Genomic DNA, 72,089 nt, shown 5'->3' with positions numbered 1-72,089 from the left:
GGTCCGCCATCTTTGTTCCCGGGTCAGCTTCCCCTGCACCTTGCCTTTGTCCTTTCTTCTCCTGTTTTCGCTGCTTTCTGCTCTCCCACGGTTCCATGCAGCTCTGCCCGTTCCTCAACACCTCCGTAGCCGTCTTTCCAGCGTTCCGCAGTCCCGCAAAACCGGGGAACCAGGTCCTCAAATCCCGCCGGAGTGAGAGCCACCGAATGTGCGGCTCACTCATCGCTGCCATCGCAAATCTGCGATATGACTTTTAACAGTATGTTCCACTTATCAGTGCAATTACACTGCAGACTGTTGTTAAAGTTTAGCAGCAAATATCATGGTCATCTGCAAATTTTAACATGAACCTTTAAGTCAACCCATAATGACTGTGTTTGAATCGACTAACACTGAAAGAAAACACAAATTCTTAATTTTGAGCTAAAAAGGTGGAAGTGAACCACCACTCCTATTTTTACATACCCTGCTCAGCAAGAATGGAGAGGGGTCGGGGCAAATTCCCAATTTAAACCTCGCACAAATATTTGTGGCACTGACTTAGGCTGAAAATCATTATTCATATAAACTCCTTATGTAATCTTGAAACTGAACCTTAAGCACATCATTATCTCTGCATTATTAATTGGTGAAATAGGGCTGCACAGTGGCGCAGTGGCTAGCACTGCCACCTCACGGCGCCGAGGACCTGGGTTCAATCCCAGCCCCGTGTCACTGTCCGTGTGGAATTTTCAGATTCTCCCCGTGTCTGTGTGGGTTTCACCCACACAGCCCAAAGATGTGTCGGTGAGGTGGATTGGCCACACTAACTTGTCCCTTAATTGGAAAACATAATTGGGTATTCTAAATTTATTTTAAAAATAATAAATGAGTGAAATGATCCCGTTTTCCATTCTCAGCCGCAGCCCAGTTGGTATTGCTCTTGGGCTGGATTCTCCGATTTTGAGGCTAAGTGCCAACGGCGGCGTGGCAACTGTGGCGTTTTCAATGACAAAATCAAGGGACTGGTGAGGAGCTAGCAGCCGCGCCGGGTAAAACTCCCGGCTCCCACGACAAAAACGACTGGACAATGGCCGAGTTGGTGGCTGCACATGCGCACGGCGACGACCTGTAGCGGTCGCGCCATAAAACATGGCGCCTGCCATGCGCGGACCCGACTGCCAAATACTGTCCCCCCTAATCATCCCCTGGCCACCCCCCACCAATCCCCCCAGCTCTCGCAGAAGCCCCTCCGGCCAGCAGCACGGCTCCCAGCCGACTGGGGCAGTGCATTGGGTGAGGGCCTTCACATGACGCGCCAACGCCGTTCCAACGGCGTGCGGCGTGCGACTCGCTGACGGCATTTTGGAGGGTGCGGAGAATAGAAAACTGGCGTCAAACCAGCGCCGCCTCTGATTTGGGCGTCAGATGGGATTCTCCACCCGATCACCGATTACGATATCGGCATCGGGCAATCCCAGCCCCTTGTCTGAGTCACAAGGTTGTGAGCTCAAATCCCAATTCTGTGCAATGCTGAGGCTACATGATTGGAGATTCATCTTTTGGTCAAAACTAAAGCCCCGTCGACCCTCTCAGGTAGATGTGAAAGATGCCATGACACTATTCTGAGCAAGTGCTAGGGTGTTATCCCCAGTGTCCTGGCCAACATTGATCCATCAATTAACATCACATTCTCGGTGGAATCTTGCACTCTGTGCACCGAGTGCTGGCTGAGCCGGTGTGTAGCTCTCCAACTGCACAGCCGAGTTTTCTCTCCAGATCTGTGGGCTTGGTTTCCGCTGTTACTCCGGCGGGGCGGTGCCTGACAAAGCAGGCAGCCCAGGCTTCACAGAAATTGGGTGCCCCGATCTCTAATACAGATCAATACTCCCCCCCCCCCCCACCCCCACCCCAACAAGCACTGGAGAAACCTGCCCCACACATTAAGGGAAAGGCCCCTAATGGGGCTCCACAGAGGACCCCTCCCAGGCACCGCAAGTGAGAATCTTGTTTTCTGACTGTCAAGATAATTTGGGCCCATGTTGCCATTTACACTCACAGTCAACGTGGGCTCAACATCACTCCCATTGTTTATACATGATTACTATGTTGTTTGTGGGCGGTTGCTATATTTTCAAGGTTCAATAACGAAGGCACAATGAAAGTACGTCACTGGGGCGGCACGTGGCGCATGGTTAGCACTGGGACTGCGGCGCTGAGGACCCAGGTTTGAATCCTGGCCCTGGGTCACTGTCTGTGTGGAGTTTACACATTCTCCCCGTGTCTGCGTGGGTTTCACCCCCACAACCCAAAGATGTGCAGGTTAGATGGATTGGCCTCGCTAAATTGCCCCATAATTGGAAAAAAAAAAAATTGCGTACTCTAAATATATTTTTTTAAATGAAAGTACGTCATTGGCAGTAAAGAATTTTCCGGTATTCAGTGTTCAAAAAAAGCAGCATATAAATGCATGTGTTTACTTTTACATGGTTAGGCTGGTGAATTTGCAGCCATTAGGTTAAAAAATAATGTGCTAACTTTCTTTAATTGTATGACGTATCTGGTAATTTTTACATGTTCAAAAACCCTGTTCTAACCTTACTCATGCAATGGAGAGAGATCACACACCTTTGTTTGCACATTGTCCAGTTTCACTCTCCATTGAAGTCAATTCATTGTAAAACAGCGTGATGTATAAACCAGGCGGATCAAAACCTGCGTGCCTGTGACACGGTAACAGATGTTCAATAACATTTCACAGGAACAAGTTGCATTGATATCACAAGCCTAATGAACCCTGACAATGCAAGAATAGTATGATGTATAACCTTCCCACAGTGCAGAAGATGGCCATTCGGCCCATTGAGTCTGCAACGATCCTCCGAAAGAGCACCCTTCCAAGACCCACTCCCCTGCCCTAAGACCGTAACCCCACCTAACCTGCACATCTTTGGACTGTGGGAGGAAACCGGAGCAGCCGAAGGAAACCCACGCAGACACAGGGAGAAAGTGCAAATTCCACCACAGTCACCCAAAGCTGGAATTCAACCAGGGTCCCTGGCGCTGTGAGACAGCAGTGCTAAACACTGTGCCACCGTGTCTATAACAATTTAAAACATGCCATTTACAACTTAAAAATCTATACATTTAGAGCACATTACAATTCTTACATAAATAAGCCACTCCATTGAAATTACAACGGAAGCATTTCCTTCAGAATTTTCAATGTTAAAATATTCACTCTCCAGCTATTTCCAGTAGCTTTCTCATTGTCAGTTTTAGTGTTAATTGTGATTGATGTGCGATTGCTCGCTCTCTAACACAACCATTTAATACTATAATAACCCTGAGAAAAATGTTTTCTGAAAGAGAATGAACTCACCATTTCTTTTTCCAGTGACTGAAACAGCTACTCCCGACATGTGTCTGAGTTAATATTTTACACAAAATTAAAATACATACTTCACAATAGTTATTCGCTGTATCAATTGAATTATCTTTTGTGTCTTGCATCGATTACCTTTGTTAAAAATTTGCCTGAAGGCCTCAGACTTCCCCCAAAAGCCTGAACTTGGAAATATTGTTTTGTAACTTTTGTGGCATTATAAACTTCAGAAAGCATTTTGAACTGATTAATATCGAATGGTCCCAATACTTAACTTTCGGATTTTTTTTGTGTGACTATCTTATATTGATGGCCTCTAGGTGTGCTCTTCCCCACAAGAGGCAGCATTCCCTCTGTAGCCACTCAACCCAAACCTTTCATAATTTTAAAGGCCTCTATTAGGTCACCCCGTCAGCCCTCTTTCTTGAAGAGAAGAGACCAAGGGTACGATTCTCCGGAAAGATTTCTAAGTGTGGTAGTGAGCGCTCGGCCCAGCGAGGCCATCAGCGCTATTCACCATTAATTGGTCCACTTAACAAGTCATCTTGCTTCTCACCGCAAATGAAGGCTCGCCAGCCGATTCTCCGGGATCGCGCTCGCCAGCCTCCTGCTAACAAGGTCAAGCAGCATTTAAACAGCCCTTGCACGGCCCCACCCAGGGGACCTGTCAAACGTGATTGTTATTGCCATACTGACAGGCCCATCCCTTCCACTGACCACATGTCCATTCTCCTTCAGGTCCTAGAGCCAATGGCGCAGGCCCATCCCGGGTGGCCCCCTTTCCTGTCTCCCAGGAGAACACCTCGGAGGAGAGCTCCAAGGATGCCATGATCGACACGTCACGGCTGGCATCCTCAACCTCCACCAGCGCAGAAACATGCAGCTCAGTGGGAAACGTTAGTGGACAGGTTTCTGGGGCACAATCTGATGAGCACCACACAGCTGCTGATGCACATCAGGTGGAGGCAGTAACGCACTCGGAGATCTGTTGGATCCCAGGTTCCAGCTGGGTCCCAGCCTGATGTGAGCCTCTGGTACAGGGTTATCCGGAGCTGATGGAGGTGTTAGGGTGAGGCCGTGACATTCAGAGGGAGATGTCAGTGAACTCCAGCAAGTCCATAGCTGATTAGAGGAGTCCCAGAGGCTATGGGCACAGGAGATGTTGCCGGAAATGCGTGGCACCGAGGCCAACACTGTTAGGGTGGCAACCGCAATGGAGAGCCTGATGCATGACGTCGGCAGCATGAGTCACGGTGTCCAAGGCATGGCACAGTCGGTGCCGGCCATGGCTGAGGGCATGGGCAGAATGTCCGACTCGCTAGGGGATGTCACCCAGTATCAGGTTAGCCTTGATGAGGTGCTGCAGGAGATGTCCCGCTCTCAGATGGGAATGGCCGAGATGCTGCATAACCTGTCCCAGTCGTAGGTGGGCATGCTGCAGAGCATGGCCCGATCACTGAGGAGCATCACCGAGTGCGTTGACCTCTTGGTGCAGACATTAGGAAGCCACCGGGGCTGGCACAGCCAGATGATGCAGGGGCAGCTGGGGCCCTATGGGCACTGAGCAGGAGTAAAGGGCGCTGGATGTGAACCCGGACATGTCCCATGGAGTGGGGAGGTGGCCACCAGCTCCCCCAAGATCCACCCCTCTGATGAGGCCACATCTCAAAGTAAGCACATGGGCAGGGCTCCGACAAGTGAGCCGGGGCCCTCTGGCCCCAGAGCCCTGAGAGGACACCCGCCAGGTGCATCGAAGGCCACAGGATGTGGTAAGCAGCTGGCTGCCTCCACCTTAAATGTGCATCCTGGGCCACACCTAGATATCGCGATAGAGCAAAGGAAGGTTATGCATGTTGAGGATCCAGTGAGGGCACCAGGAGAGGTGGAGGATAAGGCGGGGCGGGGGAAAGGTAGGCAGGGGGTGGGGGGTGAGTGGGTGGTGGGGAGAGTGGGGAGGCACCAGTGGGAAAGTGGGTCATTGTTGGAGACCTGTGACACATGAAAACCCTTGACCACAAGCAGTATGACGCCTCTGTCACTTTCTTCCGCAATGCGGCCCGACCGCCGAACCCTTGGCTCACCTCTCCAGGCACCCCCTACCCACTTCCTCGTAGCACTCAGCCACCCTCTGGCTGTGGACATTTCTCCGGAGCTGTGTCCTAACCCCTGGGTGTTTGAAAGTTGGCTGTTGCATGTGTCTGGTGCCTTCTGCAGTGTTCAAGCACAGTGTCCATGCATCAAGGTGAGATTTGGATGTTAGTCAATGAGTCCCACATGCTAAATGGCCCACCCAACCACAGCAAACCACTTGGGTTGTGTGAAGTGCTCACTTGACCACGATTGCCAATTCCCTATTAACTATAGCCTTTAGCCACGTGGCCAGAGGCCTCGGCAGTCGGTGAGGGTCATGAATGGTCGGTGGGCAGACGGGCAGGGACAAGGGTTGCCCGCGGAATGGGTATACACGATCCAAGAGTTGGCATGGTGGTGCCGTGCGAGTGTCCCCCACCTTCACCCCACTCCTGCGGAGGTTGCCCCCCCTCCTCCCCCAGCTGAGGTCCCACACCCCGTGCCAAGCACTGAGGCGGCAAGCCCAGCACCCCTGGGCTCTTTGCCTGTAAGCAAAGATGGCTACTCAGCTCCTCGGCTCCCCACTGAAGCCCTTCTGCCAGGTTCACGTTTTTCAAAAGGAGTACTAATCGGCGCCAGTGCGACCACTTGGCCGATGAATCACAAGCGGCCATTGGATATGGGGTCACTCCCATTAATTGTATGGAAATAGGGCTTAAGTGGTGATAATTGGTTTCTTGCCACGCTACGGCGGGGTCCTGATTTCACCTATGGGAGCGGGCCGGTTGCATCACAAGCTGTTTGACAACTGGTGTGGTTCTCGTTTTCGGCCTATCCCGCTATTCACCGGCCTCGTTTTGCTTGAGTGAGAGCATAACGAGGCCTGAAAATTGCACCCACAGTCTGTCAGTTCTACATGATTGTATTTTTCTAGTATGATCCTTTTGAATCTTCTCCGCACCCTCTGCAGTGCCTCTATATCCTTATTATAACTTGGCAAATGGAATGATTGCAGTACTCTAAATGTGATCTAACCCTAAGGGATCAGTGCTGGGACCGTTGCTGTTTGTAGTATACATAAATGATTCGGAGGAAAATGTAACTGATCTGGGGCGAGAATCTCCGACCCCCCCGCCTGGTCGGAGAATCGCCGGGGGCTGGCGTGAATCCCGCCCCCGCCGGTTGCCGAATTCTCCGGCACCGGATATTCGGCGGGGGCGGGAATCGCGCCGCGCCGGTTGGCGCCCCCCCCTCCCCGCGATTCTTCGGCCCAGCTGCTAAAATGTCTGTCCCGCCGGCGTAGATTAAACCACCTACCTTACCGGCGGGACAAGGCGGTGCGGGCGGGCTCCGGGGTCCTGGGGGGGCGCGGGGCGATCTGGCCCCGGGGGGTGCCCCCACGTTGGCCTGGCCCGCGATCGGGGCCCACCGATCCGCGGGCAGGTCTGTGCCATGGGGGCACTCTTTTCCCATCGCCTCGCCCACAGTCTTCACCATAGCCGACGTGGAAGAGACCCACCCCCCACTGCGCATGCGCGGGGATGACGTCAGCAGCCGCTGACGCTCCCGCGCATGCGCGGACTTCCGCCGCCCGCCAATGTCTTTTCGGCCCCAGCTGGCGTGGCGCCAAAGGCCTTTCCCACCAGTCGGCGGCGCGCCAACCACACCGGCGCGCGCCTTGCCCCTCACGGTGAGGGCTTGGCTCCTAAAGGCGCGGGGAAATCCGCACCTTTGGGGCGGCCCAATGCCGGAGTGGTTCACGCCACTCCATCCCGCCGGGACCCCCCACCCCGCCGGGTAGGGGAGAATCCCGGCCCTCACCTCTATCTGCAATTCCACCTACCTTGTGTCATCTGCAAACTTATTAATCAGGGGCGAAATTCTCCGGTATCGGCGCGATGTCCGCCGACTGGTGCCCAAAACAGCGCAAATCAGTCGGGCATCGCGCCGCCCCAAAGGTGCGGAATGCTCCAATAACATGACCAGGATAGGAATAGAGGGATATGGACCCCGGAAGTGCAGAAGCTTTATAGATTAGACGGGCAGCATGGTCGATGTAGGCTTGGAGAGCCGAAGGGCCTGTTCCTGTGCTGTACTGTTCTTTATTCTTGACCAAGGTTCAATGCAGGTTTGACATAACTTCCCCGCGTCTCAATTCTGAGAAATGCAAATCATATTTAACTAGTTTGAAATCTTTTGATGAGGTAACAGGAAGGGTCAATGAGAGTAATGTGCTGGATATGGACAAAAGGCAATTTGATAAATTCACATAACTGGCATGCGAGCACAGTTGAAGCCTGTGGAATAAAAGAGACAGTGGTGACTTGGATATAAAATTGACTGAATGACAGGAAACAGAGAAAGAATGGTTTTTTAAAATTGAGCTAGGTTTCCAGTGATCCACACTGATTGTTACTCGGACCACAGTTTTTCGTGATATATATTAATAATCTAGGCATAGGTATGCACGGTATAATTTAAAAATTTGTTGACAACACAAAACTTGCAAGTATTGTGAGGAGGATGTACACAGACAGGTGGAATGGACGGACAAGTGGTGGGTGGCATATAATGCAGAGAGGTGTGAAGTGATAGATTTTGGTAGGGAGAATGAGGAGAGGAAATACAAATTGAAGGGTATGATTCTATAGGAATAACTAGACCTGGGAGCTATTATCTGCATAATTTGTTGAAGGTGGCAGGGCAGTTTTAGAAAGTGACTAAGAAGACATACAGGATCTCAGGCTGCATAAATAGAGACATAAAGGCGCGATCTATCGGCCGCGTTGCACCCAACTTGGGACGCAACAAGGGCGGTAAATCTCACGAGAAGCCTCTTGCGAGATTTACGACACTCGTTACGCCTCATGAGATGTAATGGGATCTCATGAGAAGTTGTGATTTAGATCTCCCCATATTTGCATATTCAAGTGAGTACTTAGTCTCACTTGAATATGTCTGTGCCGGGGTTACCCAAGGCTTAGGATTGAAAGGCCTTGCCTCGGAGAACTCAATCAGGCGCCGTTTAGCACTGGTCTCCACAAATGTGGGCTAGGCGTAACGACACTTGGGAGGGGATCTTCCAGGCGATTAGGGGTCCCCGGGAGTCGGGCTCTTGGCAGGGTGGTACCCCAATGTCACCCAGGCACCCTGATATTGCCACCCTTCCATGTTGCTCCACCCCTCTTAAGTGGAGGTTTGGCCGGCTATGGCTGCAGAGGGAGAGAGGAAGGCTAAAAAAAACACTGAAAAACCAGCGAAAAGCTTCAGGCTTGCTGGGGGTTGGCTTCGTGCCATGGAGTGGTTTCAAGGAGAAACCTCATTGACAGCGGTGGGAGCAGAGAATCCTGTTGCCAGGGAACAACGACCTGCCTCCCGTCACCGAGAGGCACACGGCTGGGGGCTGGAAATTCCTGCCCATGGTCCTCGATAATTCAGTTTGATATTCTTAAGTAGCAGTGAGACAGAGCTTCAAATTGTAAGTGTATGAACAACACTGAGCAACTTAACAAGGAGACATTTACAATGTACAACTTCTATAGAGAAAACAAAGAGGTGCATCACGTACGTAATTACTCTTTAGGCTAAAGTAGGATCTCTTAAAGAGGATTTTAACAGGCCATAATAGATGTGTGAAATTTACTGAATCTGAGACATTACCTTCCGCAGAAACTGCGTCAACACGAAAACTAAAATCAATGAAATGAGAAATGAAAACATGTGATCAAGGGAGCTAAATGAGCAAACCTGTTTACAGCTGCGTGCCCTACATTAATCTCTGGTAACTAACTCTGTATAAAAACCTTGTTGTGTTATAGATTATACAGCTGACATGCAGCATAGAAGTAGGATGTATTTTTGAGCTTTTATTTCATCTGCCAACCCACATGCCTAAACTTGTGAAATTGGCTGATTGCTCCAATTGATAACTGGTGTAGAGAGCAGAGTTATATCGGGTGATTATACGGAGATCAATTAAAGATCACTGTAGAGGTTCTAAAGTTCGAAAGACTGCACGGTTGAACAAAGTCGTGTGAATAATTAGAGAATAATTTGTTTCGATCTGAACTGTCTCAATCTTGAATACTTTAAATTGTGTGTATGCAAAACGCTTCGGAATATTTGTACCAGTGGCACACACTACCCTGCTTATAGAGTTGCGTCATTCTGGAAAGTAGTTTCTAACCCAGGTTATATTTTGGTGGTGAACAAGTGAGAACATTTCTAATGTCTGAAATGTTAGATATCTCACCGAGGCTTTTGTAAACTGGGATCATTCAATTGAGCAAGATGATGAGCAAGGGACATAGATGGAATCATTCCCCAGTGATCGGCCTTTCTTGTGTGGTTCGGTGTGAAGGACATTGAGAGCCAGGAAGTAAAATGAGTTGTTGGTGCACTGTCCTGAACCTGGTATCAAATTCAGCACAGACTGGCTCATTGGCAGTTACCCGTCTTTGCTAAATGGTCTGAAAATTGGACAACCTCAATCCAGTTCCAAGTATAAAATGATTCTCCATCAGCGGGGCCCTCTGCTTCATCGGCAGCGCACGACGATTTCCTGACGGCGTGGGGGTGGCCACGATGGGAAATCCCATTGGCAGGCTGCCTGGACGGAGGATCCGTTGCTGACGGGGGCACTCCACACACTGGCAGGATGGAGAATTCCCCCCATTATTTTTTGCTACTGGTATAGTGTCAGTGACATCTTAAATATTCCTTTCATGGAATTTTTTTTTTTTTTAAATAAGCTGCAGGGAATGTTGTTTTTGTAAAGCAGAGTAATGTGCAATATATGGAAACCATCTTGTCATAATTCCTTACTTGCATATAACCCATGTTAAACATGACCTGGGATTGCCTGATACTAATAGCAGTTACTGTCACTTTTATTCTAACTCCAATGAACACAAATTCTCTCTGTTCCCGTGAAATTTAAAAATTTGATTCAATCTCTATCTTTATCTTGGACGCTTTTTATTCTATTTTTAAAAGTTTGTGCAGTATGAAACTTCATCCATTATAGACATAGTCATTTGAGTGTCTCTGCCATCAGTGGGAGATGTCAGATCTATGTGAAGGTATTGGTGCAATTTGAAAAGAAGTGTATTCATTTTTCTCAGCACTAATCTCAATAATTTATTTATTTTTCTTTCAGTGTCCGTCTATTTTAACATAGACCCTCTACAGTGCAGAAGGACGTCATTCAGCCCAGCAAGTCTGCACCGACCCTCCGAAAGAGCACCCCACCTAGGCCCCCACCCTATCCCCGTACTCCCACCTGACCTATACATCTTTGAACACTAAGGGGCAACTTAGCATGGCCAATCCACCTAACCTGTCCATCTTTGGACTGTGGGAGGAAACTTGAGCACCCAGAGGAAACCCATGCGGACACAGAGAGAACATGCAAACTCCATACAGTCACCCAAGGTCGGAATCGAACCTGGGTTCCTGGCACTGTGAGGCAGCAATGCAGCATTGTAGGTGTACAAAAAATGAGGAATATGGCTTGCATTAGGATAGGAAAATGCTTAATATATTAATGGGACATGTTCTATCTTCTATGTTGCCATCATAATATGATAGAGACATTCCACCATTTAAAATGCCTAAAGATTAGCAACTATAATTTCTGTGCTCTAATTTTATTAACAGCACCAGTGTAGATTTAGCATCTTATTTAAGATCTGGATTAACATCTATCCTTCAGTATCTTGTTGCATAACAGGTTGAAAATGTTCGAAACCACCAGAAATTGATGAAACCACCAAAACGCACATGGTTAATTCTGTTCTGAAGCGTGCTTGTATTTTGGATTATGTGCACGGACGAGGAAATTCAAGTAGGGGTAGTTTCCTAAAAGACACATCTGACCATTGGTGAGAAGATCTGGATAATATTGCAGCACGGTAGCACAGTGGTTGGCACAGTTGCTTCACAGCTCCAGGTTCCCAGGTGCTATTTCCGGCTTGGTTCACTGTCTGTGTCCTGGAGCCTGCACATTCTCACTGTGTCTGCGTGGGTTTCCTCCAGGCGCTCCTGTTTCCTCCCACAGTCCAAAGATGTGCAGGAAGCTGGATTGGCCATGATAAATTGCCCTTAGTGTCCAAAAAAATGTTAGGTGGCGTTACTGTGTTACGGGGATAGGGTGGAGGTGTGGGCTTCAGTAGGGTGCTCTTTCCAAGGGCCGGTATAGACTTGATGGGCCAAATGGCCTCCTTCTGCACTGTAAATTCTATGATGATTCCTGAGTTTTGTTTCAAAATTGGCATCAACAATCTTCTGACTGCATTTTTTTTTCATTTCACGTTTTGTATTGTTCACACAAAGGCAGATTAAATGAAAAATTAGTCCCAAAAATAATAACTATAGGCATCTGATTGTTAAAGGATATTTTCATCTTCATGTGCTTCTTTCAGAGTTTGTTGAAAAATCTTGGGATATGTTGCAAAATGTGCTCATCACTTGTAGAAGGGTTGGATGGCTCGCTCGTCCTTGGGCCTATTGAGGCCCTTAAGTGGCCAATTAATGGCCACTTAGAGAGCTCATCTTTTTTTAAATTAATTTAGAGTATTCAATTATTTTTTTCCCATTTAAGAGGCAATTTAGCATGGCCAATCCACCTACCCTGCCCATCTTTTTGGGTTGTGGGGGTGAGACCCATGCAGACATGGGAGTATGTGGAAACTCCACACGGACAGTGACCCGGGACCGGGATCGAACCTGGGTCCTCGGTGCTGTGAGTCAGTTGTGCTAACCACTGTGCCACCGTTCCGCCTGGCTCACCAACCCCCTTGAAGGGCAGCTGGTGATGAGCAATAAATGTTGGCCTAACCAGTGACACCCACATCCCGTAAAATGATTTTTTTAAAAAAACCACACGTAATAGATGGGCTTTTACAAAGAAGATGAAGCAATTCCCCTCATTGCCTTGGCTCGAATCCAATGTTGAGTTTTGTTACTGCTGGCCTATGAATACCCCCTCAAGCACCATCTGGAAAATGTATTGTCAACGTGGGTGCTCTGAGTCGTCTCCTGCTGTCCACGGGCTTAGCCCCTTTGCCGGTCTGGAGGAAGCCACCATGGCTTTAAACTTTTTCAATACCTTGCCAGTAATAATAATAATAATCTTTACTCTCACAAGTAGGCTTACATTAACACTGCAATGAAGTTACTGTGATAAGCCCCCAGTTGCCACAACCCGGCACCTGTTCGGGTACACAGAGAGAATTCAGAATGTCCAAATCACCTAACAAGTACGTCTTTCGGGACTTGTGGGAGGAAACCAGAGCACCCGGAGGAAACCCACGCAGACACGGGGAGAACGTGCAGACTGCGTAATCTGATCTGCGAAACAGATCAGAGATTGGGGCCAGATGCATCCTTGTCGAACGTTGTGCTATATGATCCTCAGTGGTGGAATCCGAGGACACCCCATGGACGACATGAATTCCCTCCTCACAAAACGACAAGAACTAAGTGTTGAAGCTGGTGTTATCCTGTGGGGATCCTGGGTAGTTGGTCCCCACTTAGGTCAGCCCGCCCAGTCTGATGGAGTTACACAACGGTCATCCCGGGATATTCCAAGATGAAGATGATCGCAAGGAGCTACACTTGGTGGCAAGGATATCGAGGACCTGGTGAAGCAATGCTCCTTGTGCCAGGAGAACCAGAGGCTCCCACCTTCGGCCTCCTTACGCCCATGGGAATGGCCAATAAGACCATGGTTCCGGATGCACGTAGACCTCGCTGGCCTGTTTTCAGTATCAATGTTCCTCATTGTGGATGACGCCCATTCTAAATGGCTGGAAGCACATTCCATGGCCTCCACAAGTTCACATACATTGATAGAAAAACTCCAGAAAAGGTTTTGTAACCACAGAATACCGGAGACTCTCATATTGATAAAAGTACCCGCCTTTACCAAAGGAGGGTACCACATGTTCTTGGAGTCCAACAGCATCAAGCACATCCAGATGATGCTGTACCACCCATCGCCCAATGGCCTGACAGAGTGGGCGGTACAGACATTCAAAAATGCAATGAAGAAACGGCCAGCGGGTTCCATGGGCACAAGGTTAGATCGCTTCCTGTTTTATAAAAGAAAAAAAATTTAGAGTACCCAATTCATTTTTTTTTCCAATTAAGGGGCAATTTAGCGTGGCCAATCCACCTACCCTGCACATCTTTGTGTTGTGGGGGCGAAACCCATGCAAACACGGGGAGAATGCGCAAACTCCACACGGACAGTGACCCAGAGCCGGGATCGAACCTGGGACCTCGGCGCCGTGAGGCATCAGGGCTAACCCACTGCGCCACCGTGCTGCTCCGGATCGCTTCCTGTTTGACTACCTAACCACGTCTCACACGACGGGAGTCACCCCAATGGAATTGTAGATGGGATGACAATTGCTCACATAGCTGAGTCTGCAATTTGGTGGGGAAGGTGGGGTCCAAACAGGAGAGTCAAAAGAGGAATTACGATACCAGGAGGCTACAGATAACATATAAAACAGGAGATGTCGTATACATACAGAACTTAGGGGTGGCTCCAGTTGGATCCCTGGAGTCGTGTTGGGGAAGACAAGACCTGACTCTTATAAAATCAAGGTCCAAGGAATGGTCATGAAAAAACACCAGGACCACCCGAGGAGTAGAGATCCCATTCCAGTGGGAACTACGTCCCCAACGCTAGCCACAACCACCTCCGGTACAGGGGTGCAGCACATGGGGGACCCTAAGGTTGTTCCCTCCGACAGTGAAGACTCAAGATCTGAGATGGAGGCTGAGGAGATTGGTTTCCATTCAGAGGCCGGCACCGATCGGTGACTCCGAGCCGGTGTGTCCCGAGGGTTTGGCAGCTTATCCCTTCCTGGTAACCCTCACGCATTCGTCGGGGAAGCAGACATCCCAAGTCCACTTCACGTCCCTCTGATCTGGCTCCACCTGCCACCGACTCAAAACCTAATGCCAAAAGACAGAAGAGGCCCCTTCGCCGCTTGAGTGAAGGGGACAAAACGGACTTGAGGAGGGGAGGGATGTAATAATCCTCACGAAGACCACAGGGAAATTGCTGATTGATCTCCCCATGGACTTTGTGAAATATGGGTCCCTGTGTTGAGTGGGCGGAGGCCCATCCAATAAGGGATCACCAGCGGGGCCATAAATATCGACCCCCCCCCCCCCCCCCAGACCCGGACCAACAGTTTGTTTTGTTTTGTACATCACGGCTGCAATTTTACTTGTGTTGGAGAATAAACCATCTTTGCATTTCAGCCTGTGCTTCCTGGAATGATTACAGATGCTCATATCCCAAGAATGAATAAAGCCTCTAGACGGGTTACAATTGAATCCAAAATGTTCCTTTATATTACTGAGACACACTTTGGTTTATACCACAAGCATAAGATGCTGTTAATAATAGAGTTTAAGTACTAATTAACAAAAGTTTTCAACTGCTTTTGGGAAATAAATTGATGTTTTATTAATAATGTGCAACAACCAATGTGTAATCAAGTTCATAAACTGGTTAGTTATTCTAATAAGTATCTTCTGCATTTTATGTTCTTTTGTTTCAAGCTGGAGATGATTTTCTCTTAAAACCCCTTCATTTACTGATATTTGCGTTATGGTGGTAGTAACGGATTGTAAAGTGAAGTTTAAGGACTCTGTCAACAGTCCATGAGCAAAAGGAAGTTTTTGACCTTTTGAAGCATGATCGTCTGCAATTGATCTTGCTCAGGTCTTTCATTCACACTGACAATTCATAAGTAGGTTTTCCATTTGGGAGCTCTGTACTGTCCAACATTCAAATCTCTGCAGCTCTCTAGTTTGCTGAGAGGACATCTGGCATCTTGGCGTTTCAGAACATTTAGAGAAAGGCTTTTTTGGCGAATTCTACAGAGCAAATGTTGACATCATGCAGCACCTGCAACTTGGTGATTGAGTTGAGTTCCTCCATGCGATGTTTGAACTGACAGATCGCAGTTCCGTCAAGCAAAACGTGGAAATATTCTTCATCAGAATATATATCAACCTGTCATATGAACAGAATTAAACAGGTGAACTCGTGAAAGCCGAGGAACGAATTACAGTTCAAATTAATTATGTCTCAAGTGTAACGTTTACCAAGTTTATCTGATGGACAGAAGGCCGTATTTTAACCCAGCTGACTCTGGCAGCCTGGGGCATTGTGCTAACTTCCCAATATATTCATGCCCTCCACCATTTTTACTGATCTCAAAACATGCATGAGGGGGCCGTGCATGACGAGGGGATGTGGGCCTACTTTACATTCAAACACCATAGCCACATGATGTCGTTGACGCTATGGCTCAAAGTTAACTCGGAGGCCAAGGTAGGATTTTTATTCAACTTTCCTGCGGGTACTTGAAGCGGAACTGGAATGCCCCTTTAGGTCTGCATCGAGTTCTTGGTGCTCTCAGGCACAGTGCCTGCATCTGCTTTTGCGTGTGACACGGCTCTGCCAAATGCAAAACAAGGTCTGGCAATTAAATTGGCTCAGGATTCGTGTTTAACCCTCCATAGGCGTTTGCCGGCTGCTCAGAGTTAAAATTGGGCCTGAAAGAGGCAGGTGTGCACCAGGTGGGCCAAATGCCCTGTCTCTGTATTTCTCTGTAATTCTTTATGTGCAATGATAGAGAAAATATAAATGCTGGAAATCTGAAATATGTCAGAATTCTTGACTTCTGTTATTAATCTCCTATCGCAACACAACTAGCGCCTTACCCCCATCCAGCATCCCCACTGATGCTGGCCAGTTCATCAAAGTGACTATTCTGGCTAACCATGCCAATTCTGACAAAGAGTTTCACCCTAAAGCTTTCACTTCCAGATGCTAATGGGCCTGATATGCATTTCCAGTATTTCTTGTTTGTGGGAAATAGTAATATGTTTTATTTTAATGGAGTTGTGTTGTTGGGGTGACGTAAGGAATTTTGCAGTGCATCCAACTCAGTTCCTATTTGGCCTTTCAACTCTCCAAAATATGGTAGTGCTTTAAAGAAAAACTTGCCCTGTCATTTCAGTTATCTTTGAGGGTCTTATTTCTGTATCTGTTGGCTCACCTATGGCATTGCTCACCAGTTGTCTGTAGCATGATATTTAGTTACTTACCTGGCCTGCTTCTTTAAGCCAAGTGTTTTCAATAGACATTTCCAGTAATTTAACCTATTTATAAATTGTTGAAGGAAGTCTTGTGGAGCAGCAGTCGCATCTCTGCCTCTGGGTTCAATTCCCATCCCGGGACTTGCTGGTTGAGGAAAGTGCATTGATAACACAGCCAAACAAGCTGAGCATCAACCTGTAAATCCTTCCAATGCAGAGGCAGGTGGTAAGGGTGGGAGATATTCCTGGTCAACCATGTGATGGAAAAAAAATTGGAGCCTCCACCATCATTATCCATAGCTTCAAAACTACAACATGAATGTAAAAGTGCATGTTGCCACAGCACTGCAGACTAGGGGAGCTGGATGGCTGGAAGGCCAGAGTGGGTCAGATTGGTTCCATTAGCATGGGCTTCGATTCTCATTCTGGCTGGAGTAGGTTTGCGAGACCTTCCTCCTTGCCCCACCCTTGTTGGAGGTCGTGGCACCGTGGGCCAGAGCTGGCTTCGGGCAGGTAACTGAAGAAGAAAAGATATATTGCGGAGGTTGCTGATAGGGCTATTGTGCATATGTTAAAATTTAAGGCTCCTTGTCAATGATTGCCTTTTTTTAGTCATGGCTCTAAATCCGTTGCAAATTCTAGCACTTGAAGTGTGGTATTGACAATGTGATTGATATATGTTAGACACAAGATGGTAATGCAGGCATTAATTATCACTTTATTACAGTGTTAAAACATCTAAAGATTTTTGCAAACCTTGACTTGTCTCAGTGTGAGTAGTCCTCTTGCTGAGTCAGAAGATGTGTCAAACCCACCTCCACAGCTCCTCTATTTTATTATTTTGTTTATTCTTATAAATTTAGAGTACCCAATTCATTTTTTCCCCAATTAAGGGGCAATTTAATGTGGCCAATTCTTACCTTGCACATCTTTGGATGATGCGAGTGAAACCCACACAGACACCGGGAGAAAACTCCACACGGACAGTGACTTGGTGCCATCAGGCGGTAGTGCTAACCACTGTGCCACCGTGCTCCCCGCTCCACAGCTCCTCTATGCTGGCACTTCTGTGCAGCTTGGCGATGGCTCTGCACTGTTGGCAATACTCCAGGTGAAAATGTTTCTTATTGCCTGGACATGAAATTGGTATTGAGGCCTCTGAGGTCAGGCCTGGCAGGTGCCTGGAGGTGGCCTCCCAGCGGCAGGCAGGGGGTGAGCCAAGGAAGACCCATTTAATTCCATCACCCCTTCCGGAGTGCGGGGAATGCCCGAAGGCCAGAGCGGGAGTCGCCGATTAACCTGTGGAGATGTTACCCGCTCCACAAACATGGCCCGGCAGCTGTGACCACGCTTACTTTTAGCAATTTAAGAAATCCCCAGAGGCTGTCTCTATCTTGGTTTTTCTTGATGTGGGCAGCACGGTAGCACAAGTGGATAGCACTGTGGCTTCACAGCGCCAGGGTCCCAGGTTCGATTCCCCGCTGGGTCACTGTCTGTGCGGAGTCTGCACGTTCTCCCCGTGTCTCTGTGGGTTTCCTCCGGGTGCTCCGGTTTCCTCCCACAGTCCAAAGACATGCAGATTAGGTGGATTGGCCATGATAAATTGCCCTTAGTGACTAAAAAGGTTAGGAGGGGTTATTGGGTTATGGGGATAGGGTGGAAGTGAGGGCTTAATTGGGTTGGTGCAGACTCGATGGGCCGAATGACCTCCTTCTGCACTATATGTTCTAATGTACCTGGTAGCGCCCCCTCTCCATGACACAGCCGCGAGCCATCCGATTGGCCCTTCTACCTGCCATCCCTAATTGAATGGGGTTTCCTGAGGCTGCCTATCAATTGGCTGCTTCTGTGGAGGTCAAACAGGTGGGCGGACCTCAGAATCCATCGGGATTGGGGCCTGTATAGGCCCCTGATGCCCAAGAATCTTCTTGGAGGAGGCTATTCCCCCATTAGATGCAAGATTAATTGTAGGAGATTTGGGACAGAGAACACAAGAAAACATCCCTGCACAGATAGTTGTGAGGCTTTGAAAGACACTAATACAGCAGTGATCAAAGGAAAGACCTATAACTGGGCCCTGAATTTCCTCTCAATCTTTAGCACACATTTCACTGTAATGGTCAATTAAATTTGCATTTACCGCATTATCTAACTCGAGCCCTGTTAATGTTCTAGATGTGAAGCTGTGATGATTGACCTGCCCGAGACCCATGAGGTTTTTGTTTTCCATAGGAGCACCTCACTTAGTGGCTGTATTCCTGAGAATTTCCCACTGTTACACCACTACAACACCTTGGGAAAAAGAGACCAATATACAACAGGTTCATCTGCTTCCTCAGTTACCTGGCTCCGGCAGAAATTAATAGGTGGAGAGTTTTGTCCCCAAGCCTTGCTTCGTGAGCTCTGCCTTCATAGATGTTCTTCCAATCTGACCCCACCTCTCCTGCCACTGTTATGAATATTAGTCTGATGCAGACCTCCACTGGGTTACAGTCCCATCTCATTCCTTGTATTGTTTTGTCTCCCTGGGTGGGAGTACGTCTCTATCCCATGGATGAGGAGAAAGAACAATAGCATGTGGAGGCGACAAGAAAAGACCATGTGGCAGAAGACCACTAGGTACATCCTTAAAACGCCTTCCCGAAGAGCTCTGTGTAATTGTTCAAGGCTGCCGTTGCATGTCTATGCAAGCTTCTTTGTGAAGATTGTCAGCCTTGCTCCAATGCCAGAACAGCTCTGTCACTATGATCACTGCCGTTGATTTTGCATCGGTACCAAAATGACCCAGGCGTTGATGCCCACTGTCTCCGCCCTTTTGCAGACCTCCTCCAAGAAAAAAAATCAGTCCTGTGGTGAGACGTTGCCATTTCACAGTCTATGCAGCACTGCTGACCTGTAACCACACTGAATTCAGCTCGGAGGAACCTCCTCTGAAAACATTCTGAGTTCATGAGAGGTGCTACATAAATGCAAACCTTTCTTTTCTTTAACTCCCTCTGATGAAAGTTGGTGTCACTTTCTGATGCAACATTGTGCCCCATTGTGGAAATTGAGGTCAAACGCCAATATTTAAGAAGAGGTTCATATTGGAAGGGAAGGGGAGTAAAGGATGGTGGAAAGAGATCAGGCCCGGGAAATTAAGACGATTGGTTGCATTATTTCAACGTGGCCTGATTGGGGTGAATGGCCAATTTCATGTTATGGTTTCAGAGTAATACTTCAGTGGATCCAACAACGACGAGGATGAATGCTGAGACCTACAGAGTGGGAGGGAGTGGAGTGTAGTCCCAGCGACCGTGGTTAATGCACCATTCCGATGAGCCTGAGAGAGCCACGGGGAATTGGGGAATGGAATCCAGCAATAACTGGATCATCTCGGTCTTTATAAGAACAGAATGTTTTGCCTCAGGCTTGGGTAATAACCGTGGCTTTCCACAAACGAGATGCTGCCAAACCTTACGCTGAAAATAAATGTTGTGTTATTTGCAAAATTTATCACTAATAAAGCACTAAATCATTACCTGGAATGGTTCTTCCACCTCAAGTGGACATGATGTGACCTGTTCCTCCTCACCCCATTCGTTAGCCAGGTAGGAATTGCACACAAGCAGGGACTCGGTAAAGCGTGGGGTAAAATGGAATGCTATTTCTTCACTTCTGTCGCACACAAAATTGATTTCAAACCTACCAGGAGAGAAAACACAGATATTCTTTGATTCTGTACTTCCATTTCCATTTGATTGTCCTGGTTATTCCTTCATTAAGGACCAATCCCTTTTTCTTTGCCAATTCTCAACTTGTGCTGCTCTTGTGTGGTTGTTGCCTCTCTCGTGCATGTTCCATGGTCACTGATCATTATAATTAATGTTCCCAGGCTTAGCTACGAAAGTTGGTGAGCTGTTTAACTCGGAGGGGGCATTGTCCGCAAACCTGACCTGCTACCCAATGACATAACGATTAGCAAAAGCAATATGGCTCAACGCTTTCCCTCCCACAATTCAGGGGCACTGGGACCAATTGTTATATTCCCTCCAATGCCTCAAACATCGCAAAATATGGATTGAATTTGGCATTGGCGGCATTGCCTGAATGGCTCAGTTGCCCACTGGGTAAATGGAACATGGGTGAAATTCTCCGGTATCGGCGCGATGTCCGCCGACCGGTGCCCAAAACGCCGCAAACCAGTCGGGCATCGCGCCGCCCCAAAGGTGTGGAATCCTCCGCATCTTGGGGGGCCCAGCCCTAACCTTGAGGGGCTAGGCCCACGCCGGACTGATTTCCGCCCGGCCAGCTGGCGGAAGTGCCCCGCCAGCTGGCGCGGAAATGACATTGCCGGGCGGTGCATGCGCGGGAGTGTTAGCGGCCGCTCACGGCATCCCCGCACATGCGCTGTGGAGGGAGTCTCTTCCGCCTCCGCCATGATGGAGACCGTGGCGAAGGCGGAAGGAAAAGAGTGCCCCCACGGCACAGGCCCGCCCGCGGATCGGTGGGCCCTGATCACGGGCCATGCCACCGTGGGGGCACCCCCCGGGGCCAGAGCGCCCCGCGCCCCCCCCAGGACCCCAGAGCCCGCCCGCGCTGCCTTGTCCCACTGGTAAGGTAGGTGGTTTAATCCACGCCGGCGGGACAGGCATTCTAGCAGCGGGACTTCGGCCCATCTGGGCCGAATCGCGGGGGAGGAGGCCCACCAACCGGCGCGCCGCGATTCCCGCCCCTGCCGAATCTCTGGTGCCGGAGAATTCGGCAACCGGCGGGGGTGGGATTCACGCTAGCCCCCGGCGATTCTCCGACCCGGCGGGGGGTCGGAGAATCTCGCCCAAGCTGTCCAATAATCAAACATTTAAAATTTAAAGTATCATTGACAAATTGGAAAATATTCCCAATTAGTAAACGGAATACCTTCCGATGGAATTGATGGTTGAAATACAACATTGCCTCACCACATACAACAACCCACCGCTTATATCCCAGCTTGCCTGGATGAGTGCGACTCCAATAATACTCAAGTTGGAGTCTGCTTGCTTGGCACCCCATCCATCAACTTCACCTTTCACGCCCGTCATCGGCTCACAGTGGCACCAATGTGAATCTGCTACACAAAGCAACTTGCTAACCTTCGACAATGCCTTTCAAACCCATGACCTCTATAACGTAGATGCACAAAGGCAGACAATGCATGGGAAAACCACCAATTTGCAAGTTCCCTTCCAAGTCACAAATCATCCTGGCTTGGAACTGGCATCCTCACTGATGCTTAATTTAAGTTCTGCCAGGTCCACTCAGCTTCTGCCGTCACTACACTTTTTGTCTAAACATGGACAAAAAGAGCTGAACTCCAGAGGTGAGGTGAGAGTGATTACTCTTGACATCAAGGCAGTTTTTGACCAAGTGTGGCATGAAGGAGCCCTAGCTAAACTGGAGTCAATGGGAATCAGGGGGAAAACTCTCCGCTGGTTGGAGTCATACCTGGCACAAAGGAAGATGGTTGTGGTGGTTGCCGATCAATCAACGCAGATAAGGACATCACTGCAGGAGTTCCTCAGGGTAGTGTCCTAGGTCCAACCATCTTCTGTTGCTTCAGCAATGACTGTCCCTCCATCATAAGGTCAGAAGTGGGTATGTTCACTGATGACTGCACAATATTCAGCACCATTCGTGACTCCTCAGATAGTGAAGCAGTCCATGTGTACTATGACCTGGACAACATTCAGATTTGGGCTGTCAAGTGGCAAGTAACATTCATGCCACACAAGTACCAGGCAATGACCATTTCCAACAAGAGAGAATTCACCAATCTCTCCTTGAGATTCAATGGCATTACCATCACTGAATCCCCCACTATCAACATCCTGGGAGTTACCATCGACCAGAAACTGAACTGGACCAACCATATAAATATTGTGGCTACAAGAGCAAGTCAGAGAGTGGGAAGTTTGCAGAGAATAGTCTACATCCTGACTCTCCAAAGCCTGTGCACCATCTAATAAGTCAGGAGTGTGGTTTGATTACTCTCCCCTTGCCTGGATGAGTGCAGCTCCAGCAACACTGAAGAAGCTCGACACCATCCAGAACAAAGCAGCCCACTTGATTGGCACACCTTCCACAAACATCCACTCCCTCCACCACCGATGCACAGAGGCAGCTGTGTGTACCATCTATAAGATGCACTGCAAGAACTCAATAAGGTTCCTTCAACAGCACCTCCCAAAACTTCCTTCTATCTAGAAGGACAGTAAGAAGTCTTACAACACCAGGTTAAAGTCCAACAGGTTTTGAATCAGTAGCTTTCGGAGCACTGCTCCTTCCTCAGGCGAATTACTGTGCTCACCCCAGTCCAACGCTGGCATCTCCACATCACATCTTGAAGGACAAGAGCAGCTTACACATGAGGGCATCACCACCTGCCAGATCCCCTCCAAACCCCACACCATCTTGACTTGGAAATATATCGCCGTTCCTTCACTGCCGATGGGTCAATATCCTTGAACTCCCCCTACCCCCAACATGGACTGCAGTGTTTCAAGAGGCAGCTCACCCCCACCTTCTCAAGGGTGTTTATGATTGAGCAATAAAAATACCTAGCCAGCGATGCCCATTTCCTGTGAAAGAATGAAAGAAAAATCAAGAAAATCAGCATGCAGACCAGGACATGAAACAGCGGCCTCAATTCCAGGACAATTCCATAAAATAAGAGACGGTTGATCATCCTGGTATACCTTAACCAGAGAGACTACAGCGGTTCAAGAAGGCCGCTCCCCAACACCTTCTCAAGCGCAATAGGGCAATTAATGGTGGCTGAGCCAGCAATGTTCACATTCCTTGGACAAGGAAAAAGATGTATTAAAAAAGAAATCGCTGGGCCAGTGTTTGGACAGATAGCCTGGACTTACCTTACAATACTGAGAGAGTGCTGCATTGTCAAAGGTGCCATCCCAATGATGAGATATTTACCTGCGATTCTATCCATCAATCTTCCGAATGCACGTTAAAGATTATGCAGTGCTATTTGGAGAAGAACTAGAAAGTCTCCCAGCATCCCAAAATTCCTACTGGATAAAATAGAAACAGAAAATGCTGGAAATACTCAGCAGGGCCTGGCAGTATCTGCAGCGAGAGAAACAGAGTTAACGTTCCAGGTCTGTGACTTTACATTGGAATGGTCATTCTTCACTTTACTTCTGATTTACTCTTTGTTTGAGTGATTGTCTCAATCAACACTTTCCTCTTGGGAGTCATGGGGTTGTGACCCTTCCTTGTACATCAACTCATTGCTGGTCATTTATCCGCAAGCTCAGGAGTCTCGCTGAAGTTACTTCAGGAAGTTGTGTTGATGATTTTGTGGAATGGATTCTAAAACTGGCCAGCTGGATCTCCCCGTCCATTATAGAGGCAATCCAGTTTTCAGTTCCCCAGAAACATTTCAGAAAATCTACCCTGACAGCTAAATATTATTGATGTTTTTTTAAAACTGTTCTTTGACTGTGAGGATTTGAAAAATATGTATTTTGATTAACATTTTTACATTTTCACAAATAACACAAATCCTCAGGCTTAGTACAATTACCATGCTCGCAGTGGCTATGGTTTAGGGTGGCACAGTGGTTAGCACTGCTGCCTCACAGCACCAGGGACCCGAGATTGAATCTGACATGGGGTGACATATGGACCGGGATTCCCTAAAAATGGGGCTATGTCCCCACGCCGGCGGGAAAACCGGCGCCAACGGCTCCGGCATCAACGGCCCCTGAAAGTGAGGAATTCTCACCTTTCTAGGGGACTAGGTTGCCGCCTGAGTCATCCCCACAGCTCCAGCCAGCGGGGAACAGCCTGCGCGAGTCCGCGCATGCGCGGAACAGCCGGCGTGATCTCGCGCATGTGCAGAACGGCCAGCGTAATTCCGCGCATGCGTGGGGGTTCCCTTCTCCGCGCCGGCCCCCGGGCAATATGGCGGAACCCTACAGGGGCCCAACGCGGAGTAAAGTAGGCCCCCACGGAACCAGCCTGCCCGCCGATCGGTAGGCCCCGATTGCGGGCCGGGCCACCGTTGCGCCCCCCTCCCCCCCCCCCCCCGGAGTCGGATCCCCCTGCACCCCCTCCAGGATGGCTCCCGCACACTTATCTACCTGGTCCCGCCGTGTGTGAGGTGAGTAATCCACGCTGGCGGGATTGGGCCAAACCCGTCAGCCACTCGGCCCATCGGGGCCCGGAGAATCACTGGCGGGGGGGCGCTGTCAACGGCCTCCGACCGGCGCGGCGGGAATCCCGCCGGCGCCTGAAAAACAGCGCCGCAGAATGCGGAAGTCGGCGTCGGGGCGTGATTCTCGCGCCCCCTCCCCCCCCCCCCCGGGGATTCGCTGACCCGGTGTCAGGTCGGAGAATCCCGGCCAGTTTGCACTTTGTCCACGTGACTGCGTGGGTTTCCTCCCACAGTCCAAAGACATACAGGTTAGGTGGATTGGCCATGATAATTTGTCCCTTACTGCCCAAAGATGTGTAGGTTAGGTTACGATGTTGCGGGGACAGGGTGGGCGTGCCGCCTAGGTAGGATGCTTTTTCGGAAGGTCGGTGCAGACTTGATGGGCTAAATAGCCTCCTTCTGCACTGTAGAGATTCTGTGATTCTACTTTATAAATGCTTCACCGTACATGAATACAGAAAACAACAGGAGAACCACAATACTGTTGGTTCCACCTGATCATTAAACCCAGTGCCTTTGTTTACACCAGGAGAAAGGGGCGGCACAGTGCAGAGCGAGCATTATTCCACATATTTATACAGAGAAGAGCAGCAGATATTCATACAATTGGTTCAAATTGAAATCATTGAGATGGGGTCTCATCACACTAACAATGACCGAGGATAAAAAGATAGATAAAAAGAGCAGGGCTTCTCGGGAAAACAGGATACCAGGACATAGCCACGAACACCCCCAGCCCTGTGGGGGCACACCCTCCTCCACAGGACAAGAAAAGGGAAAAGCTGCATGTACAAAATCCAGCTCAGCCTGTCAAGACTCCCAGGCAACGGAGAACATCCCAAGCAAAGGGGAATGACAGGACACCACCCACAGTACAAGACATGGCGCAGCACTGTGCACCCTCGCATACAGAAGCCAGCAACCCAAGGATACCCACACCATGCCAAGACATGCGACACATCAGACCTCACTCCTTTCCAGCCAAAGCAGAGACTCCGGCTCCGCCAAATCTGGAGGATTCACCCTATCCTCCGGAGTTTGAAAATTTTGGATCTCCTTTCATTTCCTTTCTGCTCCTCCAGGATGCTTTGCTGGGATTTTGCTCCACATATGACAAACCCCTTTCATTTCTTACTCGGGTTAACATTCGATCCATGTGAACAAAGAACAATACAGCACAGGAACAGGCCCATCTGCCCTCCAAGCCTGTACCGGTCATGATACCAACCTTGGCCAAAACCCTCAGCACTTCCCTGTGTCGTATCCCCCTATTCCCATCCTATCCATGTATTTGTCACGATGCCTTTTGAACATCAATAATGTGAACTTTGACAGGGAGTGTTAACTTGATGATTTGAGGTATTATATCTGAACCTCTTCCAATCCTGCACACACGTTCACTCATCAGCATCAGAAATGACAACTCTGGATGAACTTTCAGTCTTTCATGGGATGGGGGCTTTGCCAGCATTTGTCGCTCAACCCTATCTGCCTCTGAGAAGGTAGTGGTGAGCTGCCTTCTTGAACCATTGCAGTCCGTGTAGTGTAAGTGCACTCACAGTGCTGTTAGGGAGCAAGTTCCAGGATTTTGACCCAGCGACAGTGAAGGAAAGACAATACTGTTCCAGGTCAGGATGATATGTGGCTTGGAGGTGGTGGTGTTCCCTTACATCTGCTGCCCTTGTCCTTTTAGATGGTGTTGGTCATAGCTGCTGTCAAAGGAGCCTTGATGCGCTGCTGCAGGGCATCTTGCACACTGCTGTGCACCAATGATGGAGGCAGTGAATGTTTAGCATGGTGGATGGGGTGCCAATCAAACGTGCTGCTCGCCCTGGATGGTGTTGAGCTTCTTGAGTGTTGTTGGAGCTGCACTCATCCAGGGAAATGGAGAATATTCCATTACACTCCTGACTTGTGCCTTTGAATGGTGGACAGGCTTTGGGGAGTCAGGAGGTGAGTTACTATTCACAAAATTCTCAGCCTTTGACCTGCTCTTGTAGCCACAGTATTTATATGTCCAGTTAGGGTTGTTAACTGCGATTGAATGTATTCCTGGAGGTTTCATCACATAATTTCCCCCCACGCTCCAGCCATTAGTCATCAACACACCCATCCTTGTGACGGAAGGCCTTCTAACACCAACTGGAAAGCAAGAAGACTAATTTCCCAATTGGATGATACTTGGCTGTCAACCAAACAGCCTTATTTCCCCATTTTCAGTAGTTTCATATCTGTTAAAAGAAAATAAAAAAAAAAATGAATCGTTCTAAATGTCTCAATTATTTTTTTCCCCAGTGTTGTACACAGCTGTGTCCTGGAGATTGACCTTCAGTTCCTGGAGACTCTGGACAATCCTGGAGGGTTGGCAACCCTAGGTGCAATTTCGTTTCTGGTCAATAGTAACCCCCATCACTCACCCCGGGCCCCCGCCAGAATGTGGGGGATCTCTCTTGTTGGAGATAGCCATTGCCCGGAATTTGTCGGGCATGAATTCTCCCCTAAACTCTCCTCAGAAAAGGTTGGACAGGTTGGGCCTGTATCTATTGGAGTTTAGAAGATTGAGAGATGATCTTATTGAACCATATAAGATTTTGAGGGTGACTTGACAGGGTGGATTCTGAAAGGATCCTTCCCCTTGTGGGAGAGTCCAGGACTAGGGGTCACAGTTTTAAATAAGTGGTCTACCATTTAAGACACAGATTAGATTTATTTTCCTCGCAGAGGGTCGTAGAATCCCTATAGTGGAGAAGGAGGCTGTTAGGCCCATCGAGTCTGCACCAACCCTCTGAAAGAACAACCCTGTAACCCCACCTAAACTCCTGATCCATGGACACTAAGGGGAAATTTTATCATGGCCAATCCACCTGACCTTCACATCTTTGGTCGTGAAACCTTGGAACTCTCTTCCCTGGAGTCCTTCTCTCCCGGCCTTTACTGCCTCTGCTGTGTCTTCGGCCCTTCAGGTTGTTGTTGTTGCTTGGCATGTTTCTTTCACTGTGGTGGTGTTGGCGGAGGTTTCCTGGGTTTAGAGGGCTATTTTGGGTTAGAAGTGCCTAATTTCAAGTTTTCAGGAGGAGAGCCACCTTTTATGCATCTGCTCAGCAACCCCCTTGTCCCCAGAGAGAGGTGGAGGCAGTGTCAGTGAATATTTCTAAGGCAGAGGTAGATGTATTCTTGACAATAAGGAAGTCAATGTTATCGAGGAGGTAGGCGGAATTGAGACCAGAATCAGATCAGCCATGATCTTATTGAATGGTGGAACAGGCTCGACTGAATGGCCTCCTCCTGCTCCCAATTAGTATCTTTGCATGTCGTTAACATAATGGTGTGAAACTAAATCATCTCACCCAATGCTGCCTGTTGTATATTTTATATATTGCATCTTCCTCAGAGCAAAGCAGAGATGACACTAATTTCTAAGTGTGCAAAACTTTAATTGCAGAGTTTTATACAAAGCTTAAAATGTCTACTCACATGCTTCTAGCAACTTCCATTTTTTTCTGTGGTTTCTGTTTACTTATCTCTGGATCTGCACCAAGACTCAGCACAGTGAGCATAGATCACATTATCAAACACAGATCAATTGATCACTGCACTGCTCCAGCTAAGATCAGCTAATATACTAAATAAGGATGTTGAGCCAGGAGTAGTTACTTCTTTTCAAAGATATACCTGGGCCACCTGGTGGTACCGAACTTGGGTATTGTTAAAAAAAAAAGAAACATCCTGAGGGTAAGTTGTGATACTGCATGCAAATCAGGGAGAGGCTCCGGAATATTGCTGTAAAAAGAGACATCCCGTTAAAGCTTTTTGCCTTATACTCATCAGGACAAAATCACAATACCAAATCGCAAAAGGAACAATAATTTATACTGCGCGAGAAGAGAGTGCTGATTGGTTGGCAAGTGAACTGTGATTGGTCCAGGGGTTGCCATGGCAGATGCACCAAGGAACAGTTAACTGAAAAGCTTTTGCTTAAATTCAAATAGGATAGGTTGACTCTGATTGGTCCAGGCATTGCCATGGGGAATCAAAGCCAACAAAGAGAATTGGTATTCTTGCAAGTTCCTCCTGAGTGAAAGGCAACAAGCTTTGACAGGATGTCTCCTTTTACATCAATATTCCTGGACCTTTCTCAGCTTTGCATGCAGTATCACAACTTACCCTCAGATTTCTGTCCATGCTGTTCTGAAACCTGTCTGCAGCAAGTGTGGAAATCTCTGATTTCTCCCTCCTCCATAGTGAAGCACCTGAACTGCAGCGCAAATTGACTGTCGTACTTTCCTCCATAACTGCAGTTACTACACTTTCATGTTTATTGGTTGGGGATCGATTTTTCCTTTTCAGCAACTCCCCATCTTCAGCATCACCCCTGTCTGCATCAATAGTGCCGAGGTGGAGATGGCTGACAGCTTCAAATTCCTAGGTTGCACAACTCCAACAATCTGTCCTGGTCCACCCACGTCGACACAATGGCCAAGAAAACACAACAGTGTCTATATTTCCTCAGAAAACTATGGAAATTTGGCAAGTCCACATTGACTGTTACCAACTTTTACAGATGCACCATAGAAAGCATCCTGTCTGGTTGCATCAAAGCCTGGTATGGCAACTGCTCAGCCCAAGACTGCAAGAAACTACAGAGAATCATGAACACAGCCCAGTCCATCACACAAACCCGCTTCCCATCCATTGACTCTAACTACACCTCCTGCTGCCTTGGGAAGCAGGCAGCATAATCAAAGACTCCTCCAACCCAGATTCTTCGCGCTTCCAATCTCTTCCATTGGGCAGGACATACAAAAGTCAGAAAACACACACTAACAGGTTCAAAAACAGCTTCTTCTTCGATGTTACCAGACTCCTGAATGACCCTCTTATGGACTGAATTGATCTCTCCACACATTGGGCGGCACAGCAGCACAGTGGTTAGCACAGTTGTTTCACAGTGCCAGGGACCCGGGTTTGATTCCCAGCTTGGGTCACTGTGTGGAGTCTGCATGTTCGCCCCGTGTCTGCATGGGTTTCCTCCGGGTGCTCTGGTTTCTTCCCAAAAGTCCCAAAAGACGAGCTTGTTGGGTGAAGTGGACATTCTGCATTCTCCCTCAGTGCACCCGAACAAGCGCCTGAATGTGGCGACTAGGGGATTTTCACAGTAACTTCATTGCAGTGTTAATGTAAGCCTACTTGTGACACAAATAAAGATTGTTATTATCTTCTCTACTGAGGAGTACTACACTCCGTATGCTTCACCCGATGTCTGTGTCTATGTATTTACATTGTGTATTTATGTATGTCCTACGTTTTACGTGTATGGAACGATCTGTCTGGACTGTACACAGAACAATACTCATCACTGTACCTCGGCACACGTGACAATAAACCCAAATCCAATCTTGGTGCAATGAAGGTTAAATTAAATAACTCCCCATCAGAAATGCCAACCCATGCTCCATTAGCACATGCACATCATTCTGCAACATAAGTAAAATACTTCAGAGGCTGGAATATTGAAAGAAGAGCAAATGTTGGAAATACTCACTAGGTCAGGCAGAATGTATGGAGACAGAAACAGTGCTAATCAATGGATATTTAATCCATAAAAATAGGAGAGTTTGGGCCGGGCGAGATGCCAAAAATCTGTATTCTAACACCAGCTAGCCTAATTTCTGTTTGAGCAGAGGTGGGATGAGGCGAGATGGGATCCGCTCCCAGGTGGTGAGTTAACAGTTTAAATGAGTTATAATAAGTCTGTGGGAGGGTGGCACGGTGGCGCAGTGGTTAGCTGCCTCACGGCGCTGTGGACCCCGGTTCAATCCCGGCCGTGGGTCACTCTCCGCCTCTGCTTGGGTCTCACCCTCACTAGCCAAGATGTGCAGGGTAGGTGAATGGGCTTCGCTAAATTGCTCCTTAATTGGAAAAAAATAATTGGGTACTCTAAAATTATTTTAAAGAAATAATGAGTCTGTGTCTCGCATTACCCAAAACAGAATCCTGGTAGGCCTCGTTTCCTAGGCCTTGGGAAACCTCTGGATCCAATTCCTGCTTCATCCACCCAATGTGACCAACCAACAATCCAGAACCCTTCCAATTTCCTCCATAAGGCCTCTAATCCTCCCACTAGCCTGGCTCGACCCTTCTGACCTTCCATGACCCTCGCCACCTTCATCTTGCCTGGCTCCATACTTTGATCAACCCATACTCCAGCCTCACCAACCTTCCTTGGCTCCAGATTCTGATCTTCCTCCCCTCCTCCGCTCCAGTCCTGATCTTCCTTGCTCCTTTACAACACCCGCCTTCGCCCCCTCCCCTCCCCCACCCACCTCTCACTGAAGGCCTAATAGCTTGGCAGCCAGTCTCTCAGTCTGGCCAGCTGGCTGTGTCCAGGAAGCAGAGACAAAAATGGTAATTAAATCTTACCATTAATTTCAGCAACAACTGAGTGAAACTCACCCTATCAAACTTTCTGATCCCACCGCCCACCCAACTTCCTCCCCATCTCATCCAGCCCAATATTTCAGGCCAAAGGCCTTTCATCAGATCCATACCACTGCTTATTGGTATTTTTCGTAACATGTCGGCCTATTATGAAAAGAGACATGCACATTTAAAACACATCTCAATTCCTGTACAGATTGTCATTGCATTCAAAAATATGCGCAGGATAAGAGAATACTGGTGTTCGGAAAAATCAATTATCTGTAACATTTAAGCATGGGGCACTCAATCCCTCAGTGGCGAATTTATTGCATTGCCTGGTGCTGCATCTTACACTGCAGATACGTCCGTTCCAATGAAGGTCATCGATCTGAAACATTAACACTCATTCTCTCTCCGCAGGTACTACCTGACCTGCTGAGTGTTTCCAGCAATTTCTGTGGTGTTTTTTTTTAAACACCTCAGCTTCGATCTGCTGCCTGAGCTGAGTTGGGCAATCTCAGCCAGGGTCTTATCTAATAGCACTTATTCGTAAGCCGTTAAACGACCCTGAATCAAGGCCCTTTCTGCAGACCTCACTGGAGGTTGAAGAATAGCCGAAAGCTGTCAGCTTCCGGATGTGTTGTCAACGTGTGATTGCAGTTTTTAACTGAACTACAATCCATGCGTTTCAAATGTAATCCTTGTCCCTGAACTCACACCCTAGCAGTGTTACAATTCCATTTGCAAGACTCCCCTGTCATTTCAAATTGAATGAATTTGCCTAAATGTAAAGATTGTTGACTTTAAGCTCTTGCTGCAGTGTCAACCTTTATCATTCAACAACCACACTTTGACTAGATCAAGGGTATTTAATTTAATGTGTTTAATGGAGTGAGACAGACAGATAGAAAAGCCAAAAGGGAAGGAGCTAACAATAGACAGAGAAAAGAAAGAAAATAAGATCAGACAGAGAGAAAGACATAAGTTCTAGAGGGAGACAATGAGATAGAGACTGTTCCAGTATTATAGCATAAATCACAGACTGCAGCCTTGACTTTGATGACAGGTGCCGCGATGTATTATAGAAGTGTTGGTGCCAACTGTCTCCTGTAATACAAAGTACCATGTTAGCAGGTTCTTTACATCAAGCTGTTGAAGAGCTAATGGCAGCTATTATAAATGTCAGTAAAGGAACTTGTTTTTATTTAGTACCTTTCATGATCCAAGGTGCTTCACATGAGCAATTCTTAAATTTGACACCCAGTCTGATGAGGAGATATTAAAGGCAGGAGGCAGATAGGTCCTAGTTATCTCCTCAAAGGAAGGGAGCGCGTGCGAGAGAGAAAGAGGGGCAGAGGGGTTTAGGGAGGGAATTCCAGAGCTCAGAGCCTGCAGAATTGCAGAGTTGCCAAGTGGTGGAGAGATAAAACTGGAGTTGAGAACGAGGCCAGAATTGGAGAAGTGCAGAGTTCTTGGAAGATTTTAGGACTGCAAGAGATTATAGAGATAGGAAGGGCTGAAGCCAAAGAGCAATTTGAAAACAAGGATGAGCATTTTAAAATGGAGGTGTTGCTGGACCAGGAGCCTCTGTATGACAGGACGCACAGGTGTGATGGATGAACAAGACGCGGTGCGAGCTAGGCTGTGGGCAGTAGAGGTTTGAATGAGCTCAGGTTTCTGGAGGTCAGCCAGGAGGGCATCTGAAGATAGAAAAGGCTAGGATGAGGATTCCTGCAGCAGATGCACTCATCCATACTTGGAGAGTAACGGCCTTTGCGGTGGACTGGATATGGGTGGGAAGTCACTATCAGAATCACAGGCAGTCAAGGTTGGAACAAATTGAGTCAGCCTCAGCCTTTGACAATGGTCAGCGATAGGGATGGAGTCAGTGGTCAGGGAACAGTGTTTGTGGCATAGACCAAAGACAATGGGGTGGATTGCGCTTGGGAGTGGGCGTGACGTTTAAAGCCCGGAGGTTAACAGTGGGTAGGATTTTAAGGATGGTGAGAGAATCAGCGAGAAACCATCAGCCGCTGACTCTCAAACACCCACTGCCATTTAACACTCACTTCAGCATTGATTGGCAGAGGGCAGGTCTTCCATCCACCCTTGGAAGGCAGTACCACCCATGTGAGCTGTCAGCCAATCAGATTGGCTGACAGCTCACCAATCCAGCCAGGCACAGTGGTGTAGGCCCAGATGCGGCACTAAGTCCCGGGGGAGCAAGGTAGGGAATACCCGGGGAAGGGGGTGGAGGGGCGAGCCAGGAGAGGAGCAAATGTGACATCGGGGGGGGGGGGGGGCAGTAGGCCCCAGAGCTCCCACCTCACAGAGGGTGGGGGGGGGGGGGAAGGCACTCCAACTTTGAGGGGACCTTGAGAGGGAGGTGTCCAACCCCCACCCCTCCCCCCCCAACTTCCCAGCCAAGGTGGAGAAAAGTGTAAACATCATTTTTTCACCCTACCTCCACCCAGTCCCACCAATCTGAAAATTGAGGCTGGATGAGATAAGGCCTTTAAGTGGCTATTAAGTAGCGAAAGGGCAGGTTCCCACCCAAGGCCCGCCTGCCCCAAGCATGAAATTGCACCTGGGATTGGGCATGTGGCTTCCCGAGGGGAATCCTATCCATTCAGTTGTATGCTCGGCCCAGCCTCAGAATCTATCTGAGGGGGCGGGGGGAGTGGGCAGTGTAAAATTCTGCCCAGAATGTTAGGATGCTAACTCCAGCTCATTGACTTTCATATTTAACATCAGGCTGCGTTGAATTTCAACATATTAATCGCTCATTTACAGTGGGGGTTTCACTGTGGGTGCACACACCCCTCAGAACTTTGTACCAATATGTACTGAATACTTACAAATGCTTCCTTGCCTTATTGCGTGTGGGGTGCTTTGTTCCCTGTACTGGTGCTGGGGAGAAGGCAGGAAATTGGGAATGAGAAACATATCAGCCATGATTGAATGGCGGAGCAGACTCGATGGGCCGAATTACCTAATTTTGCTCCTATATCTTATGGTTTTATGGTGCTGGGAAGCGAGTGCCATGTGTTTGGAAGTTTGGAGGTATAATCTCCGCTGTGAATTAGTGATCCATTAGATTAGCATGGGTGCCATATATGCATTGGACCACTGATGAGGACCAAGATGATCAGGGTGAATGGGACTGACTGGATTACTCAACAGGGAGCCAGCATGGACTAGATGAGTTGACTGACTTCCTTCTGTGCTGTACTGATTCAATGGTGAGGTGCGGCATGAAAGAGGCCACACACACAGCACAGGGTCCAGAGGTAGATGATCAGCTTCCTCGACATGTTCCAATTTTAATGTTTCAGGAGACTATGTTCTCGAGTCAGCAGCTGGTCAATAATCTGTTGGAATGAGGCTAGCTGCTTCGCTGACCTGGTGGCCACACTTTACCCCTGCCTGTCAGAGTCACCATTTTCAACGACTTGATCACTGGCTCCTCCCAGGGATCAAGTGAGTGACATCAGCAGATCAGTGTAGTCAGCTGTTTCCAAATGCTTCAGACACGATAGCTTAGCGTGGAAGGCAATTGTGCCAACTTTGCCACCAATGATGCCAGTCAGAGTGAGTGGGTGCTTGGGCTTTCAGCTCCAGCTGGCATGATCGACTGCACACACCTGGAAAATAAGGCACCTAGGATCATCAAGACGTATTCATCAACAGCAAGGGCTTTCATTCTGTCAATGCGCAGCATATGTGCAACCACAAAAGATGCTTATGCTAATGTGTGCAAGATTCCGGTGGGAAAATCCCTTGGTGCTTTTCATCCCGGATCTCTCTTCTCCTTAATGCTGACGGTGCAGAGAAAAAGGGATACTCAATTAAAAGGCCAATGACCCCTGTGAGAGATCCAAGTATGCGGCCTAGGAATGATACAGTGAATGCTGTATGACAAACAGATGTGGGTGAGAAGGAACACAGAACTATAGCAAATAGGAGCAGGAGTAGGCCATTCGGCCGTTCAAACCTGCTTCACCATTCATTGTGATCATGGCTGAACCTCCAAGTCAGTCACATGTTCCTGCTTTCTCCCCATACCGTTTGGTCCCCTTCACTCCATGTGCTCTTTCTAATTCCTTCTTGAAAACATACAGGCCGGGATTCTCCGACACACCGATTCTGCGGCGCCGATTTTCTGGTGCCCATGGGATTGCCGCCACCCCGGCGATTCTCTGGGCCTCGACGGCCCGAGTGCCCGCCGAGTTCGGCCAAGTCGAGCTGGCGTGGGTTACGTATGGTCCCACCCGGCGAGACCTCGGAGTTTTGTCTGCGGGGGCCATCCTGATTGGGGGGGGGGGGGGAGATCCGACCCCGGGGGGGGGGGGGGGGGGGGGGGGGGGGAGAGCCTCCACGGTGGCCTGGCCCGCGATCGGGGCCTACCAATTGGCGGGAGGGCTAGTTCCGGGGGGGGGGGCCTATGTTCCTCCGCACTGGGCCCCTGTATTGCCCAGGGACCGGCGCGGAGATGGGAACCCACGCGCATGCGCGAAGTCGCGTAGGCCGAGATGCGCCGGCCTTCAGGCGCCGGAGCTGCGGACACCACTCCTGCACCGTACTAGCCCCTTAGGAATGGGTGGATAGCTGCCAGTTGAGGCCCGGAGTGGCTCCCGTCACTTTTCACACCGGCGTCAGAACTTGGCCGCAGGATTTGAGGAACCCGGCCACAATGTTTTGGCCTCAACTGCTTTCTGCGATAGCAAATTCCACAGGCTCACCACTCTCTGGGTGAAGAAATTTCTTCTCATCTCTGTCCTAAATGGTCTTCTCAATATCTTCAGACTGTGTCCCTGGCTCTGGACACCCCCACCATCGGGAACAGCCTTTCTCTATCCACCCTGTCTAGCCCTGTTAGAATGTTATAGGTTTCTATAAGATTCCCCTCATTCTTCTGAACTCCAGCGAATATTATCCTAACCGACTCAATCTCTCCTCAAAAGTTAGTCCCGCTATCCCAGGAATCAATCTGGTAAACCTTTGCTGCACTCTCAACAGCCAAACATCCTTCTTTAGATAAAGAGACCAAAACTGCACACAATGGGCGCGATTCTCCGCTCCCGCAACTAAGAGCCCACGCCGTCGTGAACGGCGTCGAGTTTCACGACGGCACGAAACGGCCCCGATCGCGATTGATTCAGGGCCCGAAAATGGGCTAGGAGCGGGGCCGCGAGGAACTCAGGGGGCGTGGCTCGAAAGCAGCGTCGTGCGCGCGACGCCCGAATGAGACCTGCGGCGCTGCGCCATAAATGGCGCGGTCCGCACATGGAAGGAGGAGAGATGGCTGAGCCCCGACGAGCCACACCGAGTCTGCGGGACACGGACCTGAACAACGTTGTACTCGACCCACATGAGCATCGGGACCCCCCCTGGAGAGATGCCATGGCGTGGCTCCAACTGTCTCCTCACCCAACATTAATATAGCCTATATCTGCACGCCCTGATGATACCTGCCTAATTGTGATGCTTTATCCAACCTCCCCCACCCCAGGACAAGACAGCTCACAACCAACGTGGGCGTATGAGAACCAGAGTGGGTTCTCCTGTGCTCCACCCCCTAAACATTCACGAGCAGAGGGCCCTGGACCTCACTGGGGGATCCGCCACCCGAGAGGTCGCGACATGCCAGGTCAGAGGCGCAGAAGCAAGTGAGACAACCCTGCGTGTCCTCACCGACCCCCCCCCCCCAGCCCGTCATCGCCTCCTCACACTCTAGCCACTGCACCCTCGATCCCCTCCCCCCTCACACACTGCCACTGCACCCTCGATCCCCTCCCCCCTCACACACTGCCACTGCACCCTCGATCCCCTCCCCCTTCACACACTGCCACTGCACCCTCGATCCCCTCCCCCTTCACACACTGCCACTGCACCCTCGATCCCCTCCCCCCTCACACACTGCCACTGCACCCTCGATCCCCTCCCCCCTCACACACTGCCACTGCACCCTCGATCCCCTCCCCCCTCAGACACTGCCACTGCACCCTCGGTCCCCTCCCCCCTCACACACTGCCACTGCAGCCTCGATCCCCTCCCCCCTCACACACTGCCACTGCGCCCTCGATCCCCTCCCGCCTCACACTCTGGCCACTGCACCCTCGATCCCCTCCCCCTCACACACTGCCACTGCACCCTCGATCCCCTCCCCCCTCACACACTGCCACTGCACCCTCGATCCCCTCCCCCCTCACACACTGCCACTGCACCCTCGATCCCCTCCCCCCTCACACACTGCCACTGCACCCTCGATCCCCTCCCCCCTCACACTGCCACTGCACCCTCGATCCCCTCCCCCTTCACACTCTGGCCACTGCAGCCTCGATCCCCTCCCCCTTCACACACTGCCACTGCGCCCTCGATCCCCTCCCGCCTCACACACTGCCACTGCATCCTCGTTCCCCTCCCCCTCACACTCTGGCCACTGCAGCCTCGATCCCCTCCCCCCTCACACACTGCCACTGCACCCTCGATCCCCTCCCCCCTCACACACTGCCACTGCAATTCGATCCCCTCCTCCCTCACACTCTGGCCACTGCACCCTCGATCCCCTCCCCCCTTACACACTGCCACTGCACCCTCGATCCCCTCCCCCCTCACACACTGCCACTGCACCCTCGATCCCCTCCCCCTCACACACTGCCACTGCACCCTCGATCCCCTCCCCCTCACACACTGCCACTGCACCCTCGATCCCCTCCCCCCTCACACACTGCCACTGCACCCTCGATCCCCTCCCCCCTCACACACTGCCACTGCACCCTCGATCCCCTCCCCCTTCACACACTGCCACTGCACCCTCGATCCCCTCCCCCTTCACACACTGCCACTGCACCCTCGATCCCCTCCCCCCTCACACACTGCCACTGCACCCTCGATCCCCTCCCCCCTCACACACTGCCACTGCACCCTCGATCCCCTCCCCCCTCACACACTGCCACTGCACCCTCGATCCCCTCCCCCCTCATACACTGCCACTGCACCCTCGGTCCCCTCCCCCCTCACACACTGCCACTGCAGTCTCGATCCCCTCCCCCCTCACACACTGCCACTGCGCCCTCGATCCCCTCCCGCCTCACACTCTGGCCACTGCACCCTCGATCCCCTCCCCCTCACACACTGCCACTGCACCCTCGATCCCCTCGCCCCTCACACACTGCCACTGCACCCTCGATCCCCTCCCCCCTCACACACTGCCACTGCACCCTCGATCCCCTCCCCACTCACACACTGCCACTGCACCCTCGATCCCCTCCCCCCTCACACTGCCACTGCACCCTCGATCCCCTCCCCCTTCACACTCTGGCCACTGCAGCCTCGATCCCCTCCCCCTTCACACACTGCCACTGCGCCCTCGATCCCCTCCCGCCTCACACACTGCCACTGCATCCTCGTTCCCCTCCCCCTCACACTCTGGCCACTGCAGCCTCGATCCCCTCCCCCCTCACACAATGCCACTGCACCCTCGATCCCCTCCCCCCTCACACACTGCCACTGCAATTCGATCCCCTCCTCCCTCACACTCTGGCCACTGCACCCTCGATCCCCTCCCCCCTTACACACTGCCACTGCACCCTCGATCCCCTCCCCCCTCACACACTGCCACTGCACCCTCGATCCCCTCCCCCCTCACACACTGCCACTGCACCCTCGATCCCCTCCCCCTCACACACTGCCACGGCACCCTCGATCCCCTCCCCCCTCACACTGCCACTGCACCCTCGATCCCCTCCCCCTTCACACACTGCCACTGCGCCCTCGATCCCCTCCCCCCTCACACACTGCCACTGCACCCTCGATCCCCTCCTCCCTCACACTCTGGCCACTGCACCCTCGATCCCCTCCCCCCTCACACACTGCCACTGCACCCTCGATCCCCTCCTCCCTCACACTATGGCCACTGCACCCTCGATCCCCTCCCCCCTCACACACTGCCACTGCACCCTCGATCCCCTCCTCCCTCACACTCTGGCCACTGCACCCTCGATCCCCTCCCCCCTCACACACTGCCACTGCACCCTCGATCCCCTCCCCCCACACTCATGCCACTGCACCCTCGATCCCCTCCCCCCCTCACACACTGCCCCCACCACCACCATACACCCGGCCCAGCGTGTCTAACGAACCCAGTATCGTGGTGTTCCCCAGGGCCAGCCGCCGAACGTCCAGGGCCGTCACGGCCTAGACACAGCCGACCTCAAGCGCACCCAGGGGCGCACGCCAGAGGGTGGCAGTCGGTCGGACAGGAGGGTCATCCTCTCAGTATGGGACGCTGGACGGGGACGCACATACGACGGACAGAGACACTACTGAGGGGCACAGGACGGACAGTGACGATGACGCACAGAGAACTGCCACACAGTCCACGGATTCACCTGGAGGGCAACATGACATGGGCCGCATGCACCTTGCGCCGGGCCATGAGGGGGACCAGTGCACACCAGACTTCCTAACGGACGATGACCTCGAGCTTGCGGCACTGCTGTCTCCCACACCATTCACCATCGCAGAGACACTCACCTCGGTTGGGCATATAAGTTATGAGGCTCCCAGGTCACGGTCTGGTGCGCACCACACAGCCGAGCCGGTACAGCAGGTGGAGTTTGGAGCAGCCGAGGGGCTGGACGGTCGGAGGGCAGCCCAGGCCCAGCAAACAGCTGCCGCCCAGACGGTTCCCGGGTTCCTGGATGTACTTGACCCACCCGGACAACCGATGCATGTGGACACCCAGGTACTGAATAACGGGATGAGGGCCATCTTCCAGGACCTGCACACGCAGTTGGAGGACTCCATCCGCGTTCAGGAGCAGGGAGTGGTGCTGCTCATCGCAGCCACCCAGGCCGACACCGCACGGGTGGCGTCCGGGGTGGAGGCAATGGGTGAAACGGTTTCAGCCATTGGTCAGGTTCTGCAAGGCGTTGGGCTTCACGTGCACGCGTCATCCATGGCCCAGGAGCGGGCTGCCCTCTCACAGGTAGCCATGTGCCAGAGCCAACACAACATTGTCGCCGCTCTCCGGGCCCTGGCCGAGTCTCACCATGTCATGGCCCGGTCCCAGCAGTCAGGCGCGGAGAGCATAGACTGCCTGGCGCTCGTGATGGATGGCGTAGCGCACTCACAAGTTGAGATAGCACAGTCCCTGGCAGGAATGTCGCACTCTCTGGGCTCCGTCTCTGTGAACATTTGGACCGTGGTCGATACCGCTGCAGGCCTCCAGGACTGGCAGCGCCAGGTGACGGTGGTGCGACGGGGCATGTCTCCTATCGCACCTCCGTCCCACAGTGAGGCCCGGGGGCTACCAGGCTCCCCAAGGGAGGAGGAGCTTCTGGGGCCCATCCCGGTTCCTCCAGCAAGGGACGTCCCGAACACTCAGATTCCCCCTGTTCCGTCCCTGGCGGGCAGGACAGGGTGGCACCACGCCATCCACAGTGACTGCAGATGCAGCGGTTGCTGCTGCAGCAGAGGTGCCGGATGTGCTGTCCCTTTCCCCTCTGCCTCCTAAAATCGTACACCGTAGTCCTCGGCACTCCGACGCCAGCTACCCCACACGGGCACGTGATGAAATGTCCGTTACGAAGGCTGTGACCACCGGAGTGCATGCTTCAGCTATAGCCATGAGTCAGACCTTGGCTGGCGAATCTGAGCTCACAGCTCATAGCAGAGCAGGCCGTCATCATTCAACATAGCACTGATCACAACCGCTTACACAATCATCAATGTTGTGTAATCCCGTAGTGCCGCAGTGGTAAGGTGATGTGGAATTGGTGCCGTGAACCCGGCGCGGGGGTGGTGGGTGCTGTGTGGTGCCCGTGTGCAGGAGTGACGGTGCAAGTGGCAGTGTTCAGCGAATCCCACCCCCACAGTGCGTGACCCGTGCGGCCACCAACGCGTTGCGTGCCCGCTGTCCGCGGCGGTGCCGTCGTGCAGCCTCCTGGACGTAACGAGCAGCCGGGCAGTGTCTGTGTCCTGCGCCCCTCCCCTCACCCTGATGCACGCCATCCTCCTCCCCTTCGTTTGCGTTAGCTCCGGTGCCGTCGGGTCCTCCCTCCGACTCCTCCGCCAGTGGATCTCCCTCTGCATGGCAATGTTGTGCATCGCACAGCAGACCACAACTATGCGACCGACCCTGTCGGGCCGGTACTGCAAGGCCCCTCCGGAGCGGTCCAGGCATCTGAATCTCATCTTCAGCAGCCCGAAGCACCGCTCCACCACACTCCTGGTTGCTGCATGGGCCTCGTTGTATAGGCTCTCCGCGTTGGTCTGAGGCCTCCGTATTGGCGTCAGCAGCCATGACCTCAACGGATAGCCCCTGTCGCTCAGCAACCAGCCCCTCAGCCGGGGGGGGGCATCCATCGAACATTGCGGGGATGAAAAACTGTGCCAGAATGTAGGCGTCATGCACACTCCCGGGGTACTTTGCACACACGTGCATGATCTTCATGTGGGGGTCGCACACCACCTGAATGTTCATGGAGTACGCGCCCTTCCTGTTCATGAACACTTCCCTATTGTCTGCAGGCGGGCGCATGGGGACGTGCACACCGTCGACGACACCCTGGACTATCGGTATCCCGGCCACCTTGGCGAATCCACGTACCCGTGCTTCCTGCTGTGCTCGGTCCTCGGGGAATTTAATGTACCTGTCCACGATGGCGTAAAAGGCGTCAGTCATGGCCCTGATGCACCTGTGGACCGATGCCTGTGAGATCCCGGATAGGTCCCTGCTCGGCGCCTGGAAGGAACCGGTAGCGTAAAAGTTTAGGGCCGTCACCTTGACGGAGACCGGTATCGCGTGTCCTCCTCCCATTCCACGTGGTGCGAGGTGCGCCACGAGCTGGCATATATGTGCGACCGTCTCCCTGCTGAACCGTAGTCTCCTCCTGCATGTGATGTCCGGTAGGGCCTCGAATGACATTCTGTCACGGTACACCCTCGGCCTTGCTGGACGCCTGTGGCGCCCTGGCACCACCATCAGTGGCTCCTCCTCCCCCCTCCCCCAAGCACTTCAATATCAGTGCCCGCCCCCTGTGCATTCCTCGCCGTCGGGGGGTCAATGTTCCCCTCGGCATCCCCCTGGACATTCCGGGCCTGAGCGCCTGCGGCCTGCGCAGCGGCGACGGGCCACTCCGCGGCCATCCCCTCTGCTGCAGCAGCAACCGCTGCATCTGCAGCCACTGTGGGCCGTCTGACTCTACGCTGCCGGATGGCAAACTCCAGAGCTGCGGCTCCAACCACGGCAGTGAACATCGCTGTCTGGTTGGCATACACGGTGACCTGCAGGAGGGTGGTGGGGGGGGCAGAGAAACAACATGTTACACGGAGGTTCTTCCACACCTCGCCAGCCGGGTTGCATGGGATACCTGTGTGCCCCGGTGGCCTGGTCGCACTGCAGATGCCTGACACCTGGTCACTGTCTGCGTCCAACGGTAAGTTCACACCGTCCTCCTCACCAGTGTGCCAGTCGCCTGTGCCCATCAGCCACACGACAACCTGCGGCCGTGTCCTCGTCACCGTCCTGCCATATCAGGGCGGCTGACATGTGGCATCCGCGAATGGACGACACCCTCCACACTCTCCCTCACCCCCCCCTCCCACCTGCAATCCCTCCCTCCCTCACCCCCTCCCACCTCCACCACCCTCTCCCACCTCCACCACCCCCCCTCCCACCTCCACTCCCTCCCTCACCCCCCTCCACACACTTCCCCCCCCCCACCTCCACGCTCTCCCTCACCCCCCTCTCACCTCCACTCCCTCCCTCACCCCCCTCCCACCTCCACACCCTCCCTCACCCCCCTCCCACCACCACACACTTCCCCCCCCCTCCCCTCCCACCTCCACACTCTCCCTCACCCCCCTCTCACCTCCACTCCCTCCCTCACCCCCCTCCCACCTCCACACCCTCCCTCACCCCCCTCCCACCACCACACACTTCCCCCCCCCTCCCCTCCCACCTCCACACTCTCCCTCACCCACCCTCCCACCACCACACACTTCCCCCCCCCTCCACACACTTCCCCCCCCCTCCCCTCCCCTCCCACCTCCACACTCTCCCTCACCCACCCTCCCACCACCACACACTCCCCCCCCCCCCCCCCTCCCCTCCCACCTCCACACTCTCCCTCACCCACCCTCCCACCCCCTCGTTGGCCGCAGCGTTCTCGGGGAAGCCGACCCAGGCTGCAGGAGCTCCGGGAAAGTCCGCTCCGCTCCTCACTGCTCAGCGTCAGCCAGCACGACTGGCTGACGACTTTATCCACCAGGTGTGAACGGCGACGGCGTGAACTGGAGTCACACCGTCGGGACTTCGGCCCATCCAGGCCGGAGAATAGCGGGGGTAGCGGAGAATCGCCATTTTGGGTGTCTTGGGTGATTCTCCGACCTGTGCCGCGCAGAACTAGACGGGGCCGATCTCGCCGCTTGGGTGAATCGCGGAAGGGCGTCGGACCGGCGTAGTGTGGAAAAATGGCGCGATCGCCGATTCTCCCAACCGGCATGGCATTGGAGAATCGCGCCCAATATTCCAGGGGTGGCCTCACCAAGGGCCTGTATAATTGCAGCAAGACATCCCTGCTCCTGTACTTGAATCCTCCCACTATAAAGGTCATCAGACCATCTGCCTTCTTCACCACCTGCTGTACCTGCATGCTTAGGGGAGTGCTTTGACCGAAGTTCCCCACTCCAAGACCCTTTCAACCTTTCAACATTATTTTGTGTCCCAGCCAGACATCACTGTTCAAAGTGAGCTGCAGATGAATGGGATGTTAATGACCACAACTGGGATATAATTCTTCCTCATTAAGGTGGAACTCTGAGGGAAGAATCTTTCTGGTCCCAAGGAGGTGGATTTGGAAGTCGGGACTGAGAGTAAACTTGAAGATCGGAATTGTTGAGTAATCTTGCTAGAGCTGGATGAATATTGGCAGCAGCTACTCACCTGGTAATAGCTGTATCCCAAACCATCAATTGGGAGCCTAATGAAGGGGAATGGGGAGAATTCCATTGGGAATTTCGGGCAATGGAGCTGCCTCTCGTGTAGTGCTGAGCCTGTGGGGGTTGCCTCCTGGTGGCAGGTCAGGATGTCTTTGGAGCCAGAGTCTCTGTGCCCCAATGATGGCACCATGGGTGGTAAAAGCTACACCCGCAGTCCAAACAGCGCCTACCAGCTCGGCCCAGTTCATTTTGAGAGTTCCGGCACATTTCACAAAAGTGTGAGGTTGTCCATTTTGGAAGGACAAATATGAATGCGGAATATAGGGTTAACGGTAGAGTTCTTGGCAATGTGGAGGAGCAGAGAGATCTTGGGGTCTATGTTCATACATCTTTGAAAGTTGCCACTCAAGTGGATAGAGCTGTGAAGAAGGCCTATGGTGTGCTCGCGTTCATTAACAGAGGGATTGAATTTAAGAGCCGTGAGGTGATGATGCAGCCCTACAAAACTTTGGTAAGGCCACATTTGGAGTACTGTGTACAGTTCTGGTCGCCTCATTTTAGGAAGGATGTGGAAGCTCTGGAAAAGGTGCAAAGAAGATTTACCAGGATGTTGCCTGGAATGGAGAGTAGGTCTTACGAGGAAAGGTTGAGGGTGCTAGGCCTTTTCTCATTAGAGCGGAGAAGGATGAGGGGCGACTTGATAGAGGTTTATAAGATGATCAGGGGAATAGATAGACAGTCAGAGACTTTTTCCCCGGGTGGAACACACCATTACAAGGGGACATAAATTTAAGGTGAAAGGTGGAAGATATAGGAGGGATATCAGAGGTAGGTTCTTTACCCAGAGAGTAGTGGGGGCATGGAATGCACTGCCTGTGGAAGTAGTTGAGTCGGAAACATTAGGGACCTTCAAGCAGCTATTAGATAGGTACATGGATGACGGTAAAATGATATAGTGTAGATTTATTTGTTCTTAAGGGCAGCACGGTAGCATTGTGGATAACGCAATTGCTTCACAGCTCCATGGTCCCAGGTTCGATTCCGGCTTGGGTCATTGTCTGTGCGGAGTCTGCACGTCCTCCCTGTGTCTGCGTGGGTTTCCTCCGGGTGCTCCGGTTTCCTCCCACAGTCCAAAGATGTGCGGGTTAGGTGAATTGGCCAATGATAAATTGCCCTTAATGTCCAAATTGCCCTTGGTGTTGGGTGGAGGTGTTGAGTTTGGGTATGGTGCTCTTTCCAAGAGCCGGTGCAGACTCAAAGGGCCGAATGGCCTCCTTCTGCACTGTAAATTCAATGATAATCTATGATTAATCTAGGACAAAGGTTCGGCACAACATCGTGGGCCGAAGGGCCTGTTCTGTGCTGTATTTTCTATGTTCTATGTTCTATTTCCTGCTCTCCCCTTTCTGCCTGAGCAGCCCTGACCCCTCCTCATGAGGATGCTGGCCTTCCAATGGCGCAGGTCCTCTGATTGGGCCAGCAGTCCTGTGAACCCACCCGCTGTCCTTGCTTGGATGGTGCAGGTGACCAATTAGGAGGCCACCTTTTGGAAGATTGCTCCGGAGCACTGCAGACACACAGCGCAGCTGGATTGGGAATGGGTCCCACTGAAGAAAATAAACAATTACCAGAACATTCCACTCACAGACAGTGTGCAAGCCATTGATGAGACCTTTCCTGCACACTTTTGATTGACATGTTTTATGCTCCCTGCAGGCGGCCACTCTTTCCATGTGAGTACAACATGGTAAAGGCCTGTGACATCGTGCTGCACATGCTGAACATGGCCTCCTCCAATCTACCTGCATGATGCAGCCTGAACACCTCCCAATATATGGTGTGGCTCCAGGGGTACCCTATCCATCACAACTCGTATGCCCAGAGAAGAGCCTTGAGCATTGTGTGGCCTCCACAGCTGCTCCTTTCTACATGATGTGCTCTTGCTCACATCTGATGTGAGTCACCAGGTCAAAACCCAACTATCTGCCTTAGAATAGAATAGGATCCCTACTGTGCAGAAGGAGGCCATTCAGCCCATTGAATCTGCACCGACCCTCCCTACCTATGCCCACTCCCTGCCTTATCCTCGTAGCCCCACCTAACCTACACATCCTTGGACACTAAGGGGCAATTTAGTATGGCCAATCAACCTAACCTGCACATCTTTGGACTGTGAAGAAACCGGAGCACCCGGAGGAAACCCACGCAGACACAGAGAGAAAGTGCAAACTCCACACAGACAATCACCAAAGTCGGAACCCTGGCACTGTGAGGCAGCAGTGCTAACCATTGTGTCACCATGCCACCTTGTTAGTCCTAGTCAAGCGTGAGTATCTGAGTTACTGCATGGTCTGAATGATGGTGCACCCTCAGAAGGTCTCCACTCCTCTCGCTCCTCATCCTAACTGCACCACCTCCTGCATCCCACTTTAATGCCCTGTGAGAAATTAAAGACATGAATGAGGATGGTCAAGGTAAGAATGTTTTAAGTGATCATTGTGCACAGGATCATATTAGATTTACTGCTGTTATCAGGACATCATGAGAGTACACTACGTGGCTGTGTGGATATTGAATTTTGTCACCGGGTATTTGGGAGACCCCCATTTTTCTCCATGTCCCAGACTGGGGCAGCATGGTGGTACAGTGGTCAATTCTGGCCTTGAGTTGACTGTCTGTGTGGAGTTTGTATGTTCTCCCCGTGTCTGCATTGGTTTCCTTCAGGTACTCTGGTTTCCTCTCACAGTCCAAAGATGCACGGGGTAGGTGGATGTGCAGGTTAGGTTAGGGGTTGCGGGGGTAGGGCGGGAAGGGCATGGGTGGAGTGTTCATTCGAAGAGTCGGTGCTGACTCGATGGGCCAAATGGCCTCCTTCTGCATTGTAGGGATTCTATGATTTCTACGCCCATGCCTCATGCTCTCTAGCTGATGGTTGCAAGATGGCTGAAAGGCCATCCTTGTTTCTCTCCTTTGTGTCAAAGGGCGAAGAAGAGAATGAGAAAATATATTGAGATGAAGGGAAGAGGGAAGGTGAAGAGGTGAGAAAAAGAATGCGAAGCGCATACCTCAAAAGTGGGTTTCTGCAAGTAATTTGAGCTTTGGAGGAGCAGAGTCTGGTCTCCCTCTGCCCTCACCTCATATCCACACACGCATCCTTCCAGAATCGGCTGCTGAATGGATGTAGTGTGGATGAGCAGAGAAATCTCGGTGTCCATGTACATAGATCCCTGAACGTTGCCACCCAGGTTGAGAGGGTTGTTAAGAAGGCGTACGGTGTGTTAGCTTTTATTGGTAGAGGGATTGAGTTTCGGAGCCATGAGGTCATTTTGCAGCTGTACAAAACTCTTGTGCGGCCGCATTTGGAGTATTGCGTGCAATTCTGGTCGGCGCATTATGGGATGTATGTGGAAGCATTGGAAAGGGTGCAGAGGAGATTTACCAGGATGTTGCCTGGTATGGAGGGAAGATCTTATGAGGGACTTAAGGCTGGTTTTGTTAGAGAGAAGAAGGTTAAGAGGTGACTTAATTGAGGCATACAAGATGATCAGAGGATTAGATAGGGTGGACAGTGAGAGCCTTTTTCCTCAGATGGTGATGGCTAGCATGAGGGGACATAGCTTTAAATTGAGGGGAGATAGATATAGGACAGATGTCAGAGGTAGGTTCTTTACTCAGAGAGTAGTAAGGGCGTGGAATGCCCTGCCTGCAACAGTAGTGGACTCGCCAACATTAAGGGCATTTAAATGGTCATTGGATAAACATATGGATGATAAGGGAATAGTGTAGATGGGCTTTAAATTGGTTTCACAGGTTGGCGCAACATCGAGGGCCGAAGGGCCTATACTGCGCTGTAATGTTCCATGTTCTATGTTCTATGGAGGTTCTGAGTGGAACACCAGCTCATCTGCAGAAAAATCTCTAATTTCTGCAGATGTGTGAGCGGAAGGGGTCTGCTGTGTAATGACATGGATCGGTTTCACTTCACTTGATGGCAGCATGGGGTTGTGTCAGCTATGAAAATGTATCATGATGGTGGCAGACATCACACTCTTCAATTACCTTTTGGCTTCCGAGGTTGGTTCACCCTTCAGAGTCACATTCCAACCGGGACACAGGCCCTCAGGACACATAGCTTCAAACTGCCCACAAACAGAAAGGTTAACAGCATTTTATTAAAACAATCCACTTCTCTTTAAATAAGCAATTATGCACATTTCATTTTCTCCCCGGCTAATCCATTTTCCCAGGAAATTGTTGGGTCCAGCTGCTCCCACTCCTTTGCCCTCTGCCTCATAAATCCTTACTGGCTAGACTGTCACTCGGAGGTCGCCCCCATTTTGCTGGCAGGAGTCTCCACATGTGGTGTGGCAGGTAGGACAATCCACCATGGGCAAAATGATGACAGCGCCATTAAACGGTTCCTAAGTGAGCCTTTAATGATGGAGATTGGCTTTCCACCTCTTTTGAGTGGGCAGCCTCTCCACATTTGGTTCCGCCGTTGGCTAAAATTCCCGACGGCAGGAAGCATTGGGTAGCTGATCCGACATGGTTCTCTGTGATTTTATCAGAGCTTCCCACCTTCCCACACTACTCCTGGTAACTAAGAGTTAACGCAGAAAATATTGATTCAAGTCTGTTTGCTAACAGCATCAATAGTCTTTTTCCATCCTAATTTTCAAATATGTTCCTTTGTTTCAATACGATTTTGCACGATTGGATAATGTTGGAAAATTACAACCTGGGAGCTTGGAAGACATCTAATATATTGAGGAGTGTATAATAACAGACTGTGAATGAATAATTATATGATTGTCTTTCAACTAATGTGAGTAATAAAAAACAATCAATTAAAGTAACATTGAAGAGAGGGGTGGCACGGTGGCACAATGGTTAGCACCGCTGCCTCACGGCGCCAAGATCCCAGGTTCGATCCCGGCCCCGGGTCACTGTCCGTGTGCAGTTTGCAGGTTCTCCCTGTGTCTGCGTGGGTCTCACCCCCAGGACACAAAGATGTGCAAGATAGGTGGATTGGCCAGGCTAAATTTGCGCCTTAATTGTAAAAGAAAATGAATTGGGTACTTTAAAAAACATTTAAATTTAACATTGAAGAGTATAGTGCCTAGATAGTTCCACAGCTTGAAGATAGTTGTCATGTATTAAGTCATTCAGTTCATCTCTCTAAATTTGTGCATTAGTAGAAGCAAAAATATATCTGATGGCAATGAATATATTAAATTCTGATTTGACACAGGCAAAATATTTTCAAATCTGCATTAAATGAAATGTGTGCAAGAAAACTTCAAAAATCATAGATTTGAAGCATAATTGGAAGTACTCAGGTCGGTGTCTGAGCTAATATTTTAATATATTCAGCGCCCGAGTGAGCTCCAACTTCACTGATGAGAAAGCAAAGTTGCTGGCTCAAACCTTATACAGAGGCCTGAGGGAAGCTTTGCTTTCATTCCCATTCGAGCAGACAATGATGTGTGGACTTCTGCGCTGCTCATTCCATTTTAGAGGAGAAAGACTGATTTAGCTTCTGCCTCACAGTAATGGGAGCTTCAACATCCAGATATTTCTTACATCCCGGAAGCCAAATGAAATTTTCCAACAATGTGATGTTTAAGCAGTTGTAATTCAGCATGAAAATTCAAACTGCTTCAGGGGCGAGAATGAAATTGCAGAACTTGAATTGCGAAATTGCATGTTTTTTTAAAGTCATTTCTGGGATGTGGGTGTTGTTTGCTAATCCAGCATTAATTGCCCTTGAACATAGAACAGAGAAAAATAGAGCACAGAACAGGCCCTTCGGCCCACCATGTTGTGCCGAACCTTTGTCCCAGATTAATCATAGATTGCCATTCGGCCCATCAAGTCTGCACCGGCTCTTGGAAAGAGCCTACCCAAGGTCAACACCTCCACCCTATCCCCAATACCCAGTAACCCCACCCAACACTAAGAGCAATTTTGGACACTAAGGGCAATTTATCATGGCCAATCCACCTAACCTGCACATCCTTGGACCGTGGGAGGAAACCGGAGCACCCGGAGGAAACCCACGCACACACAGGGAGAACGTGCAGACTCCGCACAGACAGTGACCCAAGCCGGAACCGAACCCGGTACTGCAAAGCAATTGTGCTATCCAAAATGCTACCATGCTGCCCTTAAGAACAAATTAATCTACACTATATCATTCTACCGTGATCCATGTACCTATCCAATAGCTGCTTGAAGGTCCCTAATGTTTCCGACTCAACTACTTCCACAGGCAGTGCATTCCATGCCCCCACTTCTCTCTGGGTAAAGAACCTACCTCTGACATCCTCCCTATATCTTCCACCATTCACCTTAAATTTATGTCCCCTTGTAATGGTTTGTTCCACCCGGGGAAAAAGTCTCTGACTGTCTACTCTTTCTATTCCCCTGATCATCTTATAAACCTCTATCAAGTTGCCCCTCATTCTTATCCGTTCTAATGAGAAAAGGCCTAGCACCCTCAACCTTTCCTCGTAAGACCTACTCTCCATTCCAGGCAACATCCTGGTAAATCTCCTTTGCGCCTTTTCCAAAGCTTCCACATCCTTCCTAAAATGAGGCGGCCAGAACTGTGCACAGTACTCAAAATGTGGCCTTACCAAGGTTTTGTACAGCTGCATCATCACCTCACGGCTCTTAAATTCAATCCCTCTGTTAATGAACGCTAACACAGCATAGGCCTTCTTCACAGCTCTATCCACTTGAGTGGCAACTTTCAAAGATGTATGAACATAGACCCCAAGATCTCGCTGCTCCTCCACATTACTAAGAACCCTACCGTTAACCCTGCATTCCGCATTCATATTTGTCCTTCCAAAATGGACAACCTCACACTTTTCGGGGTTAAACTCCACCTGCCACTTCTCAGCCCAGCTCTGCATCCTATCTATGTCTCTTTGCAGCCAACAACAGCCCTCCTCACTATCCACAACTCCACCAATCTTTGTATCGTCTGCAGATTTACTGACCCACCCTTCAACTCCCTCATCCAAGTCATTAATGAAAATCACAAACAGCAGAGGACCCAGAACGGATCCCTGCGGTACGCCACTGGTAACTGGGATCCAGGCTGAATATTTGCCATCCACCCCCACTCTCTAACTTCTATCGGTTAGCCAGTTTGTTATCCAACTGGCCAAATTTCCCACTATCCCATGCCTCCTTACTTTCTGCAGAAGCCTACCATGGGGAACCTTATCAAATGCCTTACTAAAATCCATGTACACTACATCCACTGCTTTACCTTCATCCACATGCTTGGTCACCTCCTCAAAGAATTCAATAAGACTTGTAAGGCAAGACCTACCCCTCACAAATCCATGCTGACTATCCCTAATCAAGCAGTGTCTTTTCAGATGCTCAGAAATCCTATCCCTCAGTACCATTTCCATTACTTTGCCTAGCACCGAAGTAAGACTAACTGGCCTGTAATTCCCAGGGTTATCCCTAGTCCCTTTTTTGAACAGGGGCACGACATTCGCCACTCTCCAATCCCCTGGTACCACCCCTGTTGACAGTGAGGACGAAAAGATCATTGCCAACGGCTCTGCAATTTCTTCTCTTGCTTCCCATAGAATCCTTGGATATATCCTGTCAGGCCCAGGGGACTTGTCTATCCTCAAGTTTTTCAAAATGCCCAACACATCTTCCTTCCTAACAAGTATTTCCTCGAGCTTACCAATCTGTTTCACACTGTCCTCTCCAACAATATGGCCCCTCTCATTTGTAAATACAGAAGAAAAGTACTCGTTCAAGACCTCTCCTATCTCTTCAGACTCCATACACAATCCCCCGCTACTGTCCTTGATCGGACCTACCCTCGCTCTAGTCATTCTCATATTTCTCACATATGTATAAAAGGCTTTGGGGTTTTCCTTGATCCTACCCGCCAAAGATTGTTCATGCCCTCTCTTAGCTCTCCTAATCCCTTTCTTTAGTTCCCTCCTGGCTATCTTGTATCCCTCCAGCGCCCTGTCTGAACCTTGTTTCCTCAGCCTTACATAAGTCTCCTTCTTCCTCTTAACAAGACATTCAACCTCTCTTGTCAACCATGGTTCCCTCACTCGACCATCTCTCCCCTGCCTGACAGGGACGTGCATATCATGGACATGTAGTACCTGTTCCTTGAACAAGTTCCACATTTCACTTGTGTCCTTCCCTGACAGCCTATGTTCCCAACTTATGCACTTCAATTCTTCTCTGACAACATCATATTTACCCTTCCCCCAATTGTAAACCTTGCCCTGTTGCACGCACCTATCCCTCTCCATTACTAAAGTGAAAGTCACAGAATTGTGGTCACTATCTACAAAATGCTCCCCCACTAACAAATCTATCACTTGCCCTGGTTCATTACCAAGTACCAAATCCAATATGCCTCCCCTCTGGTCGGACAATCTACATACTGTGTTAGAAAAGCTTCCTGGACACACTGCACAAACACCACCCCATCCAAACTATTTGATCTAAAGAGTTTCCACTCAATGTTTGGGAAGTTGAAGTCACCCATGACTACTACCCTGTGACTTCTGCACCTTTCCAAAATCTGTTTCCCAATCTGTTCCTCCACATCTCTGCTACTATTGGGGGGCCTATAGAAAACTCCCAACAAGGTGACTGCTCCATTCCTATTTCTGACTTCAACCCATACTACCTCAGTAGGCTGATACTCCTCAAACTGCCTTTCTGCAGCTGTTATACTATCTCTAATTAACAATGCCACCCTCTCCCCACCCCTTTTACCACCCTCCCTAATCTTATTGAACCATCTATAACCAGGGACCTCCAACAACCATTTCTGCCCCTCTGCTATCCAAGTTTCCGTGATGGCCACCACATCGTAGTCCCAAGTACCGATCCATGCCTTAAGTTCACCTGCCTTATTCCTGATGCTTCTTGCGTTGAAGTATCCACACTTCAACCCATCTCCGTGCCTGCAAGTACTCTCCTTCGTCAGTGTTCCCTTCCTTACTGCCTCACTACATGCTTTGGCGTCCTGAATGTGGGCTATCTTAGTTGCTGGACTACAAATCTGGTTCCCATTCCCCAGCCAAATCAGTTTAAACCCTCCCGAAGTATACTAGAAAACCTCCCTCCCAGGATACTGGTGCCCCTCTGGTTCAGATGCGACCCGTCCTGCTTGTACAGGTCCCACCTTCCCCAGAATGCACTCCAATTATCCAAATACCTGAAGCCCTCCCTCCTACACCATTTCTGCAGCTACATGTTCAACTGCACTCTCTCCCTATTCCTCGCCTCGCTATCGCGTGGCACCGGCAACAAACCAGAGATGACAACTTTGACTGTCCTGGCTTTTAACTTCCAGCCTAACTTCCTAAACTTGTTTATTACATCCACACCCCTTTTCCTACCTTCGTCGGTGGTACCAATGTGCACCACGACTTCTGGCTGCTCCCCCTCCCCCTTAAGGATCCTGAAGACACGATCTGAGACATCCCTGGCCCTGGCACCCTGGAGGCAACATACCTTCTGGGAGTCTCGCTCGCGACCACAGAATCTCCTATCTATGCCCCTAACTATTGAATCTCCTATTACTATTGCTTTTCTATTCTCCCCCCCTTCCCTTCTGAGCCCCAGAGCCAGACTCGGTGCCAGAGACCTGGCCGCTAGGGCCTTCCCCCGGTAGATCATCCTCCCCCACCCCCAACAGCATCCAAAACGGTATACTTGTTTTGAAGGGAAACGGCCACGAGAGATCCCTGCACTGTCTGCCTGTTTGTTTTCTTTCCCCTGACTGTAACCCAGCTACTCTTGTCCTGGACCTTGAGTGTGGTTACTTCCATGTAACTCTTCTCTATAACCCCCTCTGCCTCCCAGATGATCCAAAGTTCATCCAGCTCCAGCTCCAGTTCCCTAACACGGTCTCTGAGGAGTTGGAGTTGGGTGCACTTCCCGCAGGTATAGTCAGCGGGGACACCGATGGTATCCGTCACCACCCACATCCCACAGGAGGAGCATGCAACTGGCCTAGCCTCCATCCCCTCTTACCTTACAGAATAGGATGTGGAGATGCCGGCATTGGACTGGGGTGAGCACAGTACAAAGTCTTACAACACCAGGTTAAAGTCCAACAGGTTTGTTTCGATGTCACTAGCTTTCGGAGCGCTGCTCCTTCCTCAGGTGAATGAAGAGGTATGTTCCAGAAACATATATATAGACAAATTCAAAGATGCCAGACAATGCTTGGAATGCGACCATTAGCAGGTGATTAAATCTTTACAGATCCAGAGATGGGGTAACCCCAGGTTAAAGAGGTGTGAATTGTGTCAAGCCAGGACAGTTGGTAGGATTTCGCAGGCCAGATGGTGGGGGATGAATGTAATGCGACATGAATCCCAGGTCCCGGTTGAGGCCGCACTCATGTGTGCGGAACTTGGCTATAAGTTTCTGCTCGGCGATTTTGCGTTGTCGCGCGGCCTGAAGGCCGCCTTGGAGAACGCTTACCCGGAGATCAGAGGCTGAATGCCCTTGACTGCTGAAGTGTTCCCCGACTGGAAGGGAACATTCCTGCCTGGTGATTGTTGCGCGATGTCCATTCATTCGTTGTTGCAGCGTCTTGTATTGGCGAGACCATGCAGACGCTGCGACAACGAATGAACGGACAGCGCGCGACAATCACCAGGCAGGAATGTTCCCTTCCAGTCGGGGAACACTTCAGCAGTCAAGGGCATTCAGCCTCTGATCTCCGGGTAAGCGTTCTCCAAGGCGGCCTTCAGGACGCGCGACAACGCAGAATCGTAGTGCTGTTAGGGAGGGAGCTCCAGGATTTTGGTCCAGCCTATCTCACCCAGTGTCCTTTGTTGGTTTACCCATTAGAAGTGTGTATGTATGTGTCTGTGCGTGTATGTTTGTGTGCTTGCATGTGCGTGTCTGCATGTGCTTGTCTGTGTATGTACATGTGTGTATATGTATATGTGTGCATACATGTGTGTGTCTAAGTTGTAGAGGTCCTTCCTGATGATTCTCTTATTTCCCCTTTCTTTATTTTTGCCGTTATCATTTTTGATCCATAGATGCTTAATGAACATGCATCTTTAAGTCAAGCAGCAGAGAGAATGAGGAATTCAAGAAGTTGCAAAATAGTATATGGTGCTAGCTTTGGACAGCATGACCCAGATTTTTCAGCACCCGAGAGATGGGATGGGACTCGGTTTGATCGATTGTCTGGTGGCCCGTGAATTGGCCAAAAGGCCTTACTCTGCCCGGAAACAGGTGGTGATTGGATCCTGCCTGAGTGGATTGATTTTCAGAGACCGAAAGAGCTCAATTTGAATCCTGGACACTCAGGGTAATGTCCTTCCCTCATTCTCTCTCCGCCTCTCCAGAAATGTTGTGAGTTGCTTTATATCTGAAACTCCAGAGACCTGGATGCATCAACAGTGAAAACTATTACAGGCTACAAACAGAGACCTGGATCAGAAAGCTTACTTTGAAAGAAGGTCTGCTTAAAGACTGCCATCTGAGACAAAGACTCTTTTTTCCTTTTACTTATTATGTTAATTACTCTCCTCCCCTGTGCTTGTCTGTCTTGTGTGTGTACGTGTATAGAGGGTGGGAGAAAGTTAAAGTGGGGGCTTAGGAATTAGATAATAGTTAGACAGTTGTATTTGATGCAGATTTCATTATAGTTCTTGTAAATAAAAAGGTAATTGTGTTTACATTTACAAACCTGGTGACTGTAATTATTGGGCAGCCAAGGGCCAAAGACTTTGGGTATTTGTCAAGTGGAGCTGGAATTGACCATTCCTGGCCCAGGGTGTCATAAAATATGTGTATGTGTGCGTATTTTATGGTCATTGAATGCGCACAGGCTTTGGATTGGCTGTGATGTTCCTTTGATTTAATGATCTATCAATGCTCATTGAGAATGTTCACACATAAAGGATCGTGATTTAGAAAGGTATTATAGTCTGCCTCAGGTAGAACAATACCCCAGCATGGACTCAGTGTCACTATAAGAGAGGGGAGTTAATGGAAAAGCATAATATAAGCATGAATTTGCAATGCTGTCACTGATTTTAGCAAATTAAAAACAACAAAAGGCATTAAAAATGTAATTAAAGAAAATAGTTTCAATTAAATAGACCCAGAAAGAACAACAGTGGATTTGCCAGCTTCCTATAGATGAAATTGAGCTTCTTGATAAACATAATGGGTTGGACTCCATCAAAAATAGCTCATTTGTGATAGTAAATGGTCCATATTGTTTTCCCAAACAACAATCACATAGAATTCATATATGCATGCCAAAATTTCAAGATGATTAAGGACGCCCTTATTTAAGAAATGTAAACACACCCACACAGGCACTCTCCCACATCCACAGGTCTTTCCCAGTTTACAAAGTTCTATGCATTGTGAGAAATCCAGCCCTGGAGTTTGTCAAGTTGATATTCTACTTCATACTGTAACAAGGTCTCTGATGGACACTCTTGGCCTCATAACTAGACTCAATTGGGCATAATCTTAAATTATAACCCTCAGGTTGCCCCTTAGTGTCCAAGGATGTGTAGATTAGGTGAGTTTACTGGGATACAGTGGGGGTGTGGGCCTAAATAAGGTGCAGACCAGATGGATCGAATAGCCTCCTTCAGCACTGTAGGAATTCTATGAAGTAGGGCTGAGCTAAAAGATCAGTCGTGACTCCTGTTCCTTCAATGTCCATATTTTTACAAAATTCAAACTTGGATGTGGTTAAGATCAGCATTAAATGTTGGCTTGAACTCTGATGCGTGTTCATGACAAAAGCCAATCATTGAACTGTTGTAGGTAACAGTCTGCTGTTGCTCATTGGTGGCACGCTCACTTTGGAGTCAAAAGGGCCGGGTTAGGCCCACTCCACAGATTTGAACATAAATAGGTTGGCCTTGACCGTGCAGCAGTGAGGGAGCCCTGCATTGCTGGGAGCATTCGCTTTTGGATAGGACATTAAATTGTGGCCCTGTCTTCTCTCTCAGCTGGACACAAAAGGATTCCACAAAGAAGAGAAGACCAATTTTTTAATCTCTCAATAAATGTCACAAAAAATCATGTAATCTTTGATAATTGAGGTGATGTCGTCAGGTGATGTCCCGGAGGACTGGAGAATAGCCAATGTTGTTCCTTTGTTTAAGAAGGGTAGCAAGGATAATCCAGGGAACTACAGGCCGGTGAGCCTTACTTCAGTGGTAGGGAAATTACTGGAGAGAATTCTTCGAGACAGGATCTACTCCCATTTGGAAGTAAATGGACGTATTAGTGAGAGGCAGCATGGTTTTGTGAAGGGGAGGTCGTGTCTCACTAACTTGATAGAGTTTTTCGAGGAGGTCACAAAGATGATTGGTGCAGGTAGGGCAGTGGATGTTGTCTATATGGACTTCAGTAAGGCCTTTGACAAGGTCCTTCATGGCAGACTGGTACAAAAGGTGAAGTCACACGGGATCAGAGGTGAGCTGGCACGGTGGATACAGAACTGGCTAGGTCATAGAAGGCAGAGAGTAGCAATGGAAGGGTGCTTTTCTTATTGGAGGGCTGTGACTAGTGGTGTTCCGCAGGGATCAGTGCTGGGACCGTTGCTGTTCGTAGTATATATAAATGATTGAGGAAAATGTAACTAGTCTGATTAGTAAATTTGCGGATGACACAAAGGTTGGTGAAATTGCGGATAGCGATGAGGACTGTCAGAGGATACAGCAGGATTTAGATCCTCTGGAGAGTTGGGCGGAGAGATGGGGTTTAATCCAGACAAATGTGAGGTAATGCATTTTGGAAGGTCTAATACAGGTAGGGAATATACAGTGAATGGTAGAACCCTCAAGAGTATTGACAGTCAGAAGGATCTAGGTGTACAGGTCCACAGGTCACTGAAAGGGGCAACACAGGTGGAGAAGGTAGTCAAGAAGGCATACGGCATGCTTATCTTCATTGGTCGGGGCATTGAGTATAAAAATTGGCAAAGTCATGTTGCCACCGTATAGAACTTTAGTTAGGCCACACTTCGAGTAGAGTTCAGTTCTGGTCGCCACACTACCAGAAGGATGTGGAGGCTTTAGAGAGGGTGCAGAAGAGATTTACCAGACTGTTGCCTGGTATGGAGGGCATTATCTATGAGGAGCGGTTTAATAAACTTGGTTTGTTCTCACTGGAACGACGGAAGTTGAGGGTCGACCTGATAGCGGTCTACAAAATTATGAGGGGCATAGACAGGTGGATAGTCAGAGACTTTTTCCCAGGGTAGAGGGGTCAATTACTAGGGGGCATAGGTTTAAGGTGCGAGGGGCAAGGTTTAGAGGAGATGTACGAGACATGTTTTTTTACACAGAGGGTAGTGGGTGCCTGGAACTCGCTGCTGGAGGAGGTGGTGGAAGCAGGGACGATAGTGACGTTTAATGGGCATCTTGACAAATACCTGAATAGGATGGGAATAGAGGGATACGGACCCAGGATGTGTAGAAGATTTTGGTTTAGACGGGCAGCATGGTCGGCGCAGGCTTGGAGGGCTGAAGGGCCTGTTCCTGTGCTGTACTCTTCTTTGTTCTTTGATATTTGTGAGGATTTTGCTGCATGCAAATTTGCTGCCATATTTCCTTCCTGTCAAGATGACTACATTTCACGTAAATATTTAACTGACTGCAAAACATTTTGGTCCGGAGGTCAAAGGTCCAAATAAATACGTTATTTTCTTTCTGTCGAAGACGCAAACCTTTGTTATAAAAATCATGTCCACACACATTTGGAAATTATCAGGCATCCCCATTCATTGGGCAGAATTGTATGGACCTCTCGCCCAGAGCCAGAACCATAAAATGTGGCGAGCTGTTTTAAACTCCATTGACTCCAGCAGGAAAATTCCGGCCACAGAATCATAGTATCAGGAAATGGTTACAACACAGAAAGAGGCCATTCGGCCCATCATATCCACGCTGGCTCTCGGCAAGCGCAACTCAGCTAGTCTTACTTCCCCACCTTTTTCCTACACGACCTGCAGACCTTTTCTCGACAGATTATAATCAAACTTCCTTTTGAAAGCCTTGAATGAATCTGCCTGTACCACACACTCAGGCAGTGCATTCCGGATCCTACTGCTTTAAAAAAACACATTCCCTCATCTCGCCTTTAGTTCTTTTGTCAATCATCTTAAATCATTGTCCTCTGTTTCCCGACCCTTTAGTCAATCAGGACAGTTTTTCACGATGTCCGCTATCCAGATCCCTCATGATTTTGAACTCCTCGATCGATTCTCCTCTCAAACTGCTCTTCTCTAAGGAGAACAGGCCCAGCTCCTCCCATCTCCTTTTTCTTTTTTTATTCGTTCTTGGGATGTGGCCGTCCGGACCAGCATTTGTTGCCCATCCCCAATTGCCTTTGAACTGAATGACTTGCTGGGCCATTTCAGTGGGGGCAGTTCAGAGTCAACCACATCGCTGTGTGGCTCTGGAGTCACATGTAGGCCAGACCGGGTAAGGATGGCAGATTTCCTTCCCTGAAGGACATTAGTGAACCAGGTGGGTTTCTACAACAATCGGCAAATGATTTCATGGTCATCATTAGAGTTTTAATTCCAGATTTCTTTTTGTATTGAATGGTGGGATTCGTACACGGGTCCCCAGAGCATTACCCTGGATTCCCGTACCAGCCTCCCCGAAAAGGCGCCGGAATGTGGCGACTAGGGGCTTTTCACAGTAACTTCATTTGAAGCCTACTTGTGACAATAAGCGATTTTCATTTAATTTCATCTCTGGATTACAAGTCCACCATACCACCACACCACCGCCTCCCCATCTATCTACGTATCTGAAGTCTCTCATCCCCAGAAGCTTTCTTGTAAATATTTTCTGCATCCTCTCTAACGTCACAACATTCCTAAAGTGCGATGCCTAGAATTGAACACAATACTCCAGTTCAGGCTGAACCAGTGCTCCACAACAGTTCATCATAAGCACCTGGTTTTCACACTCTATGCCTATTTATAAAAGATCCCGTATGGCTTATTCATTGCTTGCTCAATCTGTCCTGCCAGTGATTTGTGCACACGTATTCTAGATCCCTCTGTTGCTGCATCGCATTTAGAAACAGTCTTCCTCCCAAAATGTATCATTGCTCACATCTCTGCATTGAATTTCATCTGTCACGTGAATGCCCATTCCACCAGCCTGTCTATGACCTCGTGAAAGCCCAACCCTATCCTCCTCACAGTCAGTTCACAATGTTCTCATGTTTTGTGCCATCTGCTCTAGGGGTCAGCCCTAGTTTTATATTAGTCAGTCACAGGTTTTCAGAAGAAACTTTCCTCCAATAGACAGGACTCACAAAATACTTCCAAAGATGAATGGTGATGCAGCAACAACAAATCCTACACTCGGGAGTTGAGGATGGGGCTCTGGATGGAAATGACTGACCTGTGGTGTCATAGGACCATCCAAAATAAGAGCAGAAGTAGGCCAATTGGTCCCTGTGCCTGCTCCGTCATTCAATAAGATCATGACTGCATTTGATAAAGTTCCCCATGGTAGGCTTCTGCACAAAGTAAGGAGGCATGGGATAGTGGGAAATTTGGCCAGTTGGATAACGAACTGGCTAACCGATAGAAGTCAGAGAGTGGTGGTGGATGGCAAATATTCAGCCTGGATCCCAGTTACCAGTGGTGTACCGCAGGGATCAGTTCTGGGTCCTCTGCTGTTTGTGATTTTCATTAATGACTTGGATGAGGGAGTTGAAGGGTGGGTCAGTAAATTTGCAGACGATATGAAGATTGGTGGAGTTGTGGATAGTAAGGAGGGCTGTTGTTGGCTGCAAAGAGACATAGATAGGATGCAGAGCTGGGCTGAGAAGTGGCAGATGGAGTTTAACCCTGAAAAGTGTGAGGTTGTCCATTTTGGAAGGACAAATATGAATGCGGAATACAGGGTTAACGGTAGAGTTCTTGGCAATGTGGAGGAGCAAAGAGACCTTGGGGTCTATGTTCATACATCTTTGAAAGTTGCCACTCAAGTGGATAGAGCTGTGAAGAAGGCCTATGGTGTGCTCGCGTTCATTAACAGAGGGATTGAATTTAAGAGCCGTGAGGTGATGATGCAGCTGTACAAAACTTTGGTAAGGCCACATTTGGAGTACTGTGTACAGTTCTGGTCGCCTCATTTTAGGAAGGATGTGGAAGCTCTGGAAAAGTTGCAAAGAAGATTTACCAGGATGTTGCCTGGAATGGAGAGTAGGTCTTACGAGGAAAGGTTGAAGGTGCTAGGCCTTTTCTCATTAGAACGGCGAAGGATGAGGGGCGACTTGATAGAGGTTTGTAAGATGATCAGGGGAATAGATAGAGTAGACAGTCAGAGACTTTTTCCCCAGGTGGAACACACCATTACAAGGGGACATAAATTTAAGGTGAAAGGTGGAAGATATAGGAGGGATATCAGATGTAGGTTCTTTACCCAGAGAGTAGTGGGGGCATGGAATGCACTGCCTGTGGAAGTAGTTGAGTCGGAAACATTCGGGACCTTCAAGCAGCTGTTGGATAGGTACATGGATTACGGGAAAATGATATAGTGTAGATTTATTTGTTCTTAAGGGCAGCACGGTAGCATTGTGGATAGCACAATTGCTTCACAGATCCATGGTCCCAGGTTCGATTCCGGCTTGGGTCATTGTCTGTGCGGCGTCTGCACGTCCTCCCCGTGTCTGCGTGGGTTTCCTCCGGGTGCTCCGGTTTCCTCCCACAGTCCAAAGATGTGCGGGTAAGGTGAATTGGCCAATGATAAATTGCCCTTAATGTCCAAATTGCCCTTGGTGTTGGGTGGAGGTGTTGAGTTTGGGTAGGGTGCTCTTTCCAAGAGCTGGTGCAGACTCAGGGGGCCGAATGGCCTCCTTCTGCACTGTAAATTTAATGATAATCTAGGACAAAGGTTCGGCACAACATCGTGGGCCGAAGGGCCTGTTCTGTGCTGTATTTTCTATGTATGTATGTATGTATGACTGCTTTGTATGTATTTCAAATTCCACATTCCCTTCCAACCCGCTAGCCTTTAACCCCCTCGCCTAACAAGAATCTATTTACCTCCGTCTTAAAAATATTCAGTGGCCCTGCCTCCACTGCCTTCTGAGGCAGAGTTCCAAAGTCGCACAATCCTCTGAGAGAAAAGATTGCATAGAATTTACAGTGCAGAAGGAGGCCATTCGGCCCATTGAGTCTGCATTGGCCCTTACAAAGAGCACCCTTCTGAAGCCCACGTATCTACCCTATTCCCGTAACCCAGTAACCCCACTTCACATTTTTTGGACACTAACGGCAATTTAGCATTGCCAATCCACCTAACCCGCATATCTTTGGACTGTGGGAGGAAATCGGAGCACCCGGAGGAAACCCAGACACCGAGAACGTGTCTGCATAGACAGTGACCCAGCCGGGAATCAAATCTGGAACCCTGGAGCTGTGCTAACCACTATGCTACCATGCTGCCCCTCATTTCTCCTTACCTCTAACCAAAAAGGGCGACCCCTAATTTTAAAACCGTGCCCCCTAGTCCTGGACTCACTCACAAGAGGAAACATCCTTTGCATATCCACCTTGTCCAGACCATTCAGGATCTTATATACTTCAATCAAGTCACCTCTCTCTTTTCTACACTCCAGTGGAAACAAGCCCAGTCTGTCCAATCTTTCCTTATAATACGACCTGCTCATTCCAGTGATTAATCTAGTAAACCTCCCCTGAACCACCTCCAGCATTTACATTCTTCCTCAAAAGATGGAGACCAAAACTGCACACAATATTTGAGATTTGGCCCCGTATAAATGAAGTATAGCATCCTTACTTTTATGTTCCAATTCCTTTGGTAATAAAGGATAGAATTCCATTTGCCTTATTAATTACTTGCTTGGCCTGCATGCTAACTTTTTGTGACTCATGCACAAGAACACCTAGATCCCTCTGCACTTTGGAATTCTGCATTCGTTCTCCAATTAAGTAATACTCTGTTTTTCCATTCTTCCTGTCAAAGCGACCAACTTCACACTTTCCCACATTATTCTCCATCTGCCAAATTTTTTGCCCACTCACTCAACCTATCCATATCTGTCTGCAACCTCCTTATGTCCTCTTCACAACATACTTTCCTACCTGTCTTGGCATCCTTAAATCCAGTAGAATTTTCCTTGAGATCCTGGGCTGCATGCATGCATGTACAGCTGCTACTTAAAGCTGTTATTTACATGTTAATACTGCATACAGATGCAACCCGAGCATTATTAGCCAACTGTAATTAATGTTGAATTTAAATTTGAAAACTCTCACTAGAAAAAGCCAACAATTAAACTATTTAGGTTCCTGTTCAATTCTGAGAAACGTTCCCGTTTCTTCCCTCCTGACATTTTGATTTATTTTTCTTCCATTTATTCTCAGACTTTTCTGGGGTTGAAGTATCGACTTCCACTCTCTGATTTCGGCTAGAAAGCATTTTGACTTAATCAAAGCACAGCGTAACGGAGATCAAGGAGTTTAATTACGGAATACACCTCACATTGCCCTTTTAACAGTGTACGAACAAACATAATGCTGAGGACAAGGTGCACTTTTAAATCAATAAGTAGTTCAGTTGTGCAGCTGGAGATGTTTAAAACTTCATACTCACCCTTAAAGTCATTGTGTCTGTTATGATGTAGCTGTGCACTGAGGACCTTGGACTCACATCTGCTGGGAAGCAGATATAAAGAAGGATTGGGACCACGTGGGACTGGATTACTGACCAGACAAAGATTGAGACCGGATTACTGACCAGACAAAGCAGGAGGGAGGGGGAAAAGGATGGGTGGGGAGATGTGCCAAACACAGGAAGCTCTGTTTAGCCTGTGGCTGTGAATTCAGTCAGAACAATCTCATAAAAGGAGAAGAGATAGGACTGTCTGCATTGAAGACCAACACTTCAACACCCTCCCCCGCCATGCCTCCTTGGCCTCATGTTTCCCTTGAGTGCCTCATGGATACTGGACGGGTCTTCGAAAAAATGTTCACAAAGTAAAACTAAGTGCACGAGCTCCCTGATGCCTGCTAGGCATTCCAGCACAAAGTGAAATGAATGTTCAAAACTAGCTTTACAGCTCGCCCACAGTGGAACAGTTGCCTTGGGAACCCGGGTTTAGCTTGCAATCTTGTCTCTGACGTTCTCGATTGCACTCAAAGTTTCCCCGACACGACCAGTTGGCCCACGATATGCATCACGGCTTGTAACAGTATGCAAAGCCGCCTGTGTAATTTAACAACAGCAGAATGTCAATCTGCACTTTGCAGCCTCCAGGGCTGAGAGAACCACACGCATAAAGTTAGGCAGAAAATGCTCATCTGCATTATGCATACAATGGTCACATTACACAAATTGATGTCATTTGATTACATGACTCAATCTTTATTCATCTGCCATCTCTCTATCTCCTAGTTCTAGCTCTGAACCTAACTAGCTCTGAACCTAATGTATGTTAAATTTAGACCTTGCTTCCTTTGTTAATTTTACAATAAAACTTAAACGTGTGTGGAGGAGGTGGTTTCTTATATTATAGCAACTGGCCACTTGGAACGTAAGAAAGCTATTAAGATCAGTGAAACCTGCCAGCACCATGACTTCACCCCAAACAGTGATGCAAAATGTTCCATACGTCACTGAAATCAGCTGGACTATTTCAGGAGGGACTGGAACATGTCATCAGATATCTGGGCATGTGGGCAGCATGGTAGCATAGTGGTTAGCACTATAGCTTCACAGCGCCAGGGTCCCAGGTTCGATTCCTGGCTTGGGTCACTGTGGAGTCTGCACGTTCTCCCTGTGTCTGCGTGGGTTTTGTCCGGGTGCTCTGGTTTCCTCCCACAAGTCCTGAAAGATGTGCTATTAGGTAATTTGGACATTCTGAATTCTCCCCCTGCATACCCAAACAGGCGCCAGAATGTGGGGCAACTAGGGGCTTTTCACAGTAACTTCATTGCAGTGTTAATGTAAGCCTACTTGTGACAATGAAGATTATTATTATTATCTTTGGAGCTCTGCTGGATTCAAATATCTTTAGGACACTCATTTCATGGGAGGTCTGTCCGCTCAGTTGGCTGGATGGCTGGTTTGTGATGCAGAGTGATGCCAACAGCGCAGGTTCAATTCCTGTACCGGCTGAAGTTAATCATGAAGGCCCTGCCTTCTCAACACTGTCTTTAGCCCGAGATGTGGTGACTCTCAGATTAAGTCACCACCAGTCAGCTCTCTCTGAACGGGACTGTTGCGACTCATTTTCTTTCCATACAACCACAAGGTTCCATCACGAATCAAGGCACCTGGACTGGATAGAATCATAGAATCACTACAGTGCAGATGGAGGCCATTCAGCCCATTGAGTCTGAAAGAACACCCCACCTAGGCCCACTTCCCTGCTTTATCCACGTAACTCAACTTAACCTTTGTCACTAAGGGGCAAAAAATTATCATGGCCAGTCCACCTAACCTGCGCATCTTTGGACTGTGTAAGGAAAACGGAGCACCCAGGGAAACCCCCACAGACACGGGGAGAACATGCAAACTCCACACAATGACCCAAGGCATGAATTGAACTGGGGTTCCTAGCGCTGTGAGACATCTGTGCTAACCAGTGTGCCACTCCAGCTATCAGCTGTTTTACTTGATATACATGATGTGGAGATGCCAGCGTTGGACTGGGGTGAGCACAGTACGAAGTCTTACAACACCAGGTTAAAGTCCAACAGGTTTGTTTCGATGTCACTAGCTTTCGGAGCGCTGCTCCTTCCTCAGGTGAATGAAGAGGTCTGTTCCAGAAACACATATATAGACAAATTCAAAGATGCCAAACAATGCTTGGAATGTGAGCATTAGCAGGTGATTAAATCTTTACAGATCCAGAGATGGGGTAACACCAGGTTAAAGAGGTGTGAATTGTACCAAGCCAGGACAGTTGGTAGGATTTCGCAGGCCAGATGGTGGGGGATGAATGTAATGCGACATGAATCCCAGGTCCCGGTTGAGGCCGCACTCATGTGTGCGGAACTTGGCTATAAGTTTCTGCTCGGCGATTCTGTGTTGTCGCGGGTCCTGAAGGCCGCCTTGGAGAACGCTTACCTCCCGGAGATCAGAGGCTGAATGCCCTTGACTGCTGAAGTGTTCCCCGACTGGAAGGGAACATTCCTGCCTGGTGATTGTTGCGCGATGTCCGTTCATTCGTTGTCGCAGCGTCTGCATGGTCTCTCCAATGTACCACGCTTCGGGACATCCTTTCCTGCAGCGTATGAGGTAGACAACGTTGGCCGAGTCGCACGAGTATGTACCGCGTACCTGGTGGGTGGTGTTCTCACGTGTAATAGTGGTATCCATGTCGATGATCTGGCACGTCTTGCAGAGATTGCCATGACAGGGTTGTGTGGTGTCGTGGTCACTGTTCTGAAGACTGGGTAGTTTGCTGCAAACAATGGTTCGTTTGAGGTTGCGCGGTTGTTTGAAGGCAAGTAGTGGGGGTGTGGGGATGACCTTGGCAAGATGTTCATCGTCATCAATGACGTGTTGAAGGCTGTGAAGAAGATGACGTAGTTTCTCCGCTCCGGGGAAGTACTGGACGACTAAGGGTATTCTGTCGGTTGTGTCCCATGTTTGTCTTCTGAGGAGGTCGGTCCGGTTTTTCGCTGTGGCGCGTTGGAACTGTCGATCGATGAGTCGAGTGCCATATCCCGTTCGTACGAGGGCATCTTTCAACGTCTGTAAATGTCTGTTACGCTCCTCCTCGTCTGAGCAGATCCTGTGTATACGGAGCGCTTGTCCATAGGGGATGGCTTCTTTAATGTGTTTAGGGTGGAAGCTGGAGAAGTGGAGCATCATGAGGTTATCCGTAGGTTTGCGGTAAAGCGAAGTGCTGAGGTGACCGTCCTTGATGGAGACGAGTGTGTCCAAGAATGCAACTGATTTTGGAGAGTAGTCCATGGTGAGTCTGATGGTTGGATGGAACTTATTAATGTCATCGTGTAGTCGTTTCAGTGATTCTTCGCCGTGGGTCCAAAGGAAAAAAATGTCATCGATGTATCTGGTGTATAACATCGGTTGAAGGTCCTGTGCGGTGAGTAGGTCCTGTTCAAACTTGTGCATGAAAATGTTGGCGTATTGGGGTGCGAATTTGGTCCCCATGGCTGTTCCGTGCGTCTGGATGAAGAACTTGTTGTCGAAGGTGAAGACGTTGTGATCCAGAATGAAGCGGATGAGTTGCAGAATTGCGTCTGGAGATTGGCAGTTGTCGGTGTTGAGTACTGAGGCTATTGCAGCAATGCCGTCGTCATGGGGGATGCTGGTGTAGAGTGCCGAGACGTCCATTGTGACGAGGAATGTTCCTGGTTCAACTGGTCCATGGGTGCTGAGTTTCTGTAGGAAGTCCGTCGTGTCGCGACAGAAGCTGGGTGTACCTTGTACGATGGGTTTCAAGATGCCCTCGATGTAGCCAGAGAGGTTCTCACACAGGGTCCCATTGCCTGAAACGATAGGGCGGCCTGGTGTGTTGGCCTTATGTATTTTCGGGAGGCAGTAGAGATCTCCAATGCGGGGAGTACGTGGGATGAGAGCACGTAGGGTGTTCTGAAGATCTGGATCCAAGGTCTTGATCAGTCTGTTCAAGCAGAAACTTATAGCCAAGTTCCGCACACCTGAGTGCGGCCTCAACCGGGACCTGGGATTCATGTCGCATTACATTCATCCCCCACCATCTGGCCTGCGAAATCCTACCAACTGTCCTGGCTTGGTACAATTCACACCTCTTTAACCTGGGGTTACCCCATCTCTGGATCTGTAAAGATTTAATCACCTGCTAATGCTCGCATTCCAAGCATTGTTTGGCATCTTTGAATTTGTCTATATATGTGTTTCTGGAACAGACCTCTTCATTCACCTGAGGAAGGAGCAGCGCTCCGAAAGTTACCTGATATAGGTATTGTTGACATTTTGAGACTTGCAATAATCAAAAGATATCCCTTTCCTGCATGCTGCCTCCAATTACCACAATGACGCATGCACCACCTTGTGCTGGCACACGGTTCCACAAATGTCAGCTGTCTACCCAAATGACTGAAGTTGATGCCTGGCTGGGCAATGACCTGTGACTCAGTTGGTATAACTCGTACGTCTCTGTCAGAATGTTGTGGGTTCAAGCCCTTCTCTAGAAACCATCACTGAGATCTAGACTGACATTCACAGTCGAGTACTGAAGGAGTCTGCACAATCAGAGGTGCTGTGTTTTGGATGAAAAGGTCTGCCCTCTTAGGTGGGTAAGAAAGATACCAGGGCACTATTTTAAAGAAGAATGGGGGAGATAGCTCTGGCCAATCAACATTGTAAAAAAAAATTAATTGGGAGGAATTTAGTGACTTCCTCTATGGTGAATTTCATGGTGAAGGGGCATTAATTGAGTAGGGGGGTGGTGGTGAATACTTCCTGCCTCTATCCCGATTAACCCTGTGTCTGGAAAGCTCATGGTAGCCTTACCACTCTGCTGCCAATTGAAGGCCTTCAGTGGGAAATTATGGACCTCAACCCCTTGGTATTTTCCCAGTAGCTGGCAGGGGACTCTCCACGTGGGAAGCTCGAAAAGCAAGGTTGGTTTCGGGTGGGAGGTGGGGAGGTGCTGAGAGCCACCCCTTGCATTTTCTGCAAACCCTCTTCCCCTGGACTATATTCTCACCTCTGTGAACATGGACTTGCCATCATTCACCTGTGGCCAGGGACTCGGAAGGATACATTACCAGTAGCAGGCACCCCCTCCCCAGCAACACTGCTGAGCATTGAAGGTATGTCGGCCTCTAATTGACCAGAAACTCTTGGGAGGTGGAACATCCAACCATAGGGTCCTTGATCCTGGGGATTGCCCTCTGTTGCCCAATGCCTGATAGGCATTTAAAGCAGTGGGCCTACTCGAAAAGAGGCTACCAAGAGGGCAGGTGAGACCCTCGTCACCTATATTATATTCCACTATCTGTTCCCTATCAACTGTGGGAGCTTGTTGTTCACAAATTGGCGGTTGCATTTCCTAGATCGTAACAATGACTACAGGTACGATTTAACGGCCTCGTTGCACACGACTTGACCATTGAATCTCACAAGAGGCCTCTCGCGAGATTTGCGACGCTCGAAACATCTCATGAGATTCAATGTAGTTGCTCTGCGTGGCCCAGATCAACATATTTAAATGAGCCATTCAGTTCATTTAAATATGCGTTCCCTGGATTCTCCTGGGATCCAGGGTTCACCAGCTGAGCCTGGGAGACCTCGCCAGGGTGCTGCCTAGTACTGGTGTATGCAAACATGGGCCAGTAGTAATGGCACCTGCGGGGCTATCCCAAGTCATTGGAGACCTCCGGGTGGTCGGGCAGTAGGCAGATTGGCACCCTGGCACTCCCACTGGCACCTGGGCACCCTGTAACTGCCACCACCTTGGCAGTGCCACTGGGGCACCCTGGCAGTACCCCCAGGTGGCACTGTAAGGCTGGCTGGGACACTGTTAAATAGCGGGGTCTTTCTTGGTGCTGCTGGTGCCGAGAAACACTCTGCTAAACGGGCGCAAAACCAGACATAGAAATGTTTTGGCTGAATCGCACCCTACATGTCACAATTATTGGCTGTAAAAAGTGCTTTGAAACAGTCTGAAGGTGTGAAATTGCTAGACAAATGCATGTTTTTTCTTTCCTTTTTCCCAACAGATGATGGCCATTGAGCTTGTCAAGCCTGTAACGTGCCTGACCTGCTACCGCACACGGGGACATATTTGCAGCACTCAGTAGAATAATGATCAGGAACACAAGCCTGGAGCCACAGAGGTCAACTGTTACACCTACTGCTGTGAACTCCATAGAGATTAGTTAACTCTGCATGGCTAAGGGAATTAAAGCTGCACAGCTCAATTTGGCATTGAATAGTGCAATGCCAGCTGAACCATGAAAGACACTTGTCATCTTTTTAAACCAGTGTCTTCCTGTATGCATTAACCATGATTGATTTCTCTATGAGGCACTTCAAGCACAGTCTAGGTGTGGGCCCTATAAGGCCCCTGTGCCTGAATTTAATCGAAACTACAATCGCGCTGTGTGGGCTTTATTTTTTGCCTGACACATTGTTGTTGAATTTGTCCCTTGGAGATATTTTATTGTCCTAATGTCTGTTCACATTTTCCACTCTGTAGATTTGGCTTTGCTGAACACTACACACGACTGGGTCACTATAATGCCATCGCTTGAATGTCAAATTCTTATTGAAGCTTAACATTTTTAACAGTTGACAACTTACAAATTCCCCAACTCAACAGTATTTTCTGATTGTTTTCTTTCTTCCAAAATATGTTGCCAAACGCCATGCAGGATCATAGTGTGCTGATACCCTCGATAGTCTGTTTATATAAGTACCAGCCCAGCACGGTTAAGTTTCATCACAGTATGAACACCTGTTCAAGGGCTTGCTGTGAAATTTTACACGACTACATGGTGATAGTAGCTGGGCTCCGTGCATTTAAGTTGTGCAGTTGAAGTAGTTGTCGGGACAACCAGGAGGATTAAAGCTCCATCTTGTATGTGCATCAGACCTTGTCATACTTAGAATCACAGATTCTTAATACACAGAGGGATACTATTCGGCCCAATGTGTGCCTGCGTCACCTCATTGAAAAAGTTATCCATATAGTCCCACTCTCTATTTATCTTATAACCACCCAGGGATCTACCATGTCCCTCACCGGGTTAGGGAACAGGCATACCTGGTCCTGTGGCCAGTTCTGGACCACTCCCCACCCTACTGGGAGTCAAGTCTATCAATCAGATTGATTCCTGGGTAAGAGACCTGTCAACAACAGAGAGGCACTCCTTGGAAACATCATGGGGGGAGCCACCCAGAATTCCAATTCCCATGTGGTAGAGGAGACCACTCCGTCCCCTCTGCCCAGCTGCCCCAGCTGCTGCAGGAAACCATTCTGCGCCCCCTGCCCTTACTCCCCCCCCCCCCCCCCCCTCCCCCACTCCCACCCCAGCTCCGTCTGCTCCTAGCACATCAAGATGTTAAATTCCCCACTGGGCTCATTTAAGAGCTTTTGAAATTCAGGAAAATCCATAACATGAGCGAGATTCTCTCGCCTCTCTGTGACGTGATTCCCGGTGGCCCGCCATTGGCCGATGGCGGAACCTTCTGGTCCCGCCACTGTCAGTGGGGTTTCCCAGGAAATCATGGCGAAGGTGGGCAATCGATTCGTCTGGAAGATCCCGTCGACGTGAACAGCTAGAAGATTTCGCACCATATATACGTATTACTTCAGTGCCTCTCTTGTTTTTAAATCTCTAAATGGTACCAGTGCTTCATTTAGAAATAGGGCTTTTCACGCAGGGAGAGGACTGTTTGCCACTCTCTTTTTTTCTTTCTGACCTTCCCAGAACGTTTTGCTGCAATGCAGTGCCTGTCACCTCAGCTGGGGCCAAGCCAACACATCCATTGAAAATGAACAAAGCTGAAAGACAATTTAAGCTGGGGTTTGGATTCCTGGCCCTTCTGTTGACAGTGTTGATGAACATAACACAACTCCTAACTTCACTGCATTATTAGGCCTTTTTATTCAGAATAAATGATGACAGATATCCATTTCAACTAACTGCTTAACCTGAAACTAACTTAAAAGATGATGGCATGTGTTTAAATTAAACCAGTAACTAGAGAACCTGCCCCTCATTGCATATAGGTGCATATAGGGGCTGGTTTAGCACACTGGGCTAAATCGCTGGCTTCCAAGACAGGCCAGCAGCACGGTTCAATTCCCGTACCAGCCTCCCCGAACAGGCGCCGGAAAGTTGCGACTAGGGGCTTTTCACAGTAACTTCATTGAAGCCTACTCGTGACAATAAGCGATTTTCATTTCATTTCATGTAGAAAATCCAAA

The 72,089-nt window shown here is 49.5% G+C and overlaps 1 protein-coding gene across 1 annotated transcript; it reads right to left on the bottom strand.

The window, feature by feature from the left end:
* Window positions 1-14,896: 14,896 nt before the first annotated feature.
* Window positions 14,897-64,269, bottom strand: grifin (galectin-related inter-fiber protein). The gene is made up of 4 exons (XM_072480834.1): window positions 63,791-64,269; window positions 48,189-48,268; window positions 20,086-20,248; window positions 14,897-15,473 (listed from the first exon to the last, which is right to left on the bottom strand). Exons 1-4 carry the CDS (start codon window positions 63,800-63,802, stop codon window positions 15,309-15,311), a joined length of 420 nt encoding a protein of 139 aa, XP_072336935.1. The 5' UTR covers window positions 63,803-64,269; the 3' UTR covers window positions 14,897-15,308.
* Window positions 64,270-72,089: the final 7,820 nt, after the last annotated feature.

Source organism: Scyliorhinus torazame, chromosome 17 (assembly GCF_047496885.1).
Source record: "Scyliorhinus torazame isolate Kashiwa2021f chromosome 17, sScyTor2.1, whole genome shotgun sequence".
NCBI classification, from domain to species: domain Eukaryota; kingdom Metazoa; phylum Chordata; class Chondrichthyes; order Carcharhiniformes; family Scyliorhinidae; genus Scyliorhinus; species Scyliorhinus torazame.
Note: the sequence above shows the minus strand (reverse complement) of the source record. Positions and strands in the feature narration are given on the sequence as shown.

What these genes read in the sequence shown, in the direction of transcription:
- grifin (XM_072480834.1), bottom strand. An exon ending in CCAACCTCGGAAGCCAAAAG is followed by an intron (nt 20,249 to 48,188) that starts GTAATTGAAGAG and finishes CTCTCCTGGTAG; the next exon opens with GTTTGAAATCAATTTTGTGT. An exon ending in AGGTGGAAGAACCATTCCAG is followed by an intron (nt 15,474 to 20,085) that starts GTAATGATTTAG and finishes TTCATATGACAG; the next exon opens with GTTGATATATATTCTGATGA.